At 40.9% G+C, this 72,089-nt stretch overlaps 1 protein-coding gene and 2 pseudogenes across 1 annotated transcript; 1 reads left to right on the top strand and 2 right to left on the bottom strand.

Annotated features, from left to right (window-relative positions):
• Positions 1–8,564: 8,564 nt before the first annotated feature.
• Positions 8,565–27,963, bottom strand: TM4SF18 (transmembrane 4 L six family member 18). The gene is made up of 6 exons (XM_045812922.2): positions 27,705–27,963; positions 27,423–27,616; positions 24,541–24,630; positions 15,865–16,007; positions 11,626–11,806; positions 8,565–10,865 (listed from the first exon to the last, which is right to left on the bottom strand). The coding sequence occupies exons 2-6, from the start codon at positions 27,597–27,599 to the stop codon at positions 10,851–10,853; spliced, it is 606 nt and encodes a 201-aa protein (XP_045668878.1). The 5' UTR covers positions 27,600–27,616; positions 27,705–27,963; the 3' UTR covers positions 8,565–10,850.
• Positions 27,964–36,363: 8,400 nt separating this feature from the next.
• Positions 36,364–39,126, top strand: LOC123801155 (SREBP regulating gene protein pseudogene; annotated as a pseudogene).
• Positions 39,127–68,915: 29,789 nt separating this feature from the next.
• LOC123801151 (peptidyl-prolyl cis-trans isomerase A pseudogene) lies at positions 68,916–69,352 on the bottom strand (annotated as a pseudogene).
• Between the last annotated feature and the right edge of the window lie 2,737 nt (positions 69,353–72,089).

Here is a 72,089-nt window from a genome sequence, read left to right on the forward strand (position 1 = left end):
CCAAACTGTGGAAGGAGCTGAGATGTCTTTTGACAGATGAATGGATAAAGAAGATGTGTTATATATATACACAATGGAATACTACTTAGCCATCAAAAAAATGAAATCTTGCCATTTGCAATAATGCGGATGGAACTCGAGGGTACTATGCTAAGTGAAATAAGTCAATCAGAGAAAGACAATTATCATATGATCTCACTCATATGTGGAATTTAAGAAACAAAAACAGGCTCAGAGGGGAAGAGAGGAAAAAATAAAACAAGACAAAAACAGAGAGGGAGACAAATCATAAGAGACTCTTAATCATAGGAAACAAAGTGAGGGTTGCTTGAGTGGAGGGGGGGATGGGGTAACTGGATGGTGGACGTTAAGAAGGACACATGATGTAATGGGCACTGGGTATTATATAAGACTGATGAATCACTGACCTCTACCTCTGAAACTAATAATACATTATATGTTAATTAATTGACTTTAAAAAAATTAAAAATAAATAAATTTAGGTATAAAAAAAGATTATTGGCACAGAATTTCAGGGCAACCAGAAGAGAAGACCCAACAACTATTTGGAACCATGACCTTCTTGTGAAAATGTCTGTATAATCTCCCTGGTTGATGACTTTGAGAATATCTACATTTGCTAGAATACGCACATTGCGGCGTGTTTCTTACTAAAACAGTTACACTATGTCACCTTTACAACTGTTTAGCTGCTATCAGCTAAAAAAAAGGGGGGGGTTGATTGCAAAAATTAATTTGTACTTCATCGTTTGGACCTCAGGATGACTTTTCTCCCAATGAAGCAGTGTTCCAAGTGGTGGATGAATTCCACCTCTGCCCTCCCAATGACACTGTAAACCCAAATGTAGATAAAATAACCAAAGATCCGGGGCACCTGGGTGGCACAGCGGTTAAGCGTCTGCCTTCGGCTCAGGGCGTGATCCCGGCGTTATGGGATCGAGCCCCACATCAGGCTCCTCCGCTATGAGCCTGCTTCTTCCTCTCCCACTCCCCCTGCTTGTGTTCCCTCTCTCGCTGGCTGTCTCTCTCTGTCTAATAAATAAATAAAATCTTAAAAAAAAAAAATAACCAAAGATCGTTGTTACTGAAAAATGGCCATGTAAAGTAAATCCATTTGAAACTGGTAATAAAATACCTGATTAGGATTTTATTGTTAGAAATGAAAATTAAGAGAATAAGCTTATTTTAGTTTATATCAGTTGAAATCTTAATTTTTTGATTTATAAAAATGAGTTTCACATGGTTTCATCTAATATCTAACACAATTTTGATTAGGCCTGTAAGTCTGCACTAAATCTTAGGATGAAGTAAAAACAAATCAAGAGTTACTTGGATTTAAATGTTATTATTTTTGTTGACAAAGCTTTAAGGGAGCACAATATAGACTCCTTCATTTCACTTTTGGTATATGTAGCACCTTCATGAAGAGTGTCATTTTGCCTAAATATCGAAGGGAATCCTAAGGGCATCTCTAAATCTATAATATTCAAATCATTCTTTTAACACATTTAACCTGTCATAATTCTTTGACTTTTCTTCAAACATTTGCTAACCTAGCTCTGCCAGATCCTTATTTGTCAAGACCTTGTGTGTGATTTGAGTAGCTCCCCTTTACTTTCAATGACTTTAAAGTCCTCCAATATTTACATTTAATTGGCACTGGGAAGTGAAGCAGGGAAGGGAGAGAAGCCAAAAAGCGAGTGAGTTAATGCTGTGGGTAACTGGGGCTCAGTCAGCCTGGAGATTCTTTGAGAGACTGAATAATAGCCCCTCAGAACTATCCTATTGAAGAGCAAGGAGGTTATGGAATTTACCCACCTGAAGGTCAGTGCCTGGCTGTTGACCCCCAGGCACTTCTGGCTCCCCGTGTTTTATACAAGCATGCGCCTACAGCCAGAGAATACATTCAGGTAGAGAAATGCAGAAAGTCGTCTGCCTGTACTGGAACTGTCTGCAGAAGCCTTACAGGGTGAACCAAGGGGAAATGTGAGAGGCACTGACATGTCTGCTACACTCAGTTGCGTCACTTAGAGAAGGTGACGTCAGATATCTCCATTCAAAAGGTATCTTTTCCCCTTCATAATCTATAAGTAATTTCAAAGGTGATCTTTGAGTTCAACTAAACATCTTATTCCCCAGACATACTTTTACTCAATGATTTTACTACTATTCATTCATAACTCTCTCTCTCTCTTAAAGATTTTATTTATTTATTTGAGGGAGAGAAAGCAGGATTGGGACAGGGAGGAGCAGAGGGAGAAGCAGACTCTCTGCTGAGCAGGGGGTCCGATGTGGCATTCAATCCCAGGACCCTGGGACCATGACCTGAGCTGAAGGCAGACGCTTACCTGACTGAGCCGCCCAGGTGCCCTCACTTATAACTCTTATTAACATAAGGGATAAAACCCTGTCTCCGGTCAGTGAGCTCCAAAAAACCTATAATTAATGAAAGTAACCTCACCTGGTCCCTGAACTCTTTGAACCTGCCTTAGTCTTCCCCCTAGCTATCCTTTTAGATCTTCAGATCCAAAGAACTCATCCTTAGGGGTTTATGGCATTATAGAAACTGACCCAAAATACCAGGAACTGCCTGCAGGATTCTTACAAATGTTTTTCTTCAATCTTCCTGCCCTTACCCCTAGGGCTGGTACTATTGCCTCTGCCAAAATCGGTGAAGAGTAGGCCTAGAATTCAGAGGCAGAGCAGTGAGACTTGCCCCGTCATACCCAAGAACACCAAAAGGCTCCTAGGAGCCTCATTTTCCAGTTTGGAGAAGCTAATGAAAGACTCCTCCATGACAGGCAGCATCTGTACTTCCAGAGATTTCCACCATGGTGGACCTGATTCCCCAGAGCTGCAGGACTCAGCCAGAGTACCTCTTCCTGCTCCCTGGAATGGAAGCTTCCACATTTTGCTCATTTCCCAGGGTTCTTTTTTTCTAGGCCCTTCAGGAATAGCTTTATCTGGATGTCCTGAGGCCAAGATTGCTCAGTGGTACCCATTCAGCAGGGTTCTACGTCCTTAGTCTGTGGAAGAAACCTTAGCTTCCCACGTAAATGAGTTCCAACTTCCATTGAGTATCTTCCGTTATATCTCTACGTTAGACGCAGTGGTTCTGAAAACAGAGAACTGGAGTCTCATGGAAAATGAAAGGGAGGAGGGGGAGTCCAGAAGCTATCCTGAGTTGTTCTCTAAAGATCTCAGGCTCCCAAGTTTGTCTGTAAGTAAAAATAAATTTATCTAAAAATCTTTAGAATAATTCGGATATACTAACCTTAGTGCCTAGAGTGACAAGTTATGAAGTCTACCGCAACCCGAGTTCCTATGGGTGCCCAAACAGCTGAGGCCGCATGGAGGGACATGGAGGACGAGATCTAGGTTGCACTGGGGCTTGCTTACAAATTTGAAGAACGTGGAAAAGGCCCCCAATCCTCAATATTTATGCAAGTTCCTGCACTGTTGTGCTTGAGACTTTCCTTGAGTTAGAATTCCCCAGGACTTCCAAAAAAGCATTTTGTATGAAATCCAGAACTGATCGTTAAAGACACAGACACAGCCAGGGTGACATGGGAACCTGCCTTGGTGAACACAGTTCATTCCCTGGAAAATAAGTTCTTCTGTTTGACATCATTTGATCTAGGTATCGATCCTAAAACAATATGTTATTTTCTTTCGAAGAAGAAAAAATAATAGGAAACATAAACCTGTCTGTGTTAGAAAAGCAGCAACCGTGCAAATGTTGGCTCCAGGCTCCTGGGAGAAGCTAAGTGGAACGATGGTCACAGTGGTCCCTGTGGCCTGCCAGCTCTCGGGACTGGGCGGAGGAGAATTCCCAGAGAGTGAATTGAGTGTCCTCAGCCCATGCGAATGGTGGACAACAGATGGGAGAGCAGGAACCTCAGCAGCACGTGGCAAAGCCAGACCAAGCAGAGATAAAAATCTCACCCAGTCATGCCATCCTCAAGTTCAAAGGATAGCCCTTCACAGCAGGGCCCTTGGTGACGACTGTCCTTGACCATCTGTCTCTCAAGTCTACTGCTCCAGCAGACTGATTGTTCCAAACTTGGTGAACAGGTGTTATTCTGGAACACTCTTTTCCTTCTTTCTGGGAATTCCCCTAAGCTCTCTGTGATCTGTCTCGGTTCCTGAATCTTATTTCTTCCTCTTTGTGGAGGGAGAATTCTCTCATTTTGGTGGAGCGCATTCTCCAGGAACTTCCTGGGAAGGTGCTATTTTGAGAACTTAATCATCAGAAAATGTCATGTGTCATGGAAATAATTTCTTTTAAAATATAAAAGGCATTGTTCCAGTCTTTCTCTAATTTAGCTGTTTAGACATTTAAAGCCAATATGATTCCCTATACTCTCTATGGGACCTGTTTTTTTTTTTTTACCCAGAAGGTTATGGGATATCCTCTTTCAGTCAGGGGTTCTAAAACTTCATTTGGTATACCTTTTCTATCTGGATACTCATACTCTTCAGTTTCATGAAATTTTCTTGCATTAAAATCATTTCTGCCTGAGGGCACCTGGGTGGCTCAGTTGGTTAAGCATCCAACTCATGGTTTCAGCCCAGTCCATGATCTCAGGGTCATGAGATCCAGCCCTAAGTCAGGCTCCATGCTAAGTGCATGAGGATTCTGCTCAAAATTCTCTTCCTCTCCCTCTGCCCCTCCCCCACTCACACACACTCTGTCACTCTCTCTAAAATAAATAAATAAAATCTTAAAATTATTTCTGTCCCCATTTTGTCTGTTATCTCTTTCTAGAAATTCACATTATTTGGTGTTGACTTCTTAGACTCACTGGTTTTCTAATTTTCCTTATTTTTGCTCCTTTTTTAAAAAAAATCTCTTCTTTTTGCTCTACTCTGAGTGATTCCTTGACTTCATTTTCCAAATCATCTACAGAGTTTTTCATATATGCAATCTCATTCTTAATTTCTAAGAGTTTTGTTGTTGTTGTTCTCTGAATGCTTCTTTTTAAATAGCATTCCTGTCTTTTTTCATGAACACAAAATCTTATCTTGGAGAGGAATTCATGATATATATATTTTTAAGGTTTTCTTCTTTCCAAGTTTGTTTCCTTCAAATCAGTGTTTATTTAGATTTGCTTTAAGTCTCTATCTTTCATGTAAGAGGCATTCCTCAGGTCTATCTGCTCATGATTATGAATGAAGGGAAGAGCTGATTGCAAGTTGAGTGTGTGTGTAGGGCTTATTGACCCTGAACTTCACTGTTGGGTAACCTGGGTGAGCCATTTGTTGAAGAATTGCACATGTCACTATATTAGTTTCCTATTGCTATGGTAACACACAACTACAAACTTAGTGACAGAGAACAACACAAGTTTATTATCTTACAATAATTAGAGTGGAGAGTGAAAGGCCAAAATCAGTTTCACTGGACTAAAATCAAGATATGGGCAAGCCTAAGTTCCTTCTGGAGGCTGTAGATGAGAATCCGTTTCCTTGACTTTCCAGGCTTCTACAGTCTGTCTACATTCCTTGATTGATCCCTTCCCTCCATCTTCAGAGCCAGAAGTGTAGCAGCTTCTTTCCTCTCTGATTTCTGTTTCTGTCCTTGTCTCTTCTCTCTCTGAATGGGATATTCTTGTCTCCCTCCTATCACGACCTTTGTGATTACATTGGATTTGCCTGGATGATCCAGGATAATCCCCCATTTTAAAATCCTTAACTTAATCACATCTACAAAGTCCATTTCTAGTAACATATTCACAGGCTCCCAGGATTAGGACATGGACATTTTGGGGGTTATTATTCAGTCTACCACAATCAGTGTCTAAGTTTTCCCACTTGCACTGTCCAGACTCCCTACAAGGGGCTCCAGCTTGGAAGGTAAAATTCCGGCTACCAGTATTCTGAGATCTGAGTGGATTAAAGGGGCTGGGGGGCAGGTGTGTCTCAGCGTTCCTCATTCGGGATGTACCAGTCACTCAATGTCTTTAGTTTTGCTGCAGTGTCCATTATCTTTGGTGAGTCTAGTTCCCTCCAGTTCAGAGACCCTCTATTTTACCCTGTCCAGAGAATAAACTCAAATGTCTGCCACTTTCCAGTGACATAGAGGGGAGAAGGGATACAGGGAGTCACTCAGTCCTTCTTGTTTTAGTGCTCTTCCTTTACTCCCAGTTCCAGATTAATCTGGTGCTATCTGTTTGGGAGTCTTTTGAAGATTCTGACATGTAAATTAAGCTGGCTCTCTGCTCCCCGCCCCCACTCCCAGAGCTTGGATTTTCATGCTTCATAGTTGGTTTTGTCAGTTATGTTTTATCAGTATGCTTCGTAGCTTCCACAATTTTATTGCTGTTGTCTCTTCTCCTAATCTCTGGTTATTTATTGGTTTATGTCTTTAAAAAATCTTTATTATAAATTTAGTGTAATTTTAGGCAGGAGTGAAATTAGATTTGTGTGTGTGTTTTCATATTAATGCAGAAAAAGCATTTAACTTGAATTGGTTATGTTCCTTGGGTCAGGCATGGGTTGTCTCTGACCAGGGTAACCAGGCACCACATCTAGTAAAAGGATTTTAGTGGCCAGGCTTTTGTGTCCTGCCCTACCTGTCCAATGACACACACTAAAGCTTGACTTCTTGCCTCAGTTTCCTACCAGATATCCCAGTTCCTCTGGGACTGGAATCTTGTTCCTAATTCCCAGCTTCATCTCACAAAGCAGGAAGTAGAACTGGCAGGAGTCATTTCGAATATAAATAGTTGGGGTTTTCATAATAGTACCCTTGAATTGCCTCCTTTCCTTGTAGCTTTTCAGTGGGATGGAAGTATATAAGCCAGAGGCTGAGGTTTTAGGAATCTGATTCTTTTTCTTTAATTTTTATTTATATCTTTGACAGAGAGGGGGAGAGCGCACAAGCAGGGGGAGTGGCAGAGGGAGAGGGAAAAGTAGGCTCTCTGCTGAGCAGGGAGCCTAATTCGGGGCTCAATCCCAGGACCCCCACGATCATGACCTGAGCCAAAGGCAGACAGTTAACCAACTGAGCCACCCAGGCATCCTAGGAACCTGATTCTGATGGCTATTATGTTTACACTCTCCAAACATGTGATGAGAGGAAAATGCAGACCTGTCTTGCACTTTGTCTAGCCAAGCAATGCCTGCCTCTTACCTCTGCCTACTTCCCCTCCCCAGACTTCTGACCCTACCCTCTCCCTAGAACTGTAGGACATTCCTTTACTCTCCTCCCCTTTCGTTATATTTGTGGTATTTCCAGGTCTCAGCCCCCCCTAATCTGCTCCAACTACACTGGGTTCTGATTTCAGCCACCTGGGTTCTAAGAACTTTATATGTACCAGCTCACAATCTGCACAACACCTCTACTATTTTTTTAATATTTATTTTTTTAGAAGGGGATGGGGCCAGAGGGAGAGGGAGAGAGAGAATCTTAAGCAGGCTCCACACCTAGCACGGAGCCAGATGTGGGGCTTGCCCCACGGGGCTGATCTCATGACTCTGAGATCATGATCCGAGCCAAAATCTAGAGTTTGCTGCTTAACTGACTGAGCAACTCAGGTGACACACAACAGCTCTATTATTATTCCTCCTTTACAAATTCAGAAACTGAGGCACAGATACTGTAAGTAAATTGACCGCGATCGTATAGCTAATAAGGCAGAGTCCAGATTTGAATCTGAGCATTCTGACTCCAGAGTACATCTTTAAACCACTACGTTATAGACTTAAAGATCACATCCATGTGCCAAACACTGTTTTCTGAGATAGAGAGACCCATATATATAATATGTAAATAAGATTATACAATTTAATATACATATATACACCCATTTAATCTTCCTGGGTGCTATGGATGAAGCAAACAAACAAAAGGAAAGATACTGAGAATCTGACCAACAAAATTAACAACTTCACCTAATAGACACTGTAGAATCTTGCACCCAATATTTGGAAAAATATATACTTTTAAAATACATAAAATATTTACAAATAGTAACCATAAAACATGTTTTAAAATGCTCGAAGTATCAGAATCACTTTGTATAATCACAATACAATTAAGTTGGAAATCAATTTTTAAAAAAACCCAAACTCATATATTTGGGAATTTTAAAGCACATTTAAAAACACATAGATGGAAAAATAAATCCTAAAGAAAAGTACAAAAATTTATAACTAAATAATAAGAGAAATACAACATTTTGACATTTAGGAGATGCAACCAAAGTGACACTTAAAGAAAAAGTGTATAGTCTTAAATGCTTATTTTAAGGAAAAAAAAAAGAAAGTTTGAAAATTAATGTGCTAGGCATTCAATTTAAGAAGTTAGGAAAATTACAATAAGATAGAAGCAAGGGAAATGAGAGAGAAATAGCAAATATAAAACATAAACCCATAAAATGGAATTCATTCTCAATTAGAATTAGCTAGCAATATTCAGACTGAGAATGAGAAAATGAAAAAAAAACAAGAAAAAGGGCTATCACACACTTATCCTCATGTTTAGTGCTTTTCTATTTTAAGCTCCTTAAGTGGATTTTACAGAAAGGATGAGAGACTACTTCCTTTATAAATGGTATTTATTTTTTCTCATTATTCAAGTAACACATTTTCAAATGAAAATTTGAAAATATAGAGCAATGTAGAGAAAAGAAGCATAAGTCACAATCCCACCATTAGGGGATAATTATTAACTATTAACATTTAGGTATTATTCCAGTCTTTTTTTGTCTGTATCTGAAGGTTTGCACATGTCTACCTGTAATCATATGGTTATTTAAAAATTTGGGCTCACAGTGCACGTATAGATTTGTATCCAGCTTTTTTCCTTAAAACTACATCATTAGCAAATGTTCTTTAAATAAAACATGTGGGGTGGCTGTGTTAATATTTAATTTACGTATGCATATACTGTACTGCATTTGGCTGCAACCCTGTTTTTAGACAATGTTTCCAATTCTGGGGTGGAGTTGTTCAGCTGACATCTACTTAATGGTCCACTCAAGGTATGGCGCCATATTGAATCAAAAAAGGGTTGAGACAGCCTGAATGTGTTAGACAAACTGGTGGGGTTGACCTGCCAGAAGTCTGTTTACCAGAGGCTTAAGGAGTTATTAGGAGAACTAAGAAAAGTGGGTGACGAATATGAGAAGTTTATGGACTTGGTGGAGTAATCAGATACTCTCTGTATGTTGGCATCCTTTCTCATGTTTTAATTATTTTCCTGACAGCAATGATTGGGGTGCTTCATTCCTAGCCTCCTTGAGTTCAAATTCTCAAGCGAGAATGACCACTAATCTCATTTGGATGGTGTTTCTCTCTTGGCTAAGTCAAAACTAATAGGGCAACAATAGGCTGCCCATGGCTTGGGTGTCCATCCCAATTCTTCTGGCTGGGTCCAGACATGGAGGTCATTTGATTACAACATGGCTTGCTTTCAAGATACTTACACCAGCAAAGGCTACAGTCAGGGCAGCTTCCCTGTAGAAGGAGAGGAGCACTTTCCCTCTTTCCCCAGGCTGTTGCACAGCTTTGGCAAAGAGCAGGGATTGACAGAGCATTGTTGACAGTGTTCATGGAGGAGAGCAACAGGGAAGTGACAGAAGTGTTATGGCCCCGGTGGGCCTCTGATGGAGACAGGAGTTCAGCAGAGTAGCCATGAAAGGCAGACGGGCTTGGCATGAATATCCAACATTGAGTGTCTACTATACCCACTTTGTGCTATGTCCAATGGAGGGTGGGAAAATATATAACATAGCTGCTGTTTTCAAGGAGGTCATGATAAGTATTGGGTATAGATAGAAACTTTCTAAATGTTTTACTAAATTTTTTTTTCTATAAATACAAGTAGTGGTAACTCCCTATGACATAGGTATTGACTGGTCAATGTTCACTTTCTTTAACCCCTTGAGCCTGTCCTCAGCTGCTCATTTATTTCAAGGTTACTTCTTATAGCCTATCACACTCATCATCAGGAGTAAGAAAATGAAGCTAAATGCTCAGTTGGATTATATAAATTTATATCACTTTTTTGTCTTTTCTATCTCAATACTTTCCTTATTGAATACTGATTGAAGTGTTATTTTATGATGTTTACAGATGCTCAAGGTGGGAAAACGTGGAAAAAGCATATATCTTTAAAGGTTGGGTAAAAGCAAACATTTTTCATAGTAAAAATGAGTTTTAAAATATGTTTTAATTATAAAACATGATAAAGAAAACTTGGGAAATAGAGAAAAGCATAGAGGGTCACCTATTATCCAGACAAATGACAGTTGACATTTTTCTGTAAATCCTTCAAATTGAGTTTTTCTTCTAAATTTTGATTATTTGGTGTTTGTCTTAGATCGATATGTTTTTACTATAAACATAAATTTGTAATCTGCTTTTTAAATTAACAGTATTCATAATCTTTAAAATATAATTTGTAATGACTATATAATATTACAACAAATGTACTACTCTTGATTTAATCCTTCCCCTAAAGTTAGACTTTGGGGTACTTCTAATTTTCTAGAATACTAAATAATATTGTATTATTTGTATTTGCATAAAGTTTTATGTTCTATTCTTATTTATTTCCATAGTACAGATTATTGGAAATGGATTTGTTTCACCAAAGAGTATGGACATTTCTGAAGATCCTGGAACATATTCCTTAGAAAAAATTCCAAATGGAAGGGTGACATAGTTTGCACTTTCAGTGAGGACTATAAATTTTATAAGCAGGCTCAAAAAACACCAAATGGAGAAATCACCATCATTTGAATAATGCCTTAAGGTCTATACAGAAGATATAAGGCAGATAGATGGCATTTCTTGATAATGGAAAATATTCTTGTTATCATTCAAATGATTCCAGGCTATAAAAAAAGAAAAAGAAAGTAAATAAAGTTAATAAATTTGGCTTGATTAATGATCCATGATCCAGGTAGCAACTTAAATTTATAGTTCATATTCAAAACATGATGAATTAGGAAAATACCTACTTGAAACTACTAGGAAGGGTATACATTATTTGTTGTTAAATAAGACACAAGATAACTCGCTCATGGTTTCTCTTCACTCTGGACTTGCTGGGTAGTTTTAGCAATTTCAATCATAACTAAATTAACATCAGTATTTTAGCAGATGAAGCAAAAACAATTTTGAAGGGATAAAAACAGAATTCTCTACTTTAAAACCAATTACTAATGATACAGTATAAAAATGATTATTAGGTTACTGTAGCAGCATCCGGAAGAGAAATTATTTCAATGGGATAATGTTGTGAGCCTTCTATTATCTTATGAACAGGGAAATTCTCAATAAACGGTAAGGCTTCTTTGTGCTTTGAGTTATTTCTCCACAAAACCCTGCACTGTGGCTCATTCAACACACTTGTGCTGTTTGCACCATTCAGGACTGAATGCAGATTTTATAACTATTCCATTGATTCGACCCACATAGGCAAGCCAACACACATTGGCATATTGAAAAAAATGGAGCTACTCGAGCTTGATGAGCGCAGTAGGGGTGGAAAGAAAAAGATGGGAGGCTAAAAACCTTCCAACAAGAGTCGTTGAATCGTGGGCAGTGGGGGGTAAAATGGAGGAGGTGCAGGTATTCCCAGCGAGCTCTTACCTGGATGATGACCGAATAGGTTCCGCAGAGTATCTTGGATAACTGAGTGACTACCCTGATGAGGCAAACAATCACTTGAAGCCCACTGAGAGCTATGAGAACGGAAAATAAAATGATGTTCCACTCCACTACATGCTCAGGTTCCAGGCACTCGGTCCATATGCTGGAATCTGTAAGGAAACTGAGAGAGAGGACGGAGACAGTCAACAAGACGCACGGCCAAGCCTACATACTTGGTCCAAGGAAGAAGGCCAGAGATGTCTGTATGTTTGGGAAATTAATATATATGATTGAAATACATAATATTATTAAATGTGAATCAAAGCATTTAGAAAAATCATTCAGATACATATATTGAGTATATACCATGCAGAAAGCATTGGCCTATGCTTATTTTAAACATGGTGCCTCCTCAGAGACGATTTTAATTCAGTTAGAAGACAAGACACATACCGAACAGTTCGCTAGTAAGAAAAGGCAGCACATATCAATACCAAGAAAGGTAGAGACTGCTCATTCCCTAAAAGTCCAGAAATTAGCCTGGCTGAGCTTGTGCTGGATATAAAAATCACACATGTGGCAAAGTAACAAAGGGAAATGCTGCTGGAAATTCCTAGACTCGGGGCACCTGGTGGCTCAGTCGGTTAAACGTCTGCCTTCGACTCAGGTCATGATCCCAGGGTCCTGGGATTGAGCCCCGCATTGGGCTTCCTGCTTAGCAGGGAGTCTGCTTCTCCCTCTCCCTCTGCTGCTCCCCGTTTGTGCTCTCACTCTCTCTCTGTCAAATGAATAAATAAATAAAATCTTTAAAAAAAATGAATCTCTTATAAGCACTATTTGTTTAAAAAAAAAGAAAAGAAAAGAAAAAGAAACTCCTGGAATCTGTCATCAAGCCTTTTCAGACAGTAGTTCTCAACAAGCATATGTCAGGATTATCTGGAGGGCTTGTGAGAATGCAGATTGCAAAGACACCCCCTCCCCCCCTGCAATTTTCTGATTCAGAAGGTCTGGATGAGGCTTGAGAGCTTGCGTCTCTAAGTTCCCAGTGTTGCTGCTGCGGCTGGTTTGGAGTCCGCATCGTGAGGACCTCTGCTTTAGAACAGTGCTGCGCTGCTGCCACTAAGCTTTAAGTGATGACGTGGTAATGCGAAGTCGAAAGGTTCCATCAACCTAATTTAGCACTGGGTTGTGAGAATTCAACCAGGTCCCAGGATAATCTTAAAACCACACTGAGTCTACCCGACTGACGTTTGCTCACTTCCAGGTACACCATGCCCAGCAACGCTTCTCCAAAGGGTGACACTCTGTTCAACAGAATCAAAATGGAAAACTGGTCTCTCAGAAAATTCTCCAAACAAAAATAATCAAAACTATTTATAGGGCACAGTTGTTTACAAATACCTCATCAATAGAAATATGCTTTTTCTTGAGACGGCAGCTAAGGCAAAGAGGCTACTGGACAAGTGGCCTGGAACGTTGGTGTCTGTGGTGGGACAGGGTGAATTCTGCAGTTCGGGGAACACCACCGCCATGACTTCCCTCTCCTCTTTGTTCATTCTTCTCCCTGCCCCCCCACCCCGCCCCGTTTCTCTCCTATTCCTTTCCTTTAGTTCTCTCTTTCCTCCCTTTCTTTAGTTCCTGCTCTATGCTCCGGGACCCTCAGAAGCACTCCGAGAATTTCTTGATCTTGCTAAAGGCCCTCAGGTCTCAAGTGGCAAAGAGTATTCAGTAGGGAACTCTTGGTTCAGTAGCATCTCGGCCAAGAGACTTCACATGTCTGACCTCTAAAGTCTTATTTGGACAATGGGCTTAACATGTGGAACCCTGGGGTTATTATGAATATTCAGTGAAAGGTGTGTAAGGATGCTTTGGAACCTGTAAAGCCTGCTCCAGATATAATTTCCTGTTACCATTTCCCTAGACCCAGTCCCTACACCCTCATGCTCTGAACTCAGTCTCAGCCACCAGGGAAGCTAATCCCTTCAAGATCCTCGCTCTAGACTTGCCAGTACATGCTCTGCACAGATCCCCCAACACTTGAAAGCAAGAGGACCTTCACGGTGCTGATTTTTCTCCTGGACTGTGGTGCTTATTTATTCTTCGTGTAAACCACAGAGTAGTAAATGCACTAGCGGGGTCTGGAAGGGATGGAGACGCTATTTCGGATCCTCCCTCCCTCCACAACCTCCATATAGAGCTCTATCACAGCATTTACTTCCTTATATCGTAAGTCTGTCTTATCTGTATCTGCATCTGTTCCCTCACTAAGCTGTGTACTCTGAGAGCCCTACCGTGATTTATACACCCCTGGACAGCCAAGCCTAAGACCTAAGGCAGTGCCTGTCGCATTGCAAAGGTCAACAAGTGCTTGTTGAATGGAACTGATCAGGATCCCCAGCAGTCACCGTGCCAGTGGCTGAGCCTACAGAAGACCCAGCAGATGAAGGCATAAAAGATTATGCCCGGTAACGATGTTAATCATAAAATCTGGCTTATCCTAAAAATGTATTACATCTGATCTGTGCTTTGCTTCCACTTAATTGTCCATTTTGTGAGGTAGACATGATTTACAGAGGCTCAGGGATATCTGTTTAAGGTTGTGCAGTTTGTAAGTAGCAGATGAAAGACGTGAACCCAGATGGGTAAACATTGAAGGCCTGTGCTAGGAGGGCAATGTTCATTCTACGGCCTCGCTTTTAGCAGAACATTCCGTCAGGTCCGTGTGAGCTCCTAGAGGGAAGTTCAACTGTGTCGTGTACCTTTGATTCTCCAGCACCTGATTCAAGCTGGGGACATAGTTGATGTTCAAGAAATATTTGTTGACGGAATGTGCAAATGCATAAGGGATTTGTGGAACTTTAACATTAACACTTGTTCCACCCAGAATTTGCCAAGGCTTGGAAACTTCTCAAGGAGACCTGAGATTTAATTTCCCTTTATGGCTTCCAATGTTTGATCTCCAAACATTTGTATGTAGCTGGGGTCAGGTGAATACAAATATCAGGGGTAACTTTCAAGAGTAATGGAGAAGCATGTGGACAGTCTGAGATTCTTGCACTGAAAGGGAAATCTTCTTTGGTTTGGGGGTCGGGGGCGTTCAGGGAATGATGGCACAGAAGATGATTTTTTGCACCCAGTCGGACTCTCTTCATTAGGGTCCCCTTTCCTGAGCCCCTGAAGTCCCTCAGGAGTGCTCCGAAATGCCTGAGGTTATTTTCTAGGTTCTCCCAACCTGAGAGAGAGCTCTGCTCACTGCACGTGGCACTTGGTGGAACCTTCAGGACAAAGGCGGCCATGGGCACAGAAGCAGTTTTGCAATCCAGGCTTAGGTGAGCATGTAAGCCTTCAAATAGACGTGGGCCTTGAACAACAGAGCCAGTCATAGGGAGCTGAGAAGAGACTGTAACTTCCCTAGGGAGTGGTACAGACACTCCCTCCATTTATACCATTAATATTCTGAGCATAGGACAAGCCTGGAGAGATTCGATGGGCTTCTCCTGCATCTCTGCCTGGGCCCTGCTACCTCCAGAGCTGTCTCTGCAGGTGCTGGCTGGTACAATGCCATTGTGAGGTGTTCTGCCATCCAGGATTGGATTCTTCAACAGCTAACTGAACCACCGGCCCTCTAAGTAAGGCTGCCTTCCTAGACTCTTCTTCAGTACACACTCGATCATCTCCTGGCTCTCTCCCACAAACCCCTGCACCTGGTCATGTACCCGATCTCACTCTGCACTTTGATGCTCACGCTGCCTGGTTCTATCTCTGTGTTGTCCCTGATAGCATAGCGTGGGTCACACCATCCAAGGGCACTGGGATTCTCTCCCAGTCAAGCTCCTTCCCACCTGTAACAGAGCACACATCTAAACTGGCCACACAACAAGACTGAGTTGTTAGAACCATTCAAGTCCCAGGCTCCAGCACTTGCCCGACCACAATAACGACAAAGCTTTTGCTCTGAAGTTTGGGAGAAACACACCTTTCATTTGGATATCTCCACATCGACCTCAAAATAGTGAATGCATATGGCATTAAAAGACTGGCAAAAAGAGAGAGAGAGAGAGAGAGAGAAACAAAGATCTATGTAGGAAGAAATTGGTCTGAGTATTATTTAGCTAGTAGGAAAATTCTGCACTAACATATCCCCGTGGAACACCAAAGTGATCTTGGAAAATGAGCATGAGCACGAAGCCAGGTGTTTCTGGCTTTCTGAGCCTCTTGATTCGGAGAATTATTCCTTACCGTCCAGCAGTGCCTTCAAAGGCGTACTCCCAGCCATCGGGAGTGCGGCAGTATGGACCCTGAACGAGGCCCAGAGCAGATATGACCAGGCAGTATCCAGAGAAAGCAATTCCAAGGGCAGAAAAGATCATCGACAGCAGTGTCTAAATTAAACATAGAAGAAGGATGTTAGGGAAAAAAAAAAAAAAGAAGGAAGAGGAAGAGGGGTCAGTGCCATAGAATGAAACAAGGGGATATTGTGGATAAATGACCAGATAGGTACCTTCCCGTACTCGTCCAAACTTACTGCACGCAGTCTGTGTAAATGTCCACAGAGAAACAGAAACATTTAATCCAAATCTACCTGATTTTTAAAATAAGTTTTTAAAACGACTTTTTGTTTGGGATTCCACAGAGGATACTGCTTAATTTACTACATTTCTTCCTTTCTTCTGGAATTTCGGTATCAAAATAATGATCAAACATTAATGCAGTGAGGGGTGTGACTGATCAATCTGCCTTTACTGAAGACATTATTTTCTAGGTCGGGTGGATTCTCTAAGAATCGGAAGCTAGGACCTTGGCTTTTCTCATGTGAAGATGATGAATACCTTCACTTACAGGAACGTGAGGGGAAATACCAGGTGTGAAGCCTACAGGGCCATATCAAGTGAGGATGAGCTCGATGGGGAGGAGGGTGTTTTCCTCGGAGCCGAGAGGACGAGCAGTGTTCACAGGCAGATCAGTGCAAGCAGAGTTGTAAGGGTAAGTAGATTAGTGTGATCCAAGAGAGGGTTCCTACAGAGCGTTACGGGGAAATTTATGAAGACCAGCTTGACATGTTTGCTAATGCTGGGGAAACGGGGTTGTTGGACACAACCCAGCCCTCCAGTTGATTACAAAGTGAGTGCAACTTGGTATATGGAGCAGAAGGTGGCTTTGAATGCTGGATCAAGGAGGGCGGACTTCACCCTTCAGGGCAAGTAGCTTTTCCCCCCATGACCTTTCACTACATTTTTTTTCCAAATCTACCAAAAAGTTGAATATATAGTATAGTATACTATAGTCAATGTATCTTTGTATACTATTTATCTAGTCTCACCTTCCGTGAATATTTTATCATTTTTGCTTGCTCTGTGTGTGTATGTATGTGTATATATCCATGCACATGTATTTATTTATCTACACGTTTTTGTTGCCTAACCACTTGAAAGCAGGTTGTAGATACTGTTATCTCACTCCTAAACACATCAGCACATATCTCCCCAAAATAAAGATATCCTATTACTCTGCAACTGTGTTTTACTTTTTTGTACAGGGTCCAATCAGGGTTTATGCACAGGATTACATCTCCTTAGTTTCCTTTGATCTATATTAGTCTTACTGCCTTTTTGTTTTTTAGAATATTATATTGTTTCTTAAGAATCCAAACCAGTTGTCTTATAGAATGTCCCCACGATCTGGGCTTTTCTGATTGTTTCCTCACACCTGAACTTGGGTTAAACATTTTGGCAAGAACACCTGATGGGCACCAGAACATTAGGGGCCTCTCACTGCTACTGGTGGTGCTTTTGACCTCTTGGTTAAGGTGGTATCCTTCAGGTCTATAAACATATATTTTTCACTTTGCAATTAGTAAATTAGTTGAGGTAATACTTTGAGGCTGTGTGATATCCTCTCCCCAAAGATATTTCAACTGATGGATTTGCCATCCATTGATGGTCCTCATATCCGTTATCACCAATTATCACAATGACTGGTTGCAGGGTGATGCTTATCTCATTCTATCATGTCTTCTGCATTTATATCTTACTACTTTTCACAGAAGAACTTCCATTTCCCTTCTCTCTCTTTCTCTCTTACTGTAGATTCATGGATTTTCTAATTCAATGTGTTATAATTCATAACTGTTATTATTCTTTTAGATGCTTATTTGGTCTGAATATGGCCAGTGAGAACATCCTGTCAAGTCAATTCCTCTGCCCTTTGAGGTATCCTTATCATTCCTTGAACACCTCCTTGCTTCCTGGCACAAAATGTACCAAGTTCATTTTGAATTTATAAAGAACCAGAATAGCTCTTTTCCCAACAAGCCATGTACTTGGTTTTTGAGCAAGGAAGTGACATGAACCAATATATAATTTTGAAAGATGGCTGTGGCAGTAACGGCATGCCAGCCAGAAGTGAGAAAGCACAGAATAAGGATTTCACGTGGAGACAACTTCAACTTGCGGTGACAAAGACATGCCCTGGAGGACATGAACGGAAAGGACAGAAATGGGGATGCCAAGAAGGGTAGTTTGGTTTGGAAGACAATTCAGTCTAGTTTTAGAAATGTTGCTTTCAAGTGAGAGTAGAACAACCAAGTTAGTTGATAATAAATTCAAAAATGGAGACCAGAAAAACTGAGAGCAACAAACCTGTGATTTTGGGAACAAGAGTGATCTCACATTATATATCTCTCAAATAATTCAACATTATTTTGCTGATTATAACATTAATACATGCTCATTATGGAAAATCAGAAAAACATATTTTAAAAACCCAAAGAAGACAAGAACAATTCTGCTTTTTTTCTTATTTGATATTATTTCATTGGCACCATCACATATGATTAAAAGATCTTCCAAATTCTGTTTCTCATATTGATTTTAATAGAATGTTGCCCATCATGGGATGAGACAAGCTACTTCTTTTTGTTTAACAGATGACTGTTCCTTACACTTTACAAAGAAAATTTACCTATTCGCCAATGCCATCTTCCAAAAAGGAAGAAGGTGTTTTGAAAAGATTGAGCTCCTTGTTTACCAAATACGCTCTTAAGCAGTTCACTGGGAGGATAAATGAAGACTTCCTCCAGGTGAAATTGGCAACCATAGCGCAGTACATATATTTGTATACATATACAAATTACAGTCTAATGAGTGGGTACCATTGCACAACTGAGATTCAAAATACAGCAGGAATCGGAATCTCTCTGAGTCACAGTTTCATTTTCTACAAACTGTAAATGATGTAGATGATTATAGAACCACATATCAGGGCTGTTTCAAAGATTCAAGGACACAATGGATGTAAAAATAATTTCAAAAGTGTAAATATAATCACAACATTATCTATTATTCCAAGTGCCTCAATTGGCTGATAATTGTTTTCCAGGGATAACAACCCACAGGATTTGGGCAGAAAATGAGACTCCACAGAAGAATGAATAGCAAACAAGTTAATGGGGTTCAGGTCACCCCCCAAAATATGGCACCTTAGCATACAGAATATCTTAAACTGAAGGAGTTTGAGAAAATGGCAGAAGCAGGATGGTCACTCTGACCCCTCCCAGCCCCTTCGCCCTTCTTCTCTGAAACAGGTCATAAAACTCCCATGTGCAAGTTACCCTCTCTGTACAAGGAGGAAGGAAGACGTTCTTATCAGCAGAGACAGGGAATTTGGGGCCAAGAAACCTGTATAAACAAACTTCGTTAAACTAAACCTTATCTTCCTAGTAAACCTTATTTTCTTCAACATTTACTACCCCTGGCCCAAACCCCTCACTCTCGCCAATTCTTTACAAATTCGTGGCTACTTCTTGCTACTCTGGTCACTGCTTCAGCTCTTCATTCTCTCATGAGGACTCCCATGGATACGTAAAAATTCAATAAAATGTGTATCCCTTTCTCTTGCTAATCTGTCTTCATCAGTTTAATTTTCAGACTGAGCCAGGGACCCTTAAAGGGTAGAGTAAAACTTTTCCTCTGCTAGTTTCTGGCACCCAAAATGGGGCATTATTGGCTGGGGACACCTTGCTTGGTCCAGGAGCTACAGTTAGAGATCCTGGATCTGTGACAAAAGCCACAGAAGAATTCTTGCCATGTCAGTTTCTTGGATCTCTGCCTGTGGGGGACTAGTCCAGAGAAGGTGGTAAGAGTGTTTTCCTTTTCAGATTCAGATTGGTAGGGGGCATAAAAACTAATTCTTTGGTTTGTGACTCTGGTTAAAATTTGGTTTCGAGTTATCCATTGGTTATTGATCCTTTCTCTCCCACGGACAGCTATCGATTTCCCGTTTGTCTCTTATTTGTGTTCTGAGAACTTGGCTTGGCTTTCTGCTTGTCAGGGCATGCAAGTGTCAGTTCTTGGAGGCAGCCAACTGTCAGGTTGTGGGGCCCAAAAAATCTAGGCTAGCATCCTACCAACTGTCGCCAGCTTTCAGGAGGACTTGTCTAAGTCTTTCTTTTGCTACCTTGGGAGTGGTTCTGGCTCTTGGGAGAGCTGCATCTTTTGCACCCTGTTTGGAGACATCTCTTGCATCCATGGTTAAGTTTTGGTTTTAGTTTCAAGTCACGTGGTTTAAGTATTTGAAACAATTTTTTTAAGGGGCTGTATGGTCAGAAGTTGGCCAAATTGAAGGTTGATATTCAGATCCTGATAGAAACTTTTAAAATCAAGGCCTTTTCTCCTAAGCTAAAATGGAACTCTGTACTCAGAGGGAAAGAAAACATGTGGAAGGTTTTGTGAAACAATTATGAGAACATTACAAAGACACACCACTGTAAATCTAGGACCCAGAAATTTTCTGATTTCCATCTTAGTTGGAAATTTTCTCCCTGATATAAAGAAGCAAGTTGAAAATCATGTAATTGAATGGGTTCATCAGGATCATTCAGGCTGTGATCCAATCCTTTGAGGAATTAAAAAACAATTGCCCTTGTCTTACAAATCTAGTCTTTATCGAACTAGAAATGTGTCGCTAAAAGCAATTCAAAGCTCACCTACCTATCCTTACTGTTCCCCAAGCCTCCCCTCTTCATTTCAAAATGTTTGTAGATGTTGTAAAAGATTGGGACATGGGAAACGGAACTGCCTTGCGCTTCAGAAAAAGAAGAAAAAATTAAATAGTAATTATTCGAGACCTCTTGATAATAGATAAATATGCCCCCAAATTCCTTCTAAAAGGAAACCTACATTCTTTATCTCCTCTGAGAGGTGACTCTTACTCTCTTTGAAATGTAAACATTCCAGGAGATAATTACAAAACAGCCTACAATTGCCTGAAACTAAAAGGGGAAAAAAAGGAGGTTGGGGAGTTTTTTTTTTTAAAAGCCAACTGCTATAAAAACTCCTTTGCCAAAATCTATCCACAGCCTTTGTAAGACTACTTGTCAAGGGCAAATACAAATCTTAAAAGTCTTCTCCACAACTATTAGTAAAAAGCTTTCGCCATCCAAGTGGGTAGCTGTAACTTGTTCCGTCGGCCAGAAACATAATTTGGACTTTTTTATAAACTGGTGAGTTTTGTATCAATGTACCTGATACACGGTGAAAATTTAAAAGCAAAGGCTGTAAGATCTCTGTGTCGTCTCTATGTTTATTTATATCTACATATGCGTGTTACAGACGGGCAATATTTTTCTACCTCAGATGGTATTACCAAAATAATTTATAAAATCACTCAAAAGAGTTCTGTTCTAATTGACATAGAGATAAATGAGTACTCATATAAATTAAGTATTCTCAAATACAGAGACTAATCCAAAAAACTTTTTTTTAAGTTCACACGATCTGGGATAATCTTTGGTAAATAAAGATAGCTTAAAAATTGTTGGGGAAAAAAAAAGGTGGGGGGTGCCTGGGTGCCTCAGTCGGTTAGGCGTGTGCCTTCAGCTCAGGTCATGATCTCAGGGTCCTGGAATCAAGCCCTGTGTTGGGCTCCCTGCTCAGCGGGAAGCCTGCTTCTCCCTCCCCTTCTATGCTAGTTCTCTCTCTCTCTCAAATAAATAAATAAAATTAAAAAAAAAATTGTTGGGGGAAAAAAACCCAGCAAGCATATCTTTAGAGTTGTCAGCATTAAACGTAACGTAGTCAGACAGTTTTTTCTACCGAGGATTACTAGTCAAGCAAACATATTATCTCTACTAGATGTTTAACAATATAAAACTATAAATTCAACCTAAAAACAAAGCATACGCTAAAAAATAAATTGCTAAATGTATGTCAAGCACACCAGTTGAGAGAAAGAGAGAAAAATATGTCTAACTTTCTGGGTGCTTTGTTTCTGTGATGTTTGATGCTTGCCTGATACATATGTCACAAAATTTGTCAACAAGAAAAATAACTTAAAATAATGGCTAACTTTGTCTATGGTGTCATGAAATTTTCATGAGTAATCTACACAGTTGTTAAGAGCAAGCGCGTTAAATACATGTGTGATAAAAGTTTATAAGTGAATTTTTCAACAATGATTAGGTTTCACAAAATCCATTTATTTTAAAATACCTTCCAAAATCTTTTTGTTAACTTAAATTTAAAGTTATATAAGTTATACTGAGTGAAGTTAAATAATGGTAATTCATTGAATATGCAAGTCATTTCCAAATAAAATAAATTACTGCAACATTGATTAGTGAATCTAAGTTTACCTACTTTTGTCTCTCTGTCAAAGAGGAACTAAAGATATTTGGGTCTATTAGTAGATACACTGAAAATTGTACTATGGATCTGTATGCTTGAGAAATTATGAACTAGCATATTCATGACTTTGCCGACCAACAGGATGTTTGTATCTATAACATTCTGCAATTGCTTACTTCCTGGTTTTCACTAGAAATTAAAGTTTCTGAGAGTTAAGAATTCTAACATATGTAATTTAAACTGCTAAAAAAAAAGAAAGTAAAACTACTAGAAATAATAAGGGAACAACTCTGTATACAAGAAAAAAAAGGAAGCGTGTTGGTAAAAAAAAAAAAAGTATGAGTTATGGAGATGTGTTTTTGTTGAGGGAAAAGGAAATTTTGGGGGAAAACTTTTTCTGCTCTGTAAAGTGAATCTTGGATGCCCTCAATTTCCACTGCCGAGCTTTAGCAGTTCCAAACCTGGGCAGACTCACATTTAGCCTCGAAGATGTGCTTTATCTAATTTAAGTGAGAATTAATTGCCAACATGTTACAACTGAGAAGTTGTACATTAAAGCTCCATATTTCTACTTTCTATTGAAAACTGAGAAACACTGCCCAGTTTTGTCATAACAATTGGCTGGACTGGAGTCAGCCAGTCCTCTCTTCCTTAAACAGACATTTTGCTCTAACGCCTACCAGGCTCAGTTCTTTCATTTCCATCAGGTAGTTGGCTCCTAGGGGCATATAAGCTGGAACCCCTATTCTAAAGCCCCACCTTGAAAGAACCAAGCAGGGAACCCAGAGAATCCTCTTTCCCTTCCTCCTGCTCTTCCCGTTAAGATGCCAGTCATCTCATTGGATTTGATTACCAGACCCTGTCCAGACTCCACACTGTCTCAACATCCATTTGTGCTGGAGATGATCATAGCGAGTCAAGGCAAACGGAACACATTTATTTTGATTATGAACTTAGTGACACACACGTTTGTTTCGTTTGTTTTCTAGAGATTCCCTAAGTATCCTAGCTTAATGCTTCCCTGAATCTACCGCTTCATGTAGGCAATTTTGAAAGCTTTTCCCTAAGCATAATACCGGCAGCTACTGGGGGAGGTCTGAGTCAGTTGATTGAGAAAATACATACAACCACAACGCACATGCGCATGAACGTGCGCAGAGCAACTTTCAGTTCTTCAGATCTTCTCCACCAGGAGCACAGTTCTAAATTTAGCCCCTAGTTTAGTCTTCCAACGCATCTGTCAAAGAAAGCTGGACATGTCATCTCGACTGCACATTAAAATCTGGTTGCCCCTCAGACCAATGAGCTCAAGGTGTCTTGGGGGTGGGGGTGGGGGATTCCAACTCCAAGCTCTCAGATGATTGCAGCGGGCAGCCATGATGGGCAGCCACTGCTGCAAGACACGCGTACCAGGCCTCCGGGAAAGTCCTTTTAGTTAATACCGCACACGTTCTCTCTGAGCCACAGGTAATTCATATAAGTATGAGTAACAACGATCTAATTCACTGCGTAAGTGTGAAGAAAACTATAAAGTGCTATGCAAATATGATTAAAAGATGATGACCCTGAGGAGAAGGAGAACGACGGAAATGTAGGAGGCCAGCACCTGCCTGCTGAGCACAGGCTTAGAAAATTTGGTTGTATTATTCTCTCTTGATTCTATTTAAATTATTTTTAAAGCCCCAGTTTAAAAAAAAATGTGCACCATGTATACCGAACACATGGATAAATCTAATCATTATGCTGAGTGACAGAAGCCAGATACAAAAGACAAATTCTTCATGATTCTATTTACATAGAATACAAGCTAATCTATAATGACATAAAGCAGATCAAAGATTAATCTTTCTGGGGTGATAGAAATGTTCTGTGTCTTGATTGTGATGGTGGTTGCCTGGGTATATTTGGTTGTCAAAACTCGTGGAATTGTACAATTTTAATGGATGCCATTTACTGAATGTAAAGTAGTCCTCAATAAAACTGAAAAGGGAAAAAAAATAAACTCACAGAAACCTAGTTAGGAAAAGGTAGTATTATTTCCTAATTTCATGTATCTTTAAATCCTGAACTTCTGGAAGAACATTAGCAGGACAAAGAGGACAAAGGTGGAGGAAAGACAGTAAACAAAATGGAAGATAATTTTTTTTTTTTTTTTTTTTTTTTTTTAGTAAACTCTTGGGCTCTGGATTGGAAGGATTATGGAAGGGGGACAATAGTGTCAATATTTTCACATTTCTGAGAGGAAAGAGAGCCAGAGCCCATTCAACCATCCTCAAAGTACTATTGCTCTTACCATGTATTTTTTGCTGCAGTTTTCGCTCTGGCAACATTTATAGTTGCTCTCATTCTCCAATACAAGAAGAACTGCTGCTACTATAAGCATCTGCAGTAGGGAAGAGAGGAAATATCAGCAATGGAATACCAGTCATAGAGCACACTGATTCAGAGCAGGGACCTGGGTTCGAATCCCGTGCTGCCATTTCTAGCTATGTGAGCTTGACCTCCCTTCCCTGTACAATGGTGTTGAGAACTCACCTCGCTGGGTTGTTAGGAGGTCATGTATGTAAAATTCTGAACATACTGCTTGATTTATAAAACAGTGATTGATAAATGTTAGCTATTATTGTATGGTTGTTAGTCATCAAAAGCTAATGATTAAGCAGTAAATGGTCGAACACGGGAGTACCACCCCGTGCAGCAAACCTACATTTCTCACTGACTCAGTGGCAGAGGTCAAAGGAAAATCATTCACCAGACTTTGCTTTCTTTGCCAGCCTCTCTGCATTTACTGCCCTCTAGGAATGCAGATGAGAGGCATGGTTAATCTGAAACTACATGTCTTAATTCAAAGTAAAGTCAGTTTGATTTCCCCAAGCATTCAAATCATCTCAGGTTCAAATTCTCAAGTGTGCTTTGTCTCTATCGAGCCAACTGACTGGGAGAATTCAATGTATTCTACTTCCCTTTCTTGTATCTCAAGCAAAGGGCTCAAGTTCTGAAAAGAATGTGGATTTCTTTACTGTTATAGTTCCTGGTTTGGGCAGGTATGGACCGTGAATTGCTTCTGACAAATTTCCACCTATCCTTTACTCCCGATATTCAGGACTGAATCTTGAAGCTGAATTCATTGTTATTTTGCTATATACAGTCAACATTTCCAGTTTCCAAATTCCTTCAGCTTTCGTTTGTCTACTTATTTATTTATCTATATTCCTCTTCTTTCTCCTATAAAGATTTGATGCAGTAACAATCATGTTTTTCAAGAATTCCTTGACAATGGAAAATAGAGAATTGGTTCTTTTCTAAGTTTTAAGTTTTACACAGAATATAAGCCAAAGAGTCTTATATTCTCCTCCTTTCAACACCGTTAGTTATCACAGATTTTAGTAGATTCTTATTTAATCTTATTAATGCCTTGCAACCCTTCTGCTGATTACAGTGACACACTGAGGGAGAAGGCACAGCACACCAGGTACAGTGATGGCTTCATTACAATATTAAGAGAAATAATTAGACCTAGACCCTGGAGTCCTGTGTCAAAAGAGACACACAGGCATCACTCGTGTTGAAAGAGAAACTGCTTTCTTTTTTCATTGTAAAATTATAACTGGGATACAGGGCTCAAGCATAATGGAGGAACATGACCCCAAATGTCACCACCCTTATATGTTTTTATGTATTTACTCCCGGGGTATTACCACATGTGTATATTTTGCATAGTTGTAATCGTAACTTATTCACAATTTCTTGTATCTTTTCTTTTTTGCTTAACACAAAATAATATGCATTTTCCATGTTATTACATCTTCATAATTATCATTTTCATCGCCATAGGAAATGAATGTATCACAATTTATTTGGCCAATTCTATGCTGGGGGCTTCTACTAATAACTTACTATTATAAATAAATATCTCTTACTATTATAAATATCTACGTATGCATCTCTTTCCTTATTATGGATTGTTTCCTCAGAATGAATTCTCAGGTTTAGGATGACTGAGTCAAAAGACATAAGCGTTTTCATGGATCTTAATAAAGCATATCCAAATCTTCTCCAGAAGGTTAGTATTCACTTATAGTACAATCACCAAACATTCATTGTGTACCTACCTGTCACATAGCAACTTCGACAGCGTTGGGTATCAATACTTTAAAGTTGACTCACTTCATATGCAAAACAGTAACTAAATGAAAACTGCTTTTCGTTATAGTTATTCAAAAATTATAATAATTAAGCACCCATGAAGATGTAGAGATAAATTATAATGCATATTCTTTTATGTCATTGGTGGTATAGTAAGCTTATAGTGTACAAAGTGCTGTTTTTAGAAATGATATAATCAGGAAAAGTGGTTTTTCCTCTGACTTGCCAAGATGATTTATTATCAGCTTGTTTTTAAATAGCACAAAGTCATCAGGAAAACATTCATGGATTCTTACTGTAAATAATTTCATTTCATTTTCAAAAACACCCCGATTTATGAGGGTTATAATATCAGACTATTTAATGATGATCTGACCCATTCTTCAACAGGTATTTATAATCACAATATTCGCTGACTACCTAATACATGTCAGCCTCTGTCCTGGGCGCTTCCTTCATGAAATTTTATTGAAGCCCCACAATTACCCTACAATGTAAATGCCATCACTCCCATTTTTCAGATGAGGACCCTGAGGCTCCAAGACGTTGAGTAATTTGCTCGAGGTCTCATGGCACAAATGGCAGAGCCTGTATTTGAACACAAATTTGTCTGAATCTCCAAATCTCTGCTTTTTCTACGTTGTCTGGATACCTCTCCAATCTAGAGAAATTGTAAGTTCAGATAGAAACTGTTCTGGAAAAGAGCACTGCCACTGGACATTAAACAGCTGAACCCAACACACAGAGTTCATGAGGACATAATATTTCGACAGGCCAGTGTCCCACAGACTCATTAGGACTAATTTCCTACACTGACAAAGTGACATAAATGGGCAGCTTACCGGAGACAAAGCTACCCTCCCAAGCCTTCACGGACTACCTGCCCCCCTACCCCCACCCATCTTCCAAATCCCAAACCCAGGACTAGTCGCATGATTTTTCCATTATTCATTATTTCTGCAAAGAACAAGACAATGCTTAGTAAAAACACCCCCTTCTGCAACCCCAAGTCTCCGAAGTCACACTTACCATGATACCTGAGAAACAGATTCCTTCAAAATACCACACGTAGTTGGTGAGTTTATTGCTGGATGCATAGGAAGTTTGCCCATTTGGGAAATACAATAATATATTCACAATTATGCTCCAAAGTGCAAGCGGAATCAGCAGACCACTTAAGCAGCTGCCACATTTCCGAGACCCCATTTTACCCTGCTCGGGACCTGCAGGAGATTTCAAGAGTATAGAATTACATGAAGCCTAATTTTCTTCCCACCTGTCCTTTTTTTTTTTTTTTTTTTTTGAGATTACCTGCCACTTTCTGGGTCAGAGCCCTTCACTTCATATTCATGTGAAGCCCAGGGCTCGGACAGAACTGCAGCCCACAATCTCTGGTGAGAAATAGTAGTTTACTGTTTGGAGAACAATAGACAATGATCCAGGGCTGAAGAGCTGAGCTGGTCTTCATCCTGTGCCAAAGGAATGCGGTGTTTTTACTGCATTTTAAAATAAGTCATTTTCCTCTGGATTACAGCACGAAAGCCTTAACCCTGAGCATATTTTTAAGAAGGAAGTTGGGGTGGGGGGATGAGGGTGGAATTGAATCTGGCAAATTTCATCCAACGGTGAACAGGGGGGTTAAAGAGGAAACTACCAAGGGAGTTTGCGTAGAGCAGAGTATGTGGTGTGTCCTGACTTTCCGTATCTGCCCTTCATTCCGTGTTCTTTATTTTGTGCTCACTATTCACCAAGCTTTGTTCCAACTGCAGGGGGCACAAAAAGGACAAAGACAGGGACAGCCTGGTGGGGGAGAAAAACAAGACATCCCTGTGGGTGAGTTTACTGTCGCAACACCGGTACAGCTTTCCTTCCGAGAGTTCATCTCTGTGATTTCTACCTCTCTGAAAAGTAATAACGGGAATAAATGCGTATCTTTCTTACTGCTTAGGAAAATGGGTAAAAGAATTTGGGTAATTTGATTACGACTTTAGGAGTAATAAGTCTGAAACCAGGATTTAAGAATTCTCCCTTCCAAATGATTGCCCTGAATTAAAAGAGCCACACATTCTCTTTAATTAGGATGACATAGGAAAGGATTAAGGGAATGCATCCTGACACTGCTATGGGTTTTTTTTTTTTTTTTAAGATTTTATTTATTTGAGAGAGAGAGAGACAGCATACGAGCCAGGGGAAAGGGCAGAGGGAGAAGCAGACTTTCTGCTGAGCAGGGAGCCCAAGGTGGGGCTCAATCCCAGGATCCTGTGATCATGACCCGAGCCGAAGGCAAACACTTAACCCACTGAGTCACCCAGGCACCCCACCCCACTTTTTTTGGTTAAGATTTTACTTACTTATTTGAGAGAGAGAGAGGGAGAGCTGATATTACTATGTTAAAGATTATGAGGACAACGGTGGTAAGGAATTCAAGGGTTGCCTGACCTCATTGCCACCCCTTTCTATTGGTAACATCAGAACCCTGTTCAACTTTCTTTTTTTAATTAATTACTTAATTACTTTATTAATTAATTATTTGACAAAGAGAGAGAGAGAGCACAAGCAGGGGGAACAGCAGAGGCAGAAGCAGGCTCCTCACTGATCAGGGACTCCAGTGTAGACTCGATCCCAGGACCCTGGGATCATGACCTGAGCCAAAGGCAGATACTTAATGACTGAGCCACTCAGGCGCCCCTCAACTTAACTTTCTTAAGTCTCAACTTCTTCATCTGTGAAATGAGAATTAAAAAAAAAAAATGATACCTTCCCTAGAAGAATAATGTTAGGGTTAAACAAGATTATGTGGGCAAACCACAGTGTCAGGTGATATAGAAGGGGTAGGCAATAAATGGGAGCCATCGTTAACAATAAAAAAAAATTGTACAGAGAGCAGAAATAATGTCTGTTTATTTACTTCTCTTGGTACCCAAAGAGTTCTGTGTCACGACCTTCTAAAATCTTGATCCCAGAAGTATTTACATTAATTTGTTAGTGTCCTCTAGAAAGTACTAATGTTCTGTAATATATATACTTTTAATTCAAGAGAATAAAAACTTATTTTATATAAATAATGTTAAATTGTATTATATTCATACTTTTTTTTCAAGAAACTGAGATCCTTGGATCGACTTTTGGATTCAAACAAAGCAAACTTAGAAACTAACAGTCTTATTCTATGATGGGTTCCAAAGAGATTTCTTGGCACCCCTGGTGAGTGTGATGTTTTTCCCCTAGTGTTTTTTGAGCAAAGTGCATCACAAAGTCTTGTCACTAGATTTTTTTTTTCCTGGGGATATAGAAGCAAACTAAAGTCATATTTACTAGAACCCTTGGGATGATAGGGAGAACAGCAGTGTTGGCTGGATATTTATTGAACACCTCCTATGTGCCAGGCAATGTTCTAAGAGCTGGGGAGAGACGGATCCATGAAGGAGACAGTCCAAAATCCTTGCCCTTGTAAAGCTTATATTCCATTGTGGGGAAACTAACAATAAAAAAATAAATAGCTTGTCAGGTAGTGATAAGTATGGCTAAAATAAATCAAGAAAAGGGCAAGTAGGAATGCCAGAGAATGGGAATGGGGATATCATTTCAAACAGGGTGGTCAGGAAAGATCTTAATGAGAAGATGACATCTGAGTAAAAATCTGAAGGAAGTGGAGAGTGTGAGCCATGTAGGGAACTTGGGGGCAAAGCATTCCAGGCAGAGAGAATGGCAAGTGTACAAAAGCCCTGATGTCGAAGTGAATCCTGGTGAGGAGACCACTGTGGCTGGAGCCAAGCGAAGGAGGGGAAAAGTAGGAACATCTGAGATTAGTTTTGAGTAGGAAAATGATTTCTTATGTTAAATGGCTCACCATGGCTGCTGTGTTGTGAATTGGTTGTAAAGGATCTGGTTGAAAGAAAGAAGATGAGTTCTAAAGTCATTTCAACAATCCAGGTAAGAGTGGCTCAGGCTATGACAGTAGTAGCCAAGATGGTGAGAAAAGGCTGGATTCTGTGTGTGTGTGTGTGTGTGTGTGTGTGTGTGTGTGTGTGTGTGTTTAAGATTTTATTTTACATAATTTCTGCACTTAACTTGGGGCTTGAACTCAAAACCTGGAGATCAAGAGTCACATGCTCTACTGACTGAGCTGGCCAGGTGCCCCTGTATGTATTTTTAAGACAGAATCAATAGTATGTGGTGACAGATTCCACTGAATATAAGAGAAAGAGAGGCATCAAAGATGACTACATAGTGCAGGGTCCAGGCAACTGGAATAATGAAGTTGTCAGTGACTGAAATTAACAAAACAGCAGGTTGAACAGGTTTGGGAGGGGAAAGATGAGGTGGTAAGTTTCAGACATTCCAAGTTTTCAGATAACTATTAAAATCCAAGTGGAGATGCCAATTAGGTAGTTGGATATACAAATATGAAGTGCAAGGGAGAAGTCTTGGGTGGAGAATATAAGAGTTGTCAACGTTTTAATAGTATTTAAAGCCATGAAACACTACGAAAATAAGTGTAGACAGAAAAGAGGCCCAAGGACTAAATCCTGGGCAGTCCAATGGATTGAATTTGGAGACATGAGGGTGAGTCAGCAAAGGAGCTTGAGAAGTGGCCAGTGAGTTAGAAGAAAAACCAGAAGCTTACCCTAGAAGTTGAGTTTCCGGCTGAGGAGGAAGTAACCAACTGAGTCAAATGCTGCCTATAGGGCAAGTAATATGGGAAGACTAAGAGTTGGCTATTGGATTTAACAACATGGAGGTCACCAATGACCTTGATAAGAGAAACTGGTGGTGCAGTGGACTTGGGAGGCCAACTGGAGTGAGTTCATGAGAGAATGGAAAGAGAGGAGAGGCGCTCTTTTGGAGAATTTTACTGTAAAGGAGAGCAGAAAAACGAAGCAGTAGCTGGAGGGAAAGTGGAAGTCAAGGGAAGAAAGTTAATAGGAAAAATTGTGGCATCTGTGTACATTTGATGGAAATGTTCTTTTTGGGAGTGGGGAGGGGAGGTGGGAATTGATAATGCAAGAGAGAGAGGGAAGAATTGCCAGAACATGTCCTCATTTACATGAGAAGGGGTGGGAACATGTGCTCAGATGGAGGAGCTGGTCTTAGATACAGCGTGGGCCCCTCAGTCCTTGGCACAGAAAGGAAGACAGATCAGACGAGATTAGATTTGGTTTTTTTTGGTGAAACAGGAAGCAGGTTGATCAACCAAGAATGAGAATGGGGGGAGAATATTAAATGTTCGGAGAGAGGAAAAAGTATGAAACAGTTGCCTAGGATGGTGAATGGTCTGGAGCAATGTGGCAGGATTGCCAGCAGGCACTGAGGGCCCAATGAGGTCATGAATTGACAGTGAGCCGAGGCAGCACGATTGAGTATTTTTCCTAGTGAAGTGCAGGTGCAGAGGTGTGGGCAGAGTAGTAAGGAAGCTGGAATTGCCAGGATTGGGACTTTGCCGGGCAAGTACCATGAAGAAAGAGGGGCAAGGGAATCAAGAATATATGTAAGAGAGTGATTCCAATGATGGACCATGAAACACAGTATGAGAAAGGCAAGTAAGGAGATAAGAGAATGTGAGGAGAGTGAAAAAGTTATTGGATTTGGAGATTGTGTGTCCCAGTGTGGTTGAAGAGTTACTGGTTTGGGGTAGCAGAAAGAGAAAGAGCTGGAAAGATAGAATTTAGTGATCGAGAAGTGGGACGCTGGAATTTGAGATTGAAATGTTTCAGAAATTGATGAAGACAAAGTCTAATGGTGTATTATGGGCTGAATTGTGTCCCCTCAAAATTCATTATGTTGAAGCACTAATCCTTATAACCTCAGAATGTGACTATATTTAAAGTGGTAATTAAGTTAAAAAGGGGTGGTAGGGAGGGCCCTAATCCATTGACTGGTGTCCTTATAAGAAGAGGAAATTTGAACACTCAAAGAGATACCAAGTGCACTCGGAACACAGAGAAAAGACTGAGTGAGGACACAAGAAGGCAGCCATCTGTAAGTCAAGGAGAGAGGTCTCAAGAGAAACCAAACCTGCTGACATCTTGATCTTGGACCTCGAGCTTCCATTACTCTGAGAAAATAAATTTCTGTTGTTTAAGCCCCCTAGTCTGTAGTATTTTGTTGTAGTAGCCCCCACAGACTAACAAGGTGGGGCCATGAAAGTGAGAGGCGAGGTAGGACGGGAGGTAAGAGGATTGGAAAGAAGAATTGAGAGGGTTTCGTTGAGATTTTACCAAAGTTTTTATTGCTGATGCTTTGTACTTTGAAGAAGAGTGACTAAATACTTTTTGTTAACGCTTACAGAGAGTGGAATCATTGAGGATTTTCCATCTTCTATCAGCTCTATGGCTTCCAGTAAATTTCAGTGTTGGTGAGATGAGTAGTCACTCCCAATAGGGGTGTCCCTCAAGTAATCATGATGAATTGACATCTAATATCCATTAGATGTCTTTTTCATCCTAGAAACTGTGCAAAAAATACATTAAAACAAAAAATGAGTTCGGTGACACTAAGGTGAAAGCATTATTAATCTCATTTTACATGTGAAAAAAAAATGGACCTCAGAAAAACAATTTTCAACTTGCCCAAGAACTAGAAGTTAAATCCAAGACTTTTGTATTCTTTGGACTCTTCAACTGCCCCTGCCTGATACACTTCTATGTATCAATCCCTTCTTCTTCATTGCAGATTGGTTTCGAGTGTGGATATTCTGATTCCGTGGTAGTGGCTGCCTACAATGTTATTTTGAAGACACACTGGTAACCAGATAGATTAGCTAGATACATGACTGCTGTCTGCTGTGGAGATCGGGTCAGGGAAGGGCAACACGCATGGCTAATACTCCCCAGTCCTAGTCAACCCCAGAAAGATGTGTCTAGTGATGCTTTTATGTCACAGGTACTTACGAAGACTTGAGGAGGTACAGGACCAGTTGCCATTTGGAAGACGGGTGGCGGTGACAGAAGTAAATGCAAAGGATATGACAGGCTGGAAAATTTGATAAAATTTGTGGAAAGGGGAGTTGAAGTAATGTCCTAATTTTGGTGATCCCCTTAATGAAAACATCTAATGAAGTCTCCCCAGACAAGCAAAAAAAAAAAAAAAAAAAAAAAGCTTCATTTAATTTCCAAGAAGACTCTTTTTTAACCTGCCTCCTGAAAAAAATTTGTGTACTCATAAAGAAGATTCCTGAAGCCATTTGTCTCCAGTAAACTCCCAATTTTCTTGCCAATGAATTCTTACTAAATCAGGATTTTCTTGCTGGTCCTACAGGAACCGGGACAAGTCACTGGGCTGCTGTGCTTATTGGCTGCTTCTGGCCTTGGCTTCCTGTTCTCAACAGCAGAGCTGAGGAAATCCGCAGGATGCTTGCTACCAGGGGACAAGATGACTCAGGAGGAAACACTCCACCTAAAATAGTCTTGGTGTGCAGCCTCTGAGTCACTTTGGAATCAAAGTCAATGTGTGATCCTGGAATTAATCCCACAGGTGATGGGAAGTGAAGAAGAAGGAAGTATCTGAAAGAAGTTTATCCAAAAGAAAAGTTGGCCACGACGATGAAAACTGAACTGTAGAAAAGGTTACTATTCAGGGAGAAATTTCATCCTGGAAGTTCAAAGTGGATGAATTGAGATGTTCGCCAGTGACCGTGGGCATAAAGTGTTCATGGAGGCCAAATCTAGGGACCCACCGGAAGTGGGTATTTCCTTAAAAACACATTAGGAAAGCAGCAGTAGGACAGCTGTGTAAACAGAAATGGATCATTGGGTTGAAGCAGCCTTGATTTTTGTCTCTATAATTCTTTCTCAAGAATTATCAGGCCAAAATGTTTATGGTGCTGCTAGAGTCTTCGTTTATTTCTAATTCATGGTAAACATCTAGTGTGTTGCCTACTGAGAGAGGGGAAGGAGTATACAATTCATACTCAAATCTCTCCAAACAATATTCTGTATTTGGAAAGGCCTTTCAAACCTTTGTCTTTCCTGCCCTTTGCCCTCTTCATCCTGGCTCTAGCTCTCAGAGTCCACTCATTTATTACAGCTCTTCCCAATGAGGGGCCAAGGAACTGTATTCCAGCACTTATTCTTTAAACGTGCATTGAGCGATTACCATCTAGCAGGAAGGCAAAACATTTTTGCCCTCAAGATGCTTAGAATCTAATTGGGGAAATAGAAAAGGTCACACTTGCTCTTAACCAAAAGGCCAAGAAGCGATTGGATATAGAAAAGTTCAACAACAGGTTGAAGTTGTTCAACAAATTGTCAAATACCCAGTAGATTAAAGCGTAAGCTTCTTGAAATTACAGCAAGGCGCAGGGAGCTTGAATGAAGCTGGGGGTTCATGGGAGATTTCTTGGAAGGGCAGGGACACAACTGAGTCCGAAAGGTGAAGAAGCTGGTAGCGGGGCAAACTGTGACTCAATCAAAGTTAAACATTCACTGGTAGATAAATGCAAAGTATGAAGCTTGATTGGATCTTGGCTTGGGAAACGAGGTGAAACATATTTTGAGGACAATAGCAAAACTATGAATACAGAGTATATCAGACAATATTAGGTGTTTTAACGTGCTGGGAATTCTTTTTTTTTTTTTTAAGATTTTATTTGTTTATTTGACAGAGAGAGAGACAGCCAGCGAGAGAGGGAACACAAACAGGGGGAGTGGGAGAGGAAGAAGCAGGCTCCCAGGGGAGCAGGAAGCCCAATGCGGGGTTCGATCCCAGGACCCTGGGATCATGCCCTGAGCTGAAGGCAGACACTTAACGACTGAGGCACCCAGGCGTCCCTAACATGCTGGGAACTCAACATAGAAAATAAATGCTCTGCCCAAACAACCACATTAGGCTACAGAGAAGTACCGAGTTAGGAAAGAGGGGCCCAGTCTGCAACTTAGAGCCAGCGTCCAGCTGACTGAGGGGCAATGAATGTGGTTGGGAGGGTGGGTGGAGAAGGAGCTCAGAGCTTGAAGAGTCTTGTGCGTGTCAAGCTGAAGACTCTTTGGACTTTATCCTGAGGAAGTCAGAGCTGCTTAAGAGTGGAGGGCATTTTAGAGGCTCGTTTGAGGGATGGATCAGAGTTTGGAAGGCATGCAGCTATGAGATCATTGCAGAGACAAGTGCAGTCATTCCATCAGAAATAAAGAAGGCCAGGGTGCCTGGATAGTGCAGTCGGTTAAGTGACCAACTCTTGGTTTCAGCTCAGGTCCCCGTCTCAGGGTCATGAGATCGAGCCCCATGTTGGCCTCTGTGCTTGAGATTCTTTCTTCCTTTCCCTCTGCCCTCCCACTCACGCTCTCTCTCCCAAATAAATAAATGAAGCTTTAAAAATAAAAAGAAAGAAAGAAAGAAAGAAAGCAGGCCAAATGTTGGGAAGAATGTGCATTAAGCTACTTTGGAAAAGAATTTGGCAGTCTCTTACAAAGTTAGATATACACGTACCACACACCCCAGCAATTTCACTACTAGGAATTTACTCAAGAAAACAAAAAACCTTAAGTTACACAAAGACTTTGACAGGAATGTTTAGAGCAGCATTATTCATAATCACCAAAATTGGAAGTATTGACTAGTAAATGGATAAAGTATACATTCATAAATAGAAGAGTGGGCAATAAAATGGAATGACATACTGATACTACAACATGGATGAATTTCAAAAGCCTATGCTAAGTGGAAGAAGCCGAACTACACACCGTATGATTCTGTGGATATGACATTCTGAAAAAAATAAAGTTAGTGGTACAGAAGTCAGACAAGTGGTTACCAGGTGCTGTGGTATGGGGGAGGATTTGCCCACTGAGGGGCGCATGGAACTTTCTGGGGTGATAATGAAATATTTAATACAGTATTTTTATCATGGTGGTGGTTGCACAGCTGCAGACATTTATCAAAGCTATGTGCCTACAAAGGGTGAATTTCACTGTATAGAAACTGGATATCTCGATATACCTCACTTCAAAGAAAAGAAAAAGAAACAGAATAACAAGACATGAGGACTGAATGGATAGAGAATAGGAGAAGGAAAAGTGAAAGATGTTTTGGTAATCAAGAAAGCAGATATACTAATACAGGAAATGTCAGAGCATCGCACCGGATACAGCCAGTTAACTGCTGCAAGAATAAAAGGATTGGGGCGCCTGGGTGGCACAGCGGTTAAGCGTCTGCCTTCGGCTCAGGGCGTGATCCTGGCGTTGTGGGATCGAGCCCCACATCAGGCTCCTCTGCTATGAGCCTGTTTCTTCCTCTCCCACTCCCCCTGCTTGTGTTCCCTCTCTCGCTGGCTGTCTCTCTCTCTGTCAAATGAATAAAATCTTAAAAAAAAAAAAAGAAAGAAAAAAAAGAATAAAAGGATCAATCAAGTTATATCTAGGAGTAATTCAGAATGTATTAAAATATTTTCATCTATTTTAATGTTACTACTGTAGCAGCCAATTTGGCACAAGTATGAGGAATGTGTTACTGACTTTAAAAAGTGTATAATGGATTCTCAAGAAGAAATTTATATTCTGGGAACATAGAAAATTTGTGTGTGTTTGTGTGTGTCTGTATGGGCATTCCTGTCTCAAAATATCTGTCAATAATCTTCTTTGGGCTATGTTTTTCACTGATTTTACATGGTTTTTAAAATTTATTTATTTGCGTGAGAGAGCTAGTGGTGGGGAGGAGCAGAGAGAGAGGGACAAGCAGACTCTGTGCTAAGAGCAGAGCCAGACCTGGGGCTAGATCCCATGACCCTGAAATCATGACCTGAGTCAAAATCAAGAGTCAGAAGCTTAACCAACAGGGCCACCAGACACCCCTGATTTTACATGTTTTTTAAATAATTAAAATGTATACAAAATATTTAATTAGTTAATTAATTAATGTCTTAATTCCAGTTAACAAAAAACACTAAATTTTTTTTAAGTGAGAAATGCCTATAATATGGTGGAAACATTAAGCGTGGAGATCGTTTTGGAGAGAATTTAAGAAGGTAGAATCTTTTCCAGGAAGTGATTTTTCAGATAAGATAGGCTTGCACATGGGCATATGGACCTCTCAAATAAGAATACTACTGTAGTATTTGTGGGGAGAAAAGAGTGGAAATAATCTAATTTTCCATTAATAGAAAACTGATTAAATAAATTATGGTACATCTATACAACAGAATACTATGCAGCTGTTAAAAATGAGAAAAATCTACATGCTCTGGTATGCAATAATGGTTGAATATTTAAAAAAACAACATTACACAGAGTATTACTAATTACACAACAAAAGAGATCACACACACACACACACACACACACACACACACACACACTGCATAGTCATAGGATATCTCTGGAAGACTATGACCAGAAGCAGTTTTATCTGTCAGGGTCCCTTCAGGAGACAGAAATTACACACTAATTTGGATAGTGAAGGCTTAATATAAAGAGTGGTTACACTGGCTGGGCCACTATCCACTGCAGTGGATGGGGCTGCTGGCCACGTAGGGGCCGTGCTGCCTGGGCCCGGGCCTGTCCCGCTCCACAGCCTGGCCTCCACGTCCCGCATTCGAGCAGACACCGTGAACCTGGCCACCAGGGTGCGGCGCCCGCTCCTCCTCCTCTGGAAGAGGTGGCTGCTTGCCCTGGTCTTCCGGTTCTCGCCCGTCCACTTCCTCCTCAGCACCTTCAGGCAGGAGGAGAGGGCAGTGAGAGATCAGAATCTCCTCCAGGTTCCGGACCATGATCAGCCCATTCTGTGGAAAGAGAAATTTCACCTGGGCGAGAGCAGGCCGGCCTGGCCACCAGTGCCGGGACTCCATTCAAGAGAAGCGCCTCGTCACCGACGGCTGGGATGCATTTGTGAAAGGGAGGATTTGCTGGTGAATGGCCGCTGGGACATCAACGTCGGTGGCACAAAGCAGTACTGCTGTGACAGCTGCTTGCCCCACGGCTGCTGCAGAGCTTCCAGGTACTGCATGTCCTGCTGCCTGCAGCCCAGCAAGTGACTTCTGGCACGCTTCCTCCCCTGGGCAGTGGTGGGGTTCCAGAACCTCTTCATGGATGTCGAAGATCACTTTGAATTGTATTTGGGCAAATGCAGGACCTCATCCCAGGTTCCCAAGTAGTTGAAGCTGGCTGCTGACTTCATCTGTTCATCATGACAAGGGTAAAAGAAAAATATTAAATTACAGGAGTATCCAGCCCTCTCTCTGCCCACCACCTGCACAAAGAAGGACCAAGGTTCATTTTGTAGTCAGTTGAATGGTGGCTGTGATAAAGGATATCTTCGCAGTCCGAGCCCTTGGAAACTGCGAATATGAGACTATTTAGAAAAAGTGTCTTTGCAGATGGAATTAAGTTCAGGATCTTGAAATGAGATCACCTTGGATTATCTGGGTGGGCCCTAAATCCAATGACAGAAGTTCCCATGAAACACACAGAGGAGGTACACACAGAGAAAGGCATGTGGAGACAGAGGCAGCCACAAACCCAGGGATGCTGACAGCCACCCGGAGCTTGAAGAGGCAAAGAACAAAGTCTCGCCTAGAGCTCTGGAAGGAGCACAACCCTACCAACACCTTGACTTGGGACTAATGGCCTCCAGAGATGTGAGAGAATAAATTCCTATTGTGCTAAGCCACCAAGTTTGTGGCCATTTGTTTTGGTAACCCTGGAAAACTGATAGACATTTCTTCTTGCATTAATGGAAAAGGGGCCAAGTTAAAAAAAAAAAAAAAGGATGATGGAGAAGTCGGTAGGATATAAATAGCAAGTTGCATTTATTGAGCACTATACCACATGCCAGGTACCGGCTTCAGAAATTTGGACCCAGCTAGATGAGCCCCAGAGCTTATGCTTTTAACCTGCTACCCTGTACTTCTAGGAAAGAATGGAAGCTATATCTGGAAATGAACATGGGAAGGGAATGAGAAAAGTTAGGAAAATTGGGGGTAATTTGAGAGAGATTTGGGGGCCAGCTGCCATGGAGGTAAGATATGAGTTTATAAGTTTTGTTTCACATTATAATAGAATTTGGGGGGGCGGTCCTTGAGAAATTTGGCAAAGATTTAAAGTGCTCTCCCATTAAATTATTATTATTTTTTGACATGAGACTGTGCAGAGACTTGCACATTTGGTACTCTTGTTTTATATGGGTTACATTTTCACAGAGTTGCCATTCATTCACTGAGCTCTATTTGGCTTATGTGCTACCATCTGTGCTCAGTGCTGGGCAGACCTGGAGATGAGTGAGAACCAGACCCTGCCTTGGGAGGCTCAGCTTATCCTGGTTCGGTAGACAAGGACTATTGAGTTTGGACATCATTCTGTGGGCAGTGGGAGTTTTTATGCAGGAAGGACAAAGCTGAGAGAGAGTGAGAACTGGTTCTGTGTTCCCCAGGCTGCTAAGCCTTCTGGATCTGTGAACCCCCACCCTCAACCCTTCAGCGGGCTGTTGGCTAAGGGGATAAGCCGATCCTTGCTAGTCTACAGAGGATTAAAGGGTTAACTCATTCAGGTAACACAGTCAGATTTAAAATGTTTTCTCTAGGTTTTTTTTTTTTATGGGGGGGGTGGGGTGGGTGAGTGTGTGTGAAGGGAATGGGAAATGGGGTGTAACATGGTTCATTGACTTTCCTTTAATCTTATCTTTTTGATGGCCCCTACCGAACCCAGTCGTAGAGTTAGTCTCGGCTTTCAGAAAATATGTGCTGTGACAATATGGACAAAACCAGGTTCTAGTCAGCTTTGAGACTCCAGGGAAGTCATGTCTGACGTGGTAGGGCAACTCTATAGTTACTGGAACCCCCGGGAGGAACACACATTCCTATGGTCAGAAATGACCCGTGAAAACCCTTCAAGAGACATTAAATTGGAGTCTGTTGTGTTTTCTCTGTCAGTCCAGTGCAGCCAGGTAGACTACGGTGTTGGGGAAGGTTGTTGATTGTTCAGTTGAGCACCAGATGAAGAAGCTGGCCAGCTTTTAGAGGCCATATTATATGAAAACAGTAGATATTTAAGCACTGGACTCATGCTTGGGGCAGAGAGGCACTCAAGAGCGGAGGAGACTGAATGGACTCCAGTTCCACACCGGGAGAAGAATGGCAGGTGAAAGTTTGCTTGGCACTTCATGTTCATTTGTCCTGTCTTGTCTCTCATTATTATGCTATTATTGTTATTTTTACTATTCTGTTGAGTGTCTATAATTGAATTTGCATAACACAATTGCATACATTATAAGACTAAAGTATAATGGAAGTTTTTCTTGAAACTACTTGCTTTTCAATATGAGAGTTACACCCTCCTGGCTGCTAAAACAGGACTTTAGGGAAATCAGAGCATTTTTGTCCTTTCTGAGAATAAAATTTAGCCAGCTGAGCTGTCTGTGTGGATCTGCCAAGGAATTGCATCTTCTAGCCAAGTTGGGTCTTGTCCACAGTGATCTGGAAGCCAATTCTCTGAATAAACCACAAAATCGTTCCTGAAAACAAAAACAAAGTTATTTACAGGGAATTTACTGAGAGAGACTAAGAGAACTCTGAAGAATACCTTAGGGGTGAGAAAGAGTACCCTAGAATGAACTTGAAAGGTGGAGCCTCAAGGCCGGACCAGACCTCCTTGGAGTGGGAGAAGCCCCCTCCCCACCACAGTTTAGCATTTTGCTGGTTACCCCAAGTCAGAGTTAGTCCACAGTTGACAGGCAAGGGATGACAAGCTGGAAATACCGGTAGTCTGAGACTGGTGGGAAAGAAATCACTTGCTGGGGGGTGCTGATGGAATTCTCGGGGAAACTGCCATGGAGAGTGCTGTTGAGCTTGGGAAGCCAGCTAGGCCATTGGTTGGTCATAGTGGAAATCTGCCAGGAATTGTTTACAGGAGTGTTGCTGAGCTGGCCCTGGGGAAGCCAGGTGGGGCCCCCACCATCATTGAGTTTCCCACATGCCTGCCTAGCACCACAAGCACAAGAATAGAAGAGATGGGAAGAGAAGCCCATCTTTCCTCCAGAGTCCCACCAGTGTCCTCTACTGGCAAAGCTTAACATTGTGGCAGGGAGCAAGGAAATATGCTTCATTTATCAGAAGCAGAGAAATGAAGAGGAAATTGGGGGCTGGAAGGAAATAAATTCGTAAATGCCACAGCTGGTAACAGTCGTATCTGGGGAGAAAAACTGGTTGATGAGGCTCAGATGTGAGAGAGAAACTCACTTTTCACTGTAAATCTTTGTACTGCTTGATTTGGGGGAGGGACATTGAGAAATTTCTTTAATGCATTATCCTGAGTTTCATACTACAAAATAATAACGCTGTTGATGATAGTGATATGCCAGCCATTGTTCTAAAGGCTTTAACAATGTTAACTCACATAATCTTTCCGCAGTTACTTATTATAAGACCCAATTTTTATACCTGAAGAAACTGAGGCACAAAGAGATTAAGTAACTAGCCCAAGATTAGCCGGCAAGTGACTGAGCTAGTAACTGGTAATCTGGCGGCAGAATCTGTGTTCTTAACCACTACATTATATTAACTTCTCACATTTATCAATGTTTACTGTGGCATGAAACATAGTGAACATGAGGTGATAATCATTAATAGTACTCATCAGATATTTCCCAATCTCTTATTCCCCTTAGGGTGAGTTGGATCATGTGATTAAAGAATTACACGTGTCATTTCTATTCAGGCATTTTATTATTTGAAAGAGAACTTCCACAGCTCTCTTTCTCCTCTTGCACCAGACTGTGTTGACTGTGATGGGTAGCTAGTGCTATCTACCTTTGATTTTCTAAGACATGGAGATTTTTGCTTCTGGTTCTTACTGAAGCAAAAATCCAGCTTATTTTTATTGCTAGGAATGATGTGTTTCTGATTAGAATTAATACCAAAACATGTGTTTTATAAAATGTCAAGTAAGAGATATCATTTATTCTAAAATTTTTTATTGGAATTTTGAACTTAAGAAAAATTGATAAAATGTGAATTATACAAAGATCACTCTTTATTCTTCAGCTAGACATCAATTGCTCATATTTTGCTCCCTTTGCTTTGTTTCTCACATGCTTTTTTTTCTGAATCATTTAAAAGAAAGTTGCAGACATCATGAAACTTCGCTGGAAAAACTTCAATGGGCATCTTCTTTTTTTTTCCTTAAGAATATTATTTATTTATTTATTTATTTATTTATTTATTTATTTATTTATTTATTTATTTTAGAGAGATAGAGCACAAGCTGGGCAGGGGGCAGAGGGAGAGGGAGAGAATCCCAAGCAGACTCCACACACTGAGTGCAGAGCCTGACTCAACGTTTGATCTCATGACCCTGAGATCATGACCTGAGCCAAAATCAAGAGTCAACCAACTGAGTCACCCAGGCGCCCCTCAATGGGCATCTACTAAGATCTAGAACATTCTACATGACCACTGTGAAAATCTCGGTTCCTAATAGCAGTCACATATTTACTTCTTGCTGCCTTCTACAATATTGTACACATAAAATAGCTTTAGAACCACAATTTTAATATTAATACCAATCATATATCTATGATGTAGACTTTAAAAGTTTTGCAGTCTCCCTTTTCCTTTAGAATTAAGGACACCAAGGATGTGAAATGATGGTACAATGTATAGTACAGAACAGAGTAATTCAAATAACTTTGAACGTAGTCCTCTGTACATCCTTAGTGAGATATACTCAAGGACATAAAGGGACTGCCAAGAAATCTTGATAATAACTTGATAGAAATTCATTTGCTTCTTTTTATATTTGATTTTAGTTTTGATTTTTAAAATCTTTTTATTACATTTTATTGAATTGTTTTATGGATGACTTATTTGGCTCAAAAGTCAGAACAATATAAAAAAGTATATTCAAAGAAGTGCCACTTACTTCCCTTTCCTTCACTCTGTTCCCACCATCTCCAGAAGCCGATATTTTCATTAGTCTTTGTTTTATCCTACTCGTGTTCCCTTTTTATTTTGCAAAAATAAGCATATATATATATAAATGTAATATATATATATTCTTATGTTCTCTTATTTTTCACACTTCATTTTTTTCCACTTAATAATATAATCCTGGAAATCACTCCATGTCAGTTTATAGAAATATTTCATATTTTTTGTTGTGACTGTATAATACTCCATCATATAGCTGTACTGCAGTTTAATTTATTAATGGCTGTTTGGGTTGTTTCCACTATCTTACTATTACAAGTAATACTGTAATGAAGAATATTGTACATGCATTCTTTCATATTTGTGGAGGCTTACTTTCAAAGTAGTTTCCTAGAAGTGGTTTTCCTGGGTAAATGCATAATTATTATTGTTACGTACTGCCCAATTTCCTTCATCAGGGATTGTATCATTTTGTATTCCTACTGGCATTGTATGACTGTGCTTATTTTCCCACAGCCTCGCCAACAGAGTATGTTGCCAAGCTTTTGAATTATTGTCAGTCTGATAGATAAGAAATGATATCTTTGTATGGTTTTAATTTGCATACTTTTTATTCTATTATGAATAAATTTCAACACCTTTTTACATATTTAAGAGTCAACTTTAGGGGCACCTGGGTGGTGCACTCAGTTGAGTGTCCGACTCTTGGTTTTGGCTCAGGTAGTGATCTTAGGGTTGTGGAATGGAGCCCCGTATCAGGCTCTGCACCCAACAGGGAGTCTGCTTGAATTTCTCTCTCCTTCTCCCTCTGCTCCTTCCCTCAAGGCTGGCACACTCTCCTTCTGTCTCTCAAATAAATAAATCTTAAAAAAAGAGAGAGAGAGAAGGATGAGTTAAGATGAGAGAAGAGTAGGGGGACCCCAAGTTTGTTTCATCCCCAGATAGCTATCAAATCATTCTGAACACCTGAGAAATCGATTGGGAAATTTGAGAAAAGAAATGCTGCAAGTCTACAAGTAGAAAAGCGACCACCATTTGGAAGGCAGGACGTGCGGATATAGGATGTCTGAACTAGAATTTAAAATGATTATAATGATACTAGCTGGGCTTGAAAAAAGCACAGAAAACTGTAAAGAATCCATTACTTTGGAGATAAAAGAACTAAAATCTAGTCAGGCTGAAATTTAAAATGTTATTACTGAGATGCAGTCCCAAGTGGAGGCCAGATAGATGAGGATGAACGAAGCAGAGGAGTGAATCAATGATATAGAAGATAAAATGATGGAAAATAAGGAAGCTGAAAAGTAGAAAGAAAACTATTAGATCATGAAGGGAGATTTAGAGAACTCAGTGATTCCATAAAGGGAAATAATATCCATATTATAGGGGTCCCAGAAGATGAGGAGGGGGAGAAAGAGACAGAAGGTTTATTTGAACAAATTACAGCTGAGAACTTCCCTAATCTGGGGAAGGCAACAGGCGTTCAAGTCTAGGAGGCACAGAGACCTCCCTACTCCCAAAATCAACAGAAGTAGGTCAACTCCTCAACATATTAGAGTGGAGCTTGCACATTTCAAAGATAAAGAAGAAATCCTGAAAGCAGCACAGGACAAGAGGTCCTTAACCCACAAGGACAGACACGTAAGGCTGGTAGCAGACCTGTCCTCAGAGACCTGGCAGGCCAGAAAGGACTGGTATGATATATGATTTATGAGAAAAATATGCAACCAAGAATGCTTTATCTAGTAAGTCTGTCACTCAGAATAGAAGGAGAGATAAAGAGTTTCCAGGACAAACAAAAACTAAAGGAATTTGTGAACACTCAACCAGCTCTGCAAGAAATATTAAAGGGAATCCTTTGAGTGGAGAGAGAGCCCAAAATGAATAAAGACCAGAAATGAACAGAGACAATCTACAGGAACAGTGACTTTACAGGTAATACAATGGCACTAAATTCATATCTTTCAGTAATTACTCTGAATGTAAACGGACTAAATTCTCCAATCAAAAGACAGAGGGCATAAGAATAGATTAAAAAAAAACAAAAACAAAAACAAAAAGCAAGATCCATCTATATGTTGTTTACAAGAGATTAATTTTAGACCCAAAGACACCTCCAAATTGAAAGTAGGGGGTGGAGAACAATTTATCACGCTAATGGACATCAAAAGAAAGCTGGAGTATCCATCCTTATACCAGACAAACTATAATAAGATATGAAGAAGGACACTATATCATCATAAAAGGGTCTATCCAACAAGATCTAACAATTGTAAATATTTATGCCCCTAACTTGAGAGCAGCCAAATATATAAACCAATTAAAAACAAAATTAAAGAAACTCACTGATAATAATACAATAATAGTAGGGGACTTTAACACCCCACTCACTGCAATGGACAGATCATCTAAGCAGATCACCAAGGAAACAAGGGCTTTGAATGACACACTGGACTAGATGGACTTAACTGATATATTCAGAGCATTTCATCCTAAAGCAGCAGAATACACATCCTTTTTGAATGCACATGGAATGTTCTCCAGAATAAATCACATACTGGGTCACAAATCAGGTCTCAACTGGTACAAAAAGATTGAGATCATACCATGCATATTTTCAGACCTCAACCAAATGAAACTTGAAGTCAACCAGAAGAAAAAATTTGGAAGGACCACAAATACATGGAGGTTAAAGAACATACTACTGAAGAATGAATGGGTCAACCAGGAAATTAAAGAAGAATTTTAAAAAATTCATGGAAACAAATGATAATGGAAACACAACAGCTCAAAACCTTTGGAATGCAGCAAAGGAGATCCTAAGAGGGAAGTATATAGCATTCATTACAGGCCTTCCTCAAGAAACAAAAGAAGTCTCAAATACACAACCTACCCTTACACCTAAAGGAGCTGGAAAAAGAACAGCAAGTAAAGCCTAAATGCAGCAGGAGAAGAGAAGTAATAAAGATTAGAGCAAAAATCAGTGATATAGATATCAAAAAAATGGTGGAACAAATCAATGAAACTAGGAACTGGTTCTTTGGAAGAATTAATAAGATCAAAAAGCCAGACTTATCAAAAAGAAAACAGAAAGGACCCAAATAAATAAAATCATGATTAAAAGAGAAGAAATCACAACCAACACCAAAGGAATACAAACAATTATAAGATGATATTATTAGCAATTACATGCCAACAAATTAGGCGGTCTGGAAGAAATGCATAAATTCCTAGAAACATACAAACTATAAAAACTGAAACAGGAAGAAACTTAAAAAACCTGAATAGACTCGTAACCAACAAAGATATTGAATTAGTAATCAAAGATCTCCCAACAAGCAAAAATCAAGGGCCGGATGGCTTCCCAGGGGAATTCTACCAAACACTTAAAGAAGAATTAATACCTGTTTTTCTGAAACTGTCCCGAAAAATAGAAATGAAAGGAAAACTTCCAAACTCATTCTATGAGGCCAGCATTACCTTGATCCCAAAACCAGACAAAGACCCAACCAAAAAGAAGAATTTCAGACCAATATCCCTGATGAACACAGATGCAAAAATTCTCACCAAGATAGCTAATAGGATCTAACAGTACATTAAAATGATTGCTCACCACGACCAAGTGGGATTTATTCTTGGCCTGCAAGGGTGGTTCAACATCTGCAAAAAAATCAATGTGATACACCACATTAATAAAAGAAAGGTTAAGAACTATATGATCCTCTCAATAAGTGCCGGAAAAACATTTGACAAAATTTAGCATCCTTCCTTGATTAAAAACCTCCACCAGGTGGTGATAGAAGGAGCATACCTCAATATCATAAAAGTCATATATGAAAGACCCACAGCAAATACCACTCTCAATGGGGAAAAACTAAGAGATTTCCCCCAAGGTCAGGAACATGCAGGGATGTCCACTATCACCACTGTTGTTTAACATAGTACTGGAAGTCCTAGCCTCAGCAATCAGACAACAAAAAGAAGTAAAAGGCATCCAAATCAATAAAGAAGAAGTCAAAGTCTCGCTCTTCACAGATGACATGATACTCTGTGTAGAAAACCCAGAAGACTCCACCAAAATATTGCTAGAACTGATACAGGAATTCAGCAGTCACAGAATATAAAATCAATGCACAGAAGTCAGTTGCATTTCTATACACTAACAATGAAGCAGAAGAAAGAGAAATCAAGGAATCAATCCCATTTACAATTGCACCAAAAAACCATAAGATACCTAGGAATAAACCTAACCAGAGAAGCAAAGGATCTAGACTCAGAAAACTATAGAACACTCATGAAAGAAATTGAGGAAGACACAAAGAAATGGAAAAATGTGGGGCGCCTGGGTGGCGCAGTTGTTAAGCGTCTGCCTTCGGCTCAGGGCGTGATCCTGGCATTCCAGGATCGAGTCCCACATCGGGCTCCTCGGCTGGGAGCCTGCTTCTTCCTCTCCCACTCCCCTGCTGTGTTTCCTCTTTCACTGGCTGTCTTTCTGTCAAATAAATAAACAAAATCTTAAAAAAAAAAGAAGAAATGGAAAAATGTTCCACGTTCATGGATGTGCAAAACAAATATTGTTTAAATATCTATGCTACCCAAAACAATCTACACGGTCAATGCAATCCCTATCAAAATACCATCGACATATTTCACAGAGCTGGAACAAACAATCCTAAAATTTGTATGGAACCAGAAAAGACCCCCAAATAGTTGGAAGAATGTTGAAAAAGAAAACCAAAGCTGGGACATCACAATGTCTGACTTCAAGCTCTATTACAAAGTTGTGATCATCAAGACAACATGGTACTGGCACAAAAACAGACACAGAGATCAATGGAACAGAACAAGGAGCCCAGAAATGGACCCTCAACTCTATGGTCAACTAATCTTTGATAAAGCAGGAAAAAATATCCAATAGTAAAAAGACAGTCTCTTCAACAAATGGTGTTGGGAAAATTGGACAACCACATGCAGAAGAATGAAACTGGACCATTTCCTTATACCACACACAAAAATAAACTCAAAATGGATGAAAGACCTAAATGTGAAAAAGGAATCCATCAGAATCCTAGAGGAGAACACAGGCAGCAACCTATGCGACCTCAGCCACAGCCGCTTCTTGCTAGGCACATCTCCAAAGGCAAGGGAAACAAAAGCAAAATGAACTATTGGGACTTCGTCAGGATAAAAAGCTTTTTCACAGCCAAGGAAATAGTCAACAAAATTAAAAGGCAACTGACAGAATGGGAGAAGATATTTGCAAACAACTTATCAGATAAAGGGCTAGTATCCAAAATCTATAAAGAACTTATCAAACTCAACATCCAAAACACAGAAAATCCAGTCAAGAAATGGGCAGAAGACACAAACAGACATTGCTCCAAAGAAGACATACAAATGGCCAACAGACACATGAATAAATGCTCAACATCACTAGGCATCAGGGAAACACAAATCCAAACCACAATAAGACATCATCTCATACCAGTCAGAATGGCTAAAATCAACAACTCAGGAAACAACAGATGTTGGTGAGGATGTGGAGAAAGGGCAACCCTCTTATACTGTTGATGGGAATGCAAACTGGTACAGCCACTCTGGAGAACAGTATGGAGGTTCCTCCAAAAGTTGAAAATAGAACTACCCTATGACCCAACAATTGCACTATCACATATTTATCCAAAGGATACAAACATAGTGATTTGAAGGGGCACATGCACCTCCAATGTTTATAGCATCGATGTCCACAATAGCCAAACTATGGAAAGAGCTCAGGTGTCAATCAACAGATGAATAGATAAAAAATATGTGGTAGATACACGCAATGGAATATTACTTAGCCATCAAAAAGAATGAAATCTTGCCATTTGCAATGACATGGATAGAACTAGAGGGTATTATGTTACTGAATAAGTCAGTCAGAGAAAGACAAATACCATATGATTTCACTCATGTGGAATTTATTAAACAAAATAGATGAACAAAGGGGAAAGGAAGGAAAAATAAAATAAAAGGGAAACAGAAAGGGAGGCAAACCATAAGAAAATTTTAACTGTAGGAAATAAACTGAGGGGAGGTGGGTGGGGGGAAGAGGTAACTGGGTGAAGGTCATTAAGGAGGGCACTTGATGTAATGAGCACTGGGTGTTATATGCAACTAATAAATCACTAAATTCTACCCCTGAAACTAATAATACAGTATATGTTAACTAAATTGAATTTAAATTAAAAAAATGTTTTAAAGTCAACTGTATATCTCTTTCTCAAATTGTCTGTTTGTGATTTTGTCCATTTTTCTCTCATGTCTTGAATTTTATTCTTTTTGATTTTTAGGCACTCTTTATGTATTAAAAAGATGAGTCCCAATATAAGTTGCAAATATTCTCCACCAGTTTGTCATTTGCCTTTTGACTTTGCTTGTGATGTCTTACACCTTGCCAAAAAAATTATTTTTATGTAGTTAAATTTATCAAGATTTTCTATTGTTGCTTTGGGATCTTGTTTTATAGCTTTAAGAAGTTCTTTCCAAACTCAGTTATAATTTCTTAGTACTTTTATTCCTTTTTTTTTTTTTGCATTTAGATTACTGATCCATTTGAAATTTATTCTGATCTATGATATGAGATAAAGGTCTAATTTGTCTTTTTTTGAAATGGCTATCCAGTTGTCCCTACACCATTTTTTAAGGTAATATTTTCCCTAGTAACCATCTTTATTATTTACTAAATTTCCATATATTCTTGGGTCTATTTTGGAATGTCTAGTCTGTTCCATTGGTCTGAGTATTTATCTATTCAAGCTATATCTTTTAAAATCATATGCAAGTATTACTCCCCTATTCTTCTTGAAAACTAATTTTTAAAAAGAGTGCAGTGTCAATGGGACTTGGTGACTAACTGAATGTGGAAGTTGAAATAGAGGAAAGTGCCCTGGCTAACTCCCAAACTTCTTTCCTATTTGCCTTGGGTAGTAGAGAGTAAGGTTGTTTGCCAATAGGTGCTGGGGAGAGACTGTAAGGAGAGAGTATCACAAGGATGGAACCCTTGGATCACACCAAGGGTATGCACGGGAAGAGGAAACCAGGAAAAGGACTGAGAATGCATAGTTAAAGAGATGTATATTAGTTTCCTAAGGCTGCTATAGCAAATTGCCACAAACTGGGTGGCCTAAAACAACAAAAATTTAATGTTTCACAGTTCAGGAAACTAGAGCTCTGAATTCAAGGTGCCAGCAAGTTTGGTTCCTTGGAGGTTCTGAGGGCCACCTTGTTTCATGCCTCTATCCCAGCTTTGGTGGTTGTGGCAATCCTTGGCGTTCCTTGGCTTACGCGGCATCACGTCAGGCTTGGCTCTGTCATACCCTGGCTTTTATCTCTCTGTGTGTCTTCACATGGCCTTCTTATAAGGACAGCCATCCTTGGTTTTAGAGCCTACTCTAATCTGTCTAACTATTTGCCTTATATCAGCGAAGACCCTATTTCCAAATAAGGTCATATTTGAAGGCTCTGAATAGATATGAATTTGGGGAACACTATTCAAATATTCACTATTTAAAATGGGAGAAAATCAAGAGGTGGAGGTAACATGGAAATTGAAGAAATACAATTTCAAGGTTCAAAAGGTAGATCAAGTGAAACATGCCCAGAAAGTCATCTGCTGCTTGCTATCCCATTTCCTTCCACTATCCAACCACCCAAGTTGCCTTTCAGTTGCCCAAACCTGTAGTGCGTCCTGCCCCTAGGTCCCATCCTTGCTGTTCCCACTGCTTGAACTCTATCCCCACCTGCTTCAGCTGGTGGGTGCCACCTCTTCCTTCAGATCTCACTTTGGAGCCCCACAGGGCAGGCTTCACATCCATCTTAGACAAATGTATATCTTGTGCCTCTCACTGTGTTTGGCACATAGTGGGTACTTAATAAATGTTTGTTGAATGAATGAATGTACTTTTATATAAATGACACTGTTCAGAGAATATTACTCAACAAATTGCCTTTTTATTGTTACCATAATTTGCTATTCTTTCTTCTTAATAAATCAAATAGCTTACCTCCTGGTATAGATTTATCTAGCAATATCCGAAGTTCTGCTCTAATCATCCTCGGAAAATGGACCCTGAAATTGGGTATTTCATTTTTAATTTCTCATCACTAAGATGTAGATTAAAATTAATTCCACTTGTCTATATCAATGTACTTTAGAGTAAATTACAGATGCTATAACACTGGGTTAAGAAGTGTATTTTATTTCACACTTACATGGTGTTGACTATGTTCCAGCTACTGTTTTAAGCATTTTACCAATATTAACTCATTTAATCCTTATAACAACACGATGATGTAGTTACTACTATTACCTCCATCTAATGGAAGAGGAAACTGAGGCACAGAGAAGTTAAATTACTTGCCTGAACTCACACAGTTGGTAAAAATTGAAGCTGGAGTTCAAACTGGGCCGTTTGACTCCAGATGGAATCTGTGCTGTAGGTCGCCTCTCAACATACTTTTAATCTTTCCTTACACGGGCAGTTGCCTTGTTCATATAACCTTTTTCTGCAGCATGAGCTGAGGAGATAAGCCTGTGGATTTCTCCAGTGGTCCCTACCTACAAGTTCCGCACCTGCATCCAGCTGCCCACAACACAGCTCACCCAGCTCTGTAAGAACATACAAGCGTGTACACGTGCTAGGCAGTCCCAGTCAGATTTAGGAAGATGTTAACTAACCAGATTGAGCCCAAATTGGAGTCACTCGTGCTAAGCCTCATATGAGCAAACCAAATCTTTTAACTAAGTTTCTATGCTCAGCTCTCCCAGCAAAGGAAGGCCCAGGTCAACCAATCAGTGCTTGCCTGCTCGGCACAGGTTACCTGACCCAGCTCCAAGACTTCCCTTTGCTAGAAGGAAGGTAACCTTGAAATAACCAATCCACTCTTGCCCAGTGTAACTCCTTGTTCCTGCTCACTTCGGTCTATAAAACCTCTCAAATTGTACAACTATTTGGGTCTCCTTTTTATTTGCTAGCTTGAATGCTGCCAGATTCATGAATCTCTGCATAAAGTTAGTAAGATCTTTAAAATTTACTCAGTTGAATTTTGTTTTTTAACAAAAATAAATCTTCTCTAAGTTCTCTATAACCTGAAAGAAAATAATTCTGCTAAAAACAGAAAACAAAACAAAACAAAAAACCCATCATTTATATTGCTAATTTACATTCCTAATTAGAACCCTTCATATGAATTTTGGGAAATTTTTATCCTCCATAAAATTACATGGACCCAGGTGCTTTATATTTGCATATGTTAACTTTAAAAGTGAAACTGGCCATTATTTTACCAGCAAAAATGGGTTTATATGGGAATAGCAGAGAATTTCGATTCAGGACACGCAAGCTATGGCAAAACCCTAGGCAAGTTCAGAGAACAAAGGAGAGGATTGCTCTTTTACAGAGGAAAGTTGGGGGAGTTGGGAGAGACTATTAAAAACAAAAAGTCCACTGGAGTAAATTGGGAGTTCACAGTATAGTGGCTTCTCATTGGCTGAGTTGTGACAGTCTCTGATTGGCTTTGCTGTTGCTGGGTAAGGAGGAAATCTTTTTTCCTACAGGGGTTGTAAAGTATAGGCTTCTTCCTGTTGAGAATGCAAGGGCTGCGGCCAGTGGTTTGGTGTGAGAGCTCCACCTTCTGGCCTCTGACTCCATTTTGAATTAGGTTTCCTTTATTCAGTTCCACACATAACAAAAACTCATTGCAGTAACTATTTTTCCATGAAAAAGGAATCATTTTACCCTGTAGGCCCATACCCTAGATGGTGTTTTTCAAAAGGTTTATTACGATAAATTATTGAATAGGATAGAAAATAGAGTTCACTGCTGTACTGTTTTTGTGAAACCTAGTACATAGAATCACTACAGAAAATGGTCTCAATCATCACAATTTGGTACAAGGTGTTTGAAAACTTAGCTCTGGACAGCAGAAATGATACAAAATAACAGTTTTTAGTTCAAAAAATGCAACGTCTAATCTCTACTGGGTATTTTATTTCATTCATATAGTATTTTATGGTTTACAAAGTGCTTTACCAACATAACTCATTGACCTAAGAACAGGTCTGTGGGTCATGCCGGAAGAATATTCTCATCTCTCTACACACACACAGATAACAAAACCAAGATGAGACAGACGGAATGACCTGCCAGTAGTTTCTTGGCTGGGCTATGGTGGAGCTGTCCCTAGAATCCACCTTTCTAACTGCAGCTGTTCCAGACATCCCATCGCTGCTGGCAGAGCAACATGTCCTGCTACTACTAACAAATGCCTCATGGGGTTTGAACTACAGGTGCCTCCATCAGTTTTTAGCACCAGGTGCTGGAGGCGACTTCCTCTCCCACTGGTTGTTTCCAGGACAGCATCTAGCTCAGAATGCAGGTATATAAGGGGAACGTCATCAGTAACTAACTGCCTTGGTTGCCTGTGACTCAAGGACAGATCTGCTCACTCTCCATATTCAGTTAGACCAGTGGGTCTCAACCTTGGCTGCACCATCAGTTCATGATTAAAAATCTTGAAGCTCAAAGCATACTCCAGACCAACTGCATCAGACTCTGGGGTTGAAGTCTAGGCATCAGCTTTAAGATTCCCCAGGTGATTCTGATGTACAGCAAAGGCCAATATCCAGAAAATTAGAGAAATATGGTAAATCTCATCCGGTCTAAACCATCAACTCTTTATTAAATGGGTCAGTTCTTGATTTGAACATAAGAAAAATGAGCTGATGATCTGATTGGCCACAAATTTTTTATTTATTGTCCTTATTAAAATAAATCTCAATTATAGAGCAATCCTGCTCAGCATTACACTTTGCCAATATTATCTAATTTCAACCTCTCCCAGGGTAGGTATTCTCTCCAATTCACAGGCAAGGAAGCTGGGGCACTCGGAGCTTAGTAACAATACCCAAGATTACACAGCTGCTAAGTGGTGGAACTGGGATTCAAACCCATGTAGTCTTGACTCCAACACCCAGCACACGGCTTCTGAGCAGCCCTGCCTGCATGTAATTACTAATTTCATGGGCTGGTTCCGTGCTTGGTTGTTGGCATTCATCTGTGCCTTATGCCCCTCAAAATCAGGGCTAGCAACTGAGACTGGCTCAGATCTTCTTCCTCTCTGCTCTTATAGCATCTTGTGATTCTTTCCAGCCAGGAAGGCTCTTTGCGGAAGATGCCATTTTCTGTTCTATATCTTTCTGTCTTCCATGACCTGAACAATGCTGACATAGTGGGGCTCACACACTACCTATTGTTTCAATGAATGACACTCTAAGCCACATGGACTATATCCATTTGACTAGCTTACACAGTCTTATTCCCAATACACTTACAAATAAATGTTTTGAGAAACCAATACTATGGTATTCAGCTGGAAATGAATGGAACATTTACTGAACTAGAAGTTCATAATGAGTAGCATGAATAAGTTTTCCAGGAGATTCTTAAAACATAAAACAGTTCGATATAAAACCGTAGACATTTGAGCTGAAAGATAACTTAGAGAAACATGTAATGACCCCAGTGTAATCTCATTTGAAATTCAAAAATTGGGTCCTCCCACTCTTCCCTCTCTCTTCTTTTCCAAAAACAGGTTGGCATACCATGCAGTGAAAGAGGAAACGAAACAATGCTTGTGTTCAGCGGTCTGGAGTTCGATGCTCAGGGCCTTCAGCAAAACCCGAAAAAAGGCAAAACGATGTAGTTATAGATTTTCAGAAAATCTATAGTCTATAACATTTATTTTAGAATGTATTTAATTAGTATGAACTGCTCCCAAAACCCAAAGTACCAATACCAAACAAAATAGCTGTCGCCCCCCACCCAGCCTAGTAACAAAAAGGTCAGTCCTCCTCTTGACCTGCCCCCTCTCACATCGTTCTTTTGGGGGTAGGCTGGCCCCAGATCCTTCAATCCTAGTGCTGTCTTTACTTCCCTCGGCCACATGGTGTCACTGTTGAAGACCGGTTGGTTCACCTTAACCGCCTTCCTTGCTGTGAGGAGCCCTCGGCATTTTTTGACCGGGTCTGAAGGGACCACAAGGGCTCTCTCTGCAGGGGCAGTGCCCTCCTCCAGCACCGGGCTCTGTCAACGGCCCCCATGTGGCTTCCCTTTCAACCTAGCTCTTTTAGTCTCTACACTCAGAGCTGGCCCCTGAAGCTCTGAGTAGGAATGGGTTCCACTGTTTACAGAATTCTCTGCGTCCTTTCTTTCCAGGGGTCCCCAAGACGTGGGGTAGCAGCATTACCTCCAACACCCATCCCCCACCCCGCTCAACTCCCCAAACAAAAAGGGCCTCTCTGTATCATCTTTCCCTAGAGGATCTAGGCTGTACACCCTTTACTTACTTGTCTTCTGTGGTTTAAATTGGTATGTATCCTCTTAAGGGAAAACTACCCCCAGGAGTCCACAAAGCTATTTTCTATCCTGGCCCATAAGGAAAAGTAACTCGCACTTCTCTCACTAAAGATGTGAAGACAGGGTGCCTGGGTGGCTTCAAGCCATGATCTCAGGGTGGTGGGATCGCGCCCTGCCCCCGTGGGGCTCCACACTCAGCCTGAAGTCCCGCTTGAGATTCTCTGCCCCTTCCCCTGCCCATGGACCCTCTGTCTTTATCTCTCTCAAATAATAAAATAAATAAATAAAAATCTTAAAAACAAAAAAAAGAAGTGAAGAAGTACAAGAGAAGATTAGCTTATAGGGCTAAGATAAAATAATACCAAATATATTTTCATTCTATCATTTTTATTTTTCAAGGAAATTACAGATCTATAATATAATACCTTTGTGATACATATATCCAACCCCCTCAGGGGTGTTTTATCTTTCCAATTCTCCCCACTTCCAGCCCTGTGCATGTTTTTACCATAATCTGCTTACATACGGTCTGGTCTAAGGTCATATCCATTGAGAAAGGAATGAACTTCATCAAGTCAGGGACATATCTGGGACTGAGGGCCCTGCCTCCTAGGACAGCCTTTTTCTGCAACACTACCCTGCACCTCCATTTCTGGAGAGACTACCGGGCTGGAAAAGGCCAAGGAATTACCCAGCAGCTAGATGGGAGATAGGATTGAGTCAAAGTGGATTGTCAAGGGAGACTCCTCAGTATCTGTTCCCACCACTGAACACACGTCTTTCTCCAAGAACTGCTGAATTCAAACGTCAGCCGGTCTTTGGAGCCACCTCACTCTGCTCTCTACTTTCCATGTCCCTCTCTCCATGTTGGGTGCAAAGTACCCCAATGTGGGGTTCCCATCAAATCTACTCATAGTGAAGCCAGCATCCATCTTATCAGGTCATACATCCCAGGCATGGTTGGACCAGCCAGGAAACACGTAGGTCTAGGCTCAGGAGATAGGAATGCTTGCTTATCATCCAAAGGAACGTATACGAATGCAACCCCATGAGCTTACAAGTAGTTAATCAGCACTACCCTAAAGATAGAATCACTAGATGCACCTAATGAAATTTCTAACCTATAGAATAAAGATATTTTTCAGATTCCAAGTCTCTTCTCATGGAATAGACCTCCAGGGGACCAGACATTAAGTAACATCTGCCAGCATGACCTCGTGGGCCTCCAATCAACGGAGTCCACCTTCTCAGGAGACCCCTGGTAGCATTTCCACCTGGGCCTCTGATTAAAACATTCACTTTCTCAGAGGACTCCTCCCCCAAATTTTGCCCTTAAAAACTCACACTTGCAAGTCATCAGGGAGTTCAGGACTTTTGAACATTAACTCCCTATTCTTGTGGGTGCTGCCATAATAAAAAATAGCCAATCTTTCTTCCCTGCAAAAACTCTGTGTCAGTTTTTTTATTGGCTTGCTACAGATGGGGTGAATGAACTTTCATTTGGTTTGTTGATAATAACAGCCATGTATTATTGTTTGGCCACCTAGAATCCCTTTTTTCTGTCCTTGGGCAACTGTCCTCTAGCATTCCATGCGGTCTTGGCGTGTTTGGTCCATCCCAGCCATCCCTAACTACCCACTGGTGTAAACACATGGCCTATGCCAGACAGTCAAAATCTCAACTTGGGGACCACGGCACATTGGTCTTGTGACCCAAGCAAGGCAATTAGGGTGCATCCCTGGAGTTTATTTATGGACATTGGGTTAGACAAGCTCTCATTCCTCTGGGTTCACTAATCTAAGATGATAAATCATTTAAGTAAGGAATTATTTCACTCAATGTATTCTGCTCACACACTGCCATACAGCAGAAGCTCATCTGCAATAAGAGAAATGAGACCAACCCACCAGGGCATGCAGAGGAATAGGAGACAGAGTGAGACTAAGAAAACAAAGGGTGTAGACAATACTGCTGGAGATCTGGAGTCCCTTGAACTCATTGGCATCAGAGTTGAGTTTCTGTCACATCTAACTGGGAAAGTTCTTTCTGACATATTGACCCTCTTGGAACTTTTTTTTTTTTTTTCTGTGTGGTATGATAAGAAATATATTTGGTCTTTGTCCCTGATTCCAGGCACAGGTCTTCTAAAACCCTTGGAATTTCGTGAGTGATAGGCATGTCTTCTGTTATTTATAATGAGCCTCTTTCTACCACACCTGAGTTTATGGGAATGAGGTCGCTTAGGATGAGGTCTCTACGCGGCATCAGGATGGGGCTGTCACGGAAAAGACCAAGTGATTAGAAGGTGGGAACTTTTAGCCCCACTCACTGACCTTCAGGAAGTAGAAGGGGGGCTGCAGATTAAACTTTATAAAAACTCTTGAACAACAGACTTTATGAGCCTCCAGGTTGGTGAACATTAAGGTGCTAGGAGGGTGGGGTGCCCAGAGAGGGCATGGAAGTTTTGTGTTCCCGCCCCCCATACCTTGTCCTATCTTTTCCAGCTGGCTTTCCTGAGTTATATGCTAATAATAAACTGACAAACATAAGTGTTTCCCTGAGTTCTATAAGCTATTCTAGCAAATTATTGATCCCAGGGGTGAAGGGTTGGGGAATGAGAATTCCTGAAGTACGAATGGCCCAGGACTTGAGGCTAGTGTCTGAAGTGGGGGCAGTCTTACGGGACTGAACTCTTAAATCTGTGGAATCTGATACTAACTCCAAGTACTTATTATCAAAATTAAATTGAATTTTTGGACACCTAGTTGGTGTCCAGAGTATTGGAAAATTGGTTGCTGGTGTTGGAAAACACCCTATATTTTGTCACAATATACTGACGCTGGGTTTCATTTGTTTGAGACTCTACTTTAATGAAAAGAATAGCTTTGCCACTATGTGCTGGGAGCAGGGGTATGGATGTGTCAAATCCCCAGCCATCATATTCGCATTGTCTGCCTTCCTCAAACCCATGCTGGACGCATAGTGGGCATTCCCACACTCCTTCAAATGGGTAACACTCCTATCCCAGAAGCCCTCCACGTGCCCTTTCCTACACAACCCACGGCTTCCTCCCTTTTCACCGTAAGTAACCACTATCCTGACTTTACACTGGTCATTTTCTTACTTTTCTTCATAGTGTTATCATCCGAGGACATCCCCAAACACTATAATTTAGTTTTGCTTTGTATGTGTGTGCGGACGGGAGATGGGGGGCTATGACTATTGGGATATGTCATAATCAAAGGAAAGGATTTTACAATGAGCGGGGTCCTCAAACTTCTCAGGGCAGTGGTGCTCAAACTTGAGTAAGCATAGGAATCACCTGGAGGGTTTATTAAAACACAGATGGCTCGCTGGGCTCCATTCCCATGTAGGCTGATTCAGTGGACCTTAAGTGAGGACTGAGAATTTGCATTTCAAATCGGTTCCCAAATGATGATGCTGGACCGAGACCACACTTTCAGAACCAGACTTAGGGTATGTGGGGCTATATCCAGGGCTGCTCTCACTTCACCTTGCATAACTAAGCTTCTTACATCCCATGATACCTCGGAAATCAGGATTTAATGGCTCCAGAATTTTACAATCATCTGTTTATTCTTTTCACTCTGCTGGCAGATGATGATCTGCTTAGCCAGTGTCCTTCACCCAAACAAAAGAGCCTCGGTCTAAGGTCCTGTGAGCTCTTGTATTTAGACCATCATCTGGTGCCAAACCACTGCTCTGTAAAGGTCACCTAAAGGTGGCTGAGTTCTCTTGGGTAACTGGTCTCTAGAGTTTGGATGCATTTCTTTCAAAAGAGAGATTAGTAAAATCCTGAGTCTCCATTTTGCACAGAAGCAAGAAGAGAAGCTCTCCATCCTCAGCCATACCAAGTATCAAACACAGAATCTTCTCTTCAGCATCCTTTCACCCTCATTGCATCTGCCACTCTAGCTAGACTGCTGAAAGTATGAGTTTGGTGGTGGTATAACCCTAAAGGAAGACTCAATTTCTTCCAACAGAATTTATATTCGGTAGAAAGAAGAGTGCTACACAGGGAGGAAAACTAATGTTTAGTTCTGACTTTCTTTCCATTGCTCAATGTGTTGGGTGGTATAGGAGTCAGTCTCCAAGATGGCACCTGGTGATCCTTGCCCTCCTATCTTGCCCCAGTGTTGGTCTGTGTGACCAATATGGCAGAGGAGACAGTACGTAACTTCCAAGATTAGGTATAAAAGCTGGCAGCTTCCATCTTTCCATCTTGGGCCTTTTGTCTCCCTCGGTCACACACACTTACACACACACACACACACAATCACTGACAAGGATCAGTCAGATGCCTTGTCATAAGCCACTCAACAGAGAGGGCTACATTGCAGGGACTCAAGCCTCCAGCCGACAGCCCCATGTTATCTGGGAAGTGGATCCTCCATACCCAGTCAAGCCTCAGATGACAGTGGACTTAGTTCACTTTGCAGCCTCATGAGCAACCTTGACCTAGAACCTGAGTTAAACTGCTCCTGGATTCCTGGCTGCAGAAACTGGGGTGGGGGGGGAGTTTATTGCTTTAGGCTGCTAAGTTTTGGGGTAATCCATTACGCAGTGGAAAATAATACAGGTGCCTTTCCCCAATTTACCCCCCTTTAACCCTCAAACAGCCCTGAGAGACAGTTATTGCTGTATTTCACTGACTCTGAGATGTCATCAACTGCAAGGTGTTCTGTGAACCATTAAGAAAGGAAAGAAATGCTGTTATTTAAACGGTGATATGCCTTCAGTTGTAAGATACGCTCCAATTTCAGGTATGTTACAGTGGGACAAAAGCGTGCGTCTTAGAATTGATGAAATGTGTTACCTGTATTTTGTAGCAAGGGTTTCTTCTCACACATAGGGGAAATGAACGCTTTCTTTTTCATCCCCATTCTTCAGCTCCATGTGGAGTAACCAGTTGATATGTTTTGAATAGAGAGGTCAACGGTCTGAATGGACATAACCCGAGTTCTAGAGCCACCGTGGACTCAGTGTGGATCTCATTTTTCAGTATCGATCAATAAGGGAAATTTTTAAAAGATGTGAGTTCTCCTAATTCTCATGTTAGCCAAAGGAAGGCTCCTCTCTGGGTTCTTAATCAGCACCGTCCTCTACACTGCCTCTTACTAAAGTGCAGATATAGTGCATTTGTGGCCCTTTCAAATCAGCCCAAGCTGGCCCCAGCTCTAGAACAGCTGACATCAAGTGTCTGTTCTCACCTACATTATCCGAGCCAGACATTATCATTCCCACCGGACACAGGAGGGGAGAGGAGCTGAAAGACATTAAGAAACTTGCTTATGATAATCAAATTAGAAAGTGACATATGCTGGATGGAGTTCTACCAAGCTGTTCTCACCGCCATTCCTCCCACACGAGCAAGCCTTCTCTAAAGAATGGCGTTGTGGCCTCGTCTCCTGGCCTTAAAAAATATTCACAGGAAGCGAAAAAGGCAGCCAATGCCTGTGAGAGTTTTCAGTAGCCTCTAAAAATGCCTTTTCCATGAATAGCCTGCTGTCTTTCATCTTGGGAACACTAAGTGTTTCATCAACATTATCTCATTAGTCCTCATAGCACCAGACTTTTCAAATAAATGAGTTAATGTTCGCAGAAAGTCCTTGAGATCTAAAGACTAGAAGCTCTGTATGAAGGTACAGCTTTGTCCTAACGCCTCAGCAGCTGCCACAGAGTCTGTTCAGAGTCTGTGGGAGAGCTCGCCTATGAAAATGGCAGACTTTTCAAGTCATGGAGTTGGAGAAAGGAATGGGGGGAGGCAGATCCAGTAGAGCCGACCCTGGTTTGACGGTGAAGTAAATCTATAAAGCAGAGACGCCAAAAGGGATTCCACTGGCCCCTCTGGTCAATTACTGATGCCCTCTTGATGGGCTGAGGTGGATCCTGAGGCCATGTCTGGGCTCACTGGGAAAGAGTTTGGGAATGATTACTGGTGTCTGCCATGGATGCAAGACTAACGAATTTGGAGCATATGCTCCAGAAACTTGCCCTTCTTGCTACAGATCAGTGAGCAACTTTACTATAGCATTTATTAGTTCTAGGAGGGTCTTTTTGGTTGTTGTTGATTCTTTCAGATTTCCTGCATATACAATCATGTCATCTGTGAACAAAAACAGCTTATTTTTTCTTTCCCAATCTGTATACTTTTTATATCATTTTCTGGTTTTATTACATTAGCTAAGACTTCCTGTATGATATTCAAAGAAGTGGTGACAGGGGACATCCTTGCTTTGTTCTTGATTTTAGCAGGAAGACTAATTATTCACTTAAGTAAAATGTTAGCTATAGATTTTTGTAGATATTCTTTATCAAGTTGAGGAAATTCCCTCTATTCCTAGTTTGATAAGAGTTTTTTTTTTAAATCATGAATGGGTGTTGGATTTTGTCCATCTATTGATATGAGTATGTGATTTTTTTCTTTTTTAGTCTGTTTATGAGGTAGACCACATTAATTGATTTTTAAATGTTGAACCACGCTAGCATTCATGAGATAAATTCCACTTAGCTGTGATATATAATTCTTTTTTTGATTTGCTAATATATTGTTGAGGAAGCTTACATCTATGTTCATGAGAGATATTGGGGTATAGTTACCAAGTGATTTTAATATGCAGCCAGAGTTGAGCTCCAGTCCTAAGGGTTGAAAGAAGAAATTATATGCAAAATTCCTCACATGTTGGGTGGCTACTGAATCCCAAAGCTCAGGACTTGGGTGAGGAAGAGAACAATGAGGCAAGAATTAATGAGAGTGATAACAGAATGGAACTACTATTCTAATCTCTTTATTCATGGACCAAATAACAGTCATCTGACACAAAACTTAAAGCTTATAATGATTTCATATAGGCTGTAATTTGACCATCCTAATCCTGATAGGCAGTGAGAGATGACATTAGCATCTCCATTTTACAAAATTAGGAAATTGAGACTCAGAGAGAAAAACTGATTTGCCCAAGATTAACAGCTGTAACCCACATCCAGGGTTCCTGAGTGAAACCCAGCACCCTTTTTGTATGGTTCTTCAGCTATTCAAATTTCTGGGGATCTTTAGTTACTCGGATATGCTTATTATTTGATAAAAGCCCAAAGAAGAGTCCAATTGGAATGACTTCCAAAGCAAAAAGAAGGAATCTTCAAAAAGAGAAATAGAACCACCCACTTCCGGTCCATGGAAGCCATTTAGTTTAGTTTGCTTTACCCTCAGAAGTAGAGGTGATGGGAGAATACAAGGTGTGGAGCCAAGAAAAGTGTGATGCTCAAAGAAGGTCAAGGGAGCCTCTGGAGCTCTGCTCATACTTTCTCTCTATACCTGGACGTTGTTCTCTCTCACCTGGCACATCTACAAACTATCAGACCCTGATGTCCTCATCTGCATATGGGAGCCCTGAAGATGTAAACATGAATACTTCTCTGATTATACAAGATGAGACTCACCATTGCCTCTACTGTGACGCTTCCCTGGGCCAAAGAAATGCCTTATTGCTCACAGGTTACCTGACTCACAGGGCACCCTGACCCTCTAGCCAGGGCTGCTAAAGCCTGAATTGTCCAACTTGCCTTTGCAGAAACTTGTTACTAATATGTCATTTCGTTTCTGTCTCTCTCCAACCTCAAGCTTTGCCTGCCTCATGTCAATGGCATGTCCTTGCTCCCTATACCTCTACACCCATGCACAAGAGGATGCGTGTGAAAATGCAGAGGGAAGTTGCTTCTCCATCTTTCTATACACACCACTGTCCACACTTGCATACAAGCACACTCCATGATAAACACATTGGGGCTCAGAAATGGAGCTGGTGGGAGATCTTGCTTGACCCTAAATTATGGAGGGATGAAATGCCTTATAATTAAGTTATTTATATCTCTGAAATTCTGCTGTCTCTCCCACTCAGAGAGGTCTCCCACTTGGAGACCAAGACAGCTACAGTAGAAAGATTCTTCTCCAAAATTGTGACATTGGAAATCAGGACTCCCCACAAAACCTAAGGAGCTGGGGCCCTTGAAGGGCACACAATATTCTCCTAGAGAATCGGAGCAAGATCCAGAAGGGTGGTAACCCTGCACACTTATTCAGGAACAGCAAACACAGATAAAGCACAGCAGAGCTGCTGTCTGTTGAACAGACAGCAGCTAATTATATTGAGAAATGTTTTCTTTCCTCCTAAGTTCCTGGTCATCATCGAAAATCTCCTCTGGGGACGCCTGGGTGGCTCAGGCAGTTAAGCGTTTGTCTTCAGCTCAGGTCCTCGTTCCAGGGTCCTGGGATTGAGTCAGGCATCAGGCTCCTCGTTCAGTGGAAAGCCCATAATTCCCTCTGCCTGCCACTCCCCCTGCTCACGCTCTCTCTCTCTCTGACAAATAAATAAATAAAATCTTTAAAAAAAAAAAAAGAAGGAAAGAAAGAAAATCTCCTCTGACCCCTATCCTCTACTGTCACTTCACAAGTTTATCATGTCCCAGATCTGTGCTTTTCTTCTTATCTGCTATTTACTTTCTTTCCAGAGCTGTAGCCCTAGGCCCTGAGAGTTAAATAATTTGGGAAGTTTTGAGTTAAACAGGTTTTACGACAAGACTTCTTAGAGCTTATGGAATGTCAATGGGTGTGGTGACTCTTCAGGAAGATTTGTGTGCGCTATTTCCCAGGCATTTTCAAAGAGGCCTCGCAGGGCCCCCGTTTAGTTCAGAAGATGCTGATGAAGTCCCAGACAGAGACTGCTATCTCTTCCTCTGTTACGGGTTGAATTGTGTTCCCTCAAAAAAGATATGTTGAAGTCCCAATACCTAGTACCCCAGAATGTGACCTTACTTGGAAATATGGTTTTTACGGGGGCAATCAAGTTAAAATGAGGTTATTAGGGTAGGCCCTAATGCAATTCAACCAGTGTCCTTCTAAAAATGGGAAATTTGGACACAGAGATGGATATGCACTGAGAGAAGCCTATGCAAAGAGACACAGGGAGAGGATGTCCTTTTACAAGCTGAGGAACACCTGAGACTTCCAGGAGCTAGGGGGGAGGCCTGAAACAGATCCTTCCCTAGCACCTTCCGTGGGAGCATGGCCCTGCTGACACCTCCATGTTGGACTTCTGGCTTCTTGAACTGTGAAATAAGGTTCTGTTGTTCTGAGCTCCCCAGTTGGGGTACTTTGTTACAGCAGCCCTAGGAAACTAATAGGTCCCTTGTATCCATTCTCCTAGCCGGGTGGTAGGCAAATCAGGTTCATTTTTTCCCTATTTATTAAGAAATTTTTTTAATTTCTATGATAAGCTTAAAAATAACAAAAATACCCATTCTTCTCCTCTTCTATTATAATGGAAGTATCAACTTTTAGCTAGGCAAATGGCCAGCTAGACTAGAGCTCAGCAAACTCTTTCAGTAAAGGTCTAGATAGTAAATATTTTAGGTCTTGTGGAACAGATGTTTGCTTTCACAACTGCTCATTCTGCCATTGCGGCAGGAAGGAAACCAGAGACAATATGTCAACAAATGAGCATGGCTGTGTTTCCATAAAATTTTATTTACAAAAACTGGCAGCAGACCAGATTTGCTGACCCCGATCATTGAGTACCTACTGTCTGTTGGGCATTGTTCTAGGAGCTGGGGATACCATGGTGAGCCACAGAGTCAAGGCCTCTGCCTTGTGGAACTCGTAAAAGCTTGTTTACAGCTGCGTCCTCAGCACCTCGTGCAGGGCAGGGCACATAGTGGTCAGTCCAGAAATACTGAGCCAGTGAGTGACTGACAGTCCCCTGGGTGAAAAGAGATGAGCCAAGCCTTGGGGATGGTAGGCCAGGGGGCATCTCTGGGCTCCTTGCAATGCTAACTAAAGCCCAACAAAAGAATCTCCACTGGCAGTTTGATTTCTTAACAAGGCAAAAGCAAACCAACACTTTTTTTTTTTTTAAATAGGGTCCAGACCCAAGGTAGGTCTTGAACTCACGATCCTGAAATCAGGATCACATGCTCTACTCACCGAGCCAGCCAGGTATCCCAAGTGTGTTCTTACATGCACCAAAAAAACATGTACAAGAATGATCATAGCAATGTATTTCCAAAGATACAAAAACCGAAAACAACCCAAATATCCACTAATAGAATCAATGAGTAAATAAACTATATTCTTTTCAAATAATGGAACATTGTACAGCAAAGGACGAGAACAGACTACCGCTACAGAAGACAACAGGGACGAATAGCAAAATCGCTGCAAATGGAAACCATCTACCCTCCAACCCCCCACTTGGACCCTGAGGACTCAAACTGTAAACTGCCCTACAGCTTACTGTCTACTTTTACCATGATTTTATTATTCCTTAGTCTTCATGAGCACAGTTTACTTACTCTTCCAGGATACTCTTGCCCAGACAAAGCCCTTTATTGTTCGTCATAGAACTTCCGGAAAGACCCATCACCTCCTCAATAGAGAACATCAACAGTTTACACCTCAAGAGTCTTGGAAACTTTCACCTCAAAATCCTTGCCCTGCTTTTCCCACAGTCCTAAACGATGTAAGTCCTACAAATCCTATTCAAATCTTCACATTGAAAGACTCACCTAAACCAGAATCAAAATCTCAAATTTAACTTTTTCCTTCCCCCTCCAGTGAAAGCGCATTCAAGGTGGTTATTCTCCCTGACGGCAGTAAGCAGCACATTCCGCTGTGTCTTCTGAACAGATTGCTCTGGTGCTATTTTGGGAGCCAGCATTCAACAACATAATGTTTTGTGAGAAAAACCAGACACAAAGAGAGCATGCTTTAATAATCAATTTATATATAGTTCAAGAACAGACAAAGCTAATCTATGGTGATAGAAATCAGAACTGTAGTCACTCGGTGTGTAGCGGCGGTGGGGTACGTACTGCCTGGGAGAGGATATGAGAGAGTTGTCGGGAGTCCTGGAAGTCCTGTCTTTTTTTTTTTTTTTTAAAGATTTTATTTATTTATTTGACAGAGAGAGAGAGACAGCCAGCGAGAGAGGGAACACAGGCAGGGGGAGTGGGAGAGGAAGAAGCAGGCTCCCAGTGGGGGAGCCCGATGTGGGGCTCGATTCCAGGACTCTGGGATCACGCCCTGAGCCGAAGGCAGATGCTTAACAACTGAGCCACCCAGGCACCCCGAAGAAGTCCTATGTCTTGATCTAGATGGTGGTTACATGTGAATAGACATGCAAAAATTCAATGAGCTATACATTTTTGTGTGCATTTTACTACGTGTAAAAAAGTAATTTATTATTTTTTTAAGATTGTATTTATTTATTTGAGAGAGAGACAAAGAGAGAGTGTGTGATTACAAGTAGGGGGGAAGGGGCAGAGGCAGAAGGAGAGGGAGAAGCAGACTCCCTGCTGAGCCAGGAAGCCCAAGACGGGACTCAACCCCAGGACCCTGAGATCATGACCTGAGCTGAAGGCAGACGCTTAAGGACTGAGCCATCCAGGCACCCTTTAAAGAAGTAATTTAAATAAAGGCTTAAAAGGGCTAAAATTTTAACCTAGGTGTCAGAGGTTACCAGGAGAGCTGAGTGTAGTTTTAGAACTTCTCCTTTAGCCAAGGGGTTGCCTTAAACAATATGGAGTTCGGTATTTCATGAGATCCCAACCTGGCTACCTTGGTTTTGTTTTCAAATCCTGTGGGTACAATCTACATCTGTGATGCCAGCGGCCATTACAATTGGCCCTGAGCCTGTCTGTACATTAATGATATTTATACACATGGAACAGAGGTGGGGTGGTGAGAATTAACAAGTGAAATGTTTGACACAGGGTCTTGCTTATAGGATGCAACTTGTGGCTACAGACACCTTGAAACAGCCCTTCTGGGGAAACGATAGTATTGCTCCTAGAAAAACTAGCGTGTGAAATGTTGCATAAGGGGACTCACCATCCCTCTGTCTTTAAGGACTGAGCTATATTAGTTGAGAGTACATACAGAATGGTGTCATCAAAACTGGGGGACGGGACAGTGTTGATGGCTTTTGTTCTCCTTATTTGTAAGATTCACCTGTGTTGTCTCATGTAGCTGTAGTTTGTGATTTTTAACTGATGTAGAGTAGGAAAATGTGGTTATATGTGGTGTGTGTGTGTGTGTGTGTGTGTGTGTGTATGAAAGGAAGAGAATTGATTGCTTAATCAATTCCAGGAATTAACAAAAAATCCAGCTTCTAAAAGGTCAGGCAGCCTTCTTTACCTACAACAATTAAAAAAAAAAAAAACACCTACAGCGACAAAGAGCAAACATAAAAAATATTTTGTGTTGAGAGGGAGAACCATTTGTACTACCCTGGGGGGGTTTCTTTACGTAAGATGCGTTGAATCATTTCCGCAAACCAGGCCAGACCATGTCCTAGAAACCAGTTGTTAACCCTCCCTCTCATCTCAGAAAAGTACAAGGAGGACATTTCAAGCCATGCCTACAAAAACCCTGATAAAAGACCAATGCTCGATGTAAAAGCCTTTCATCACTTTCATTTTTAGGAATGGAAAAACAGATATGTAGTTGATATTTATAAAATCGTATTTGGTAGCTAGACCAAGTAGACACCATGTACTTACATTTCCCAAACACAGAGTGGGAGTTACGGCCTCCCTATCATATTTTTAGCCTGTGGTTACTGCCTGTCTCACCTGGCCCATCCCTTTGGCTAATTGCCTGCACAACCATTCTCCAGTGTTCACCACAGAATGACTCCTCTGTCCACCCACAGGAACAATGGTTTTCTCCTATGCTTGGGGATTTTCCTTCAAAGACTTCAAAGTGGACCACTCCCTGAACGATTTTAGGAATGAAGCATTCTTTTCTCAAAAGTAATATGTGTTTACTGTAGAAACTTCAAAAGTAGAGATGAGCAAAATGAATCCAGACAAAACTCACCCAGAATCTGTCCAATATTATTTCTTGGTGCATATGTATTTTAAATATAAGTAACTTTTTATTGTGCTGACATTTTATCAAACCAGTTCCTTGTTGGACATTTAGGCTTTTGTTATTTTTCTTGGTATAAACACCACTCCCAAAATTATTCCTGGAAACTGAACATCCTTTTGTTTGTTTGTTTGTTTAGTTTTTACTTTATAATCATGAACTTAACTCTGCAATCCAGCTATTGGAGGGGAATAAGGATAATATGGAACCATAGACCTGCAGCGAGAGCACAATGATTATAGGCTATTTCGAGCAGGTGGGGGTGAAGGGGTGCCCTCCTGAGCTACAGAAGAAATGGTCTGGTAGTTAAGATAACACACAGGTCAAATGTATTAGGTTTGTCCAGAGTCAGCAATGGTGATCTTCTTGCTGGTCTTGCCATTCCTGGACCCAAACCAATCCGCACTTCCACGATATTCATGCCCTCTCTCACCTTGCCAAAGACCGCATGCCAACCAGACAACCACTCCGTCTTGGCCGTGCAGATGAAAAACTGGGAACTGTTTGTGTTGGGTCCAGCATTTGCCAGGGACAAGATTCCAGGACCTGTGTGCTTCAGGATGAAATCCTCATCATCAACTTTGTCCCCGTAGATGGATCTGCCACCAGTGCCATTATGGCGTGTGAAGTCACCACCCTGGCACAGAAATCCTGGAATAATCCTGTGGAAGCAGGAACCCTTATAACCAAATCCTTTCTCCCCACTGCTCAGAGCACGAAAGTTCTCCGCTGTCTTTGGCACTTTGTATAGTTTTAAACACACACACATACACACAGACACATACACACAGACACACACACACAGACACAAACACACACACACACACTGGGTTAAAGAGGACATGCAGACCTTATAGATAGTTGCTCTTCTGGAAAGTTGCACCAAATCCCATACCTGTTCTCACCGGGGATAAGCGTCAGAGGAAACACAGTCAAAAAGATCTCACACACACACAAGAAACAAACTGTAGTGAAGGGAACACTCTATCAACTTCCCCAGACTTTTATTCGAGAGTTCCATGTGTTTATAGCTGGTTATTTGTAAATCTGGTAATTATGGCAAGTGGATACTCAGAGGGAGCTAGCTAACCTTCAGGCCATGTGTGCTAGTCAGCTGACTCAGAGTGTACAGGAATCTTATTGTTTGTATGTTGCCAGGTGATAATAAGCTGTTTCGGTACAATCTCTGAGGGAATTTCCAGTCAAATTGAAGGGTTCGGAATATTATAGACCCGGAGTGTGGGTTATAAATATAAGTAAGCCAGGATAGAAGGTAATTTGTTTCAGCTATTTCCTCCGGACAATGGCAATGTCTACTATTAAAGAATTTACAAACTAGGGGAAACTTGGAGTCACTCCAATTTCAGCTCTGGGATGGGATGACCAAGGGTCGCAGGGGCCTGTCCAAGGCCCCCGCAGGTGGGTGGAGAGGCTGAGTCAGTTTGGAGGAGATGAGACTCCAGCATCTGGGCAGGCAGGGGTAGCAAAAGAGGCAGAGGGGGACAAGGAGAGGAACTAGAAAAGTGTGAGTTTTCATGTTAGACTGACCTGGATTCATATCGTAGTTTTTCCATCTTGTTAAAAATAGGGCCTAGGGCATATGACTCAACCTCTCTGAGTTTTAACTCTATACAGGGAGACAAACACCTCTTCCTAGGGCTGCCGAGAGATTTCAGTGAAATAAATGTGTAGAAACTAACTACAGTAACTGATAAATCGAAGGAACCCCAACAAGTGGTTGCTATTACTACTATCATGATTAATCATTATTATTGCTGTTGCCTTTGAGGATGGATTTAGAGGGGCGAAAGGTGCTTATTACTGATCATTATACCTCCTCTTTGGGTTTTCTATTTCAGGGGTTCTTAATCTGGTGCCTAAAAATTCCCAAGAGGCCCATGGATAGATATCTGGGAGAGGTATCAAACTCTGGTGAGAAAAAAATGTCAATGTTTTCACTAACCTGTAATGAAAACTTACTCTTTCCTCTGTTATGACCATAGGCAATAACTCACAGTACTGATCATGTTTTGAGGAACAATACAAAATTATATATTATTTTTGTATCATATTAAAATCGTTGCAGGTTTCTCAAAATATCATTTTAATGGGCATCCTGTCTCAAAAGCAGAGTTGTTCTTAGACCCACTCATTAGACCCCTGCTGGAACACACGTGATCTCTGTCTCCCTGTCTACAGATGTTGGGGTGATGGAGCTGGCTGTCAAGGTAACTGTAACACAATTTCCAAAAATATTTTGATAAAATATCACAATCAGATACAATATCATACCTTTATTTTGGGAACTTTTTTTTTTAAGTAGACTCCACACCCAACATGGGACTTGAACTCACAACCCTGAGATCAAGCGTTGCATGCTCTACCAACTGAGCCAAACAGGCACCTCTATTTTGTGCACTTTTATTTTTTTTATTTTTTTAAAGATTTTTTATTTATTTATTCAACAGAGATAGAGACAGCCAGTGAGAGAGGGAACACAAGCAGGCGGAGTGGGAGAGGAAGAAGCAGGCTCATAGCAGAGGAGCCTGATGTGGGGCTCGATCCCACAACGCCGGGATCATGCCCTGAGCCGAAGGCAGACGCCCAACTGCTGTGCCACCCAGGCGCCCCTATTTTGTGCACTTTTAAACAGTATTCTTCCAAGGAGTCCGTAGTCTTCATCAGACTGTCAGAGAGAGACAGAGACACGACAAAGACTCGAACCCTTTGGTCGAGAGGCCACTGCAGGGCACCTTGCACACAGGAGGAGCTCTGCTGTCCACCAGCCCGAGAAGTTTCTTTCTTAATGTGCCGATTGCCTAGGCCAATAAACACCAAAAGTAGAACGCTTCTGAAGACAATTAAAAAGAGCCTCAAAAGAGCCTAATTTTGTACAATAGATAAAAAATGTCAAGGAGAAAATGTCTGTGACTCTCTGCAGGAGCCTGACGCCCAGAGAATCCAGTAGAAAGAAAAATTACCTAAGAGGTATAATGACCCCGACCCCAACCCCAACGGATGGCAGAGGAACAGCAATGCGTGGAGAGCAGAGAAAGGTAGGAGAGGAGGGCGAGGATGAGGCAGAGAAGGTCCGATAAAAAACTCAGAATTTCCCAATTCTACAGCCCCTACAGGCTTGGGGGTGGGGGTGGAGGAAATAGGGAGAAAAAAGGAGGAACTTGAAATAAAGGACAACGAAATTAAACAAGACAAAACATGGTAGTGGATACTTTATTTTGTTGGATTTCTACCATCGAGTTTTGGGGTTATTTCCTCGTGGTCCTCCTGCCCTTCCTCTCCCTCCCCCATTTTCCCATGATGTTGATAAACTGCTTTATTCCGTCTCCCATCTTTTTCTGGTCCAAGCAGCCAGGCCTTTGCTTTTTAAAGGTCCTTAGTGCTTGTCTTTGAAAGACAAGAAGTTGTCCGCGTGTTAGAGAAAGCTAGGATCCGGCAGGACCCGCGGCGTTGTTCATGTTGACTCCTCCCTTGAGCTTGGGGCACCC

Source organism: Ursus americanus, chromosome 20, assembly GCF_024610735.1.
Source record: "Ursus americanus isolate L20-20 chromosome 20, mUrsAme1.1.p, whole genome shotgun sequence".
Lineage (NCBI taxonomy): Eukaryota > Metazoa > Chordata > Mammalia > Carnivora > Ursidae > Ursus > Ursus americanus.

What these genes read in the sequence shown, in the direction of transcription:
- TM4SF18 (XM_045812922.2), bottom strand. Translation starts at nt 27,599, where the DNA reads ATGGGGTCTCGGAAATGTGGCAGCTGCTTAAGTGGTCTGCTGATTCCG. An exon ending in ACTGCAGCAAAAAATACATG is followed by an intron (nt 16,008 to 24,540) that starts GTAAGAGCAATA and finishes TGTTTAATTTAG; the next exon opens with ACACTGCTGTCGATGATCTT. An exon ending in TTTGAAGGCACTGCTGGACG is followed by an intron (nt 11,807 to 15,864) that starts GTAAGGAATAAT and finishes CCTCTCTCTCAG; the next exon opens with TTTCCTTACAGATTCCAGCA.